Source organism: Ambystoma mexicanum, chromosome 6p, assembly GCF_040938575.1.
Source record: "Ambystoma mexicanum isolate Mex_15411 chromosome 6p, UKY_AmexF1_1, whole genome shotgun sequence".
Lineage (NCBI taxonomy): Eukaryota > Metazoa > Chordata > Amphibia > Caudata > Ambystomatidae > Ambystoma > Ambystoma mexicanum.
The window spans coordinates 91421864-91493952 of NC_090935.1; positions in this window are offsets into that span (position 1 = coordinate 91421864).

Below are 72089 nucleotides of genomic sequence, written 5' to 3' on the forward strand. Positions count from 1 at the left end.
TTCAACCTGATGATACGCTGACGTCATATCTAACTTGGAGAAAAATCTCTCCGCCCACCATGGTCAACAGTTCACCCATGTTGGGCAGAGGATGTCTGTCCACCAACACACACTTATTTAACTCACGCATGTCAACACACAACCTAATGTCACCTGAACTTTTCTTCACAATCACCACTGGGGATACCCACTCAACCCCACCAGCTCTCTCAATCACACCTGACTCCAACAACTTCTGTAATTCCTTTTTCACTTTCCCCCTCAAAGCCAGGGGCACAGGCCTGAGCCTCGCCACGATTGGCACACTATTCATTTTCAATGTTATCTGGTGCTGAAACCCTCTCACCCTTCCCAACCTCTCATCAAACACTTTCCCAAACTCCGACATGTATCTATCAAGACTCGCATACACTTCGGAAATTTGCAGCACTTGCTCTGGATGATTTGGATCGAGTCTGATCCCTAAATTCTTTTGTTCTCTCCACCCTAACAAAGACTGCCCCTTCTTCGTGACATACACCTTGCCCTCACAGCTGCGTCCCTTGAATTCAAACCTACTCCACACATAACCCAATAAATCAATACGATCCTGGTTGCATCCTCCTGGACTTATGTCGGGCTCTGATAACTCAGCTACTACCCCTTTCATTTCGCACTCAAAGGCAACCCTGGATATTAAAGTTATTTTCGACCCTGAGTCAGCCATCATTGACACCTTACGCCCATTTACCATTACCTCAGCATAAGGTCGTTCACAATCTTCCAGATCCCCACCATTCGTAACAACATTAACAGTATTCACGATAACATTTTGTAACGGCACCACAACTTCGTCTTCTGATGACCTTCCATCTTCTTCCTCATTTACATATAAAACCCTCCGTTGGCTTGTCTGTCCAAATTGGTAGTTCTTGCAGCACGATGCTAAATGCCCTCTCCTTTTGCATTTTGAGCACGTACTTTTCCGTCCTGGGCACACAACAGAAGATGCGAAGTGTGTCGCACTAGCACACCGATAACATAGTCTTTCGTCCTTCCTATCCTCCTTTTTTTCAAATCTCTGTATATAATCTTGACCCTTCCGATCTTCCGGATTATTCTTCCCTGCCTGTCTGTTTCTTCCTTTCCTCTTGTTCTTTCCCTCAGCTACGGACAACACCTCCTGTTTATTTTTTTTGGGCTCCCCTCCTTCAGTTTTGGAAAGTTTGGCCACACATGCCAGAGAATGTTCCACACGTTTCGCCAAGTCCAACACTTCATTTAAACTCGGCTCATCCTTTAGCCACAACTCCTCTCGTATCTTGTTGGATCGACAGTGCGTCAAGAATTGATCACGAATATGTTCGTCGAAACTTCCTTGAAATTTGCATGTAAGAGCCAGATGTCGCAATGCAGTCACATAATCCTCCACAGATTCATTTTGGGCTTGTGTGCGCATCCGGAAATTGTACCTTTCCAGAATTGTGCTCCTTTTTGGGTTAAAATGCTTGTCTAGCTTCACTAATGCGGACTCGAACTCATTTAATTCATCCCCGCTTCCATCACTCACTAGTTGCGGTAGAGTTTCAAAAATTCTTTGGCCCTCGAAACCCAAAAAGTGTAGCAATAACGCCAACTTCCTCTCGCTGGAATAGGCTGACCCGCCGGCTGCCTTCATGTAGTGCAGAAAACCCTTGCGCCATTGGGGCCACGCAATCCTTGCCGCGCCTGGGGTTGGCATAAAAATGGGGGGACCTGATATCCCTGGCAAGGCTGCCATACCCTGATTGCAAAATGTCTCTTGGTTGTGCTTTTTAAGTTCTCCCTGTTCAATAGAATTTCCACTCTTCAGGTGTCTTCTTTAATGTTAAGTAATATTGAAGTCGCCCAACACTTCAATTATGTACTTGTTACTTTGCCTACAAGTAACACATGAGGCGATCAGGCTCCTCCTTAAAATGTGAAATACCCCTCTATTATAAAGTTCACGGTAGTGTTGTGCTCACAATGACCCTCCTTTAGGAGTAATACGGTACTGCTCCCCACGCCTTTCCTCAGCCGTCTATCTCGGGCACACAACGAACGCTGGGCCGGAGATAATAAACAGGATAGCACTTACTTTACGTCGGAGAGGCGCGTTGGGGAGCTGCATACGCGCAGGCCTGCACGCGGTGGCCACTCAACGCTACAGGGGAGCGGAGCGGCCAACGCGAAGACCTCCGCACAAATGGCCGCTCAACGCCACAGGAAAGCGGAGCGGCCCTCCCAGCAGTTTTCCCTCGACGCCGGCAGTTTCTTCTAAATGACAGCCCCTGGCGGGCTGAAACGTTCGCGTGATCAGCTGGCTTCCTCAGCTCTCCGCGTAGGCTGGCACCTTGGACATGCGACGCAGACACTTCTCTCGTCAACAGTCGTGTGAGCAGCGTTCCACTTTAGAGGCCGCTCACGGAAGGAAAAACGAGCTGGCCCTTTCACGCCGTGTTGGCACAGACAGCATAAATTTGGACAGCGCGGCCGTCAGCAGGAACACGATCCAGTTCATGAAACGCCTCTCTCAACACGGAGCTCGCCAAAGCAGCGTAACTCAGCTGGGGTCTTCTATTCACCTGCTTTCCATAGACATTCATCCCATCCTCGTCGCCATTGTTATGAAGATGATGCGGAAGCAGGTAAGTCATATAATTGGGTTTATTTAGGTTAATAAACAAGAAAAGAAGACCCCACTTATCATGGGCTCCCTTCCCTTCAGTTCTCTCCTCCAACTGCCCAACTTAGAACCAAACAAGCAAAACACAGCCCAACATTCCATGACATCATAATACATGCTCCCTTCACTAGAGAGGTCTCCTCCACGAAGGGATTAAAGGAGATGCACTACAACATGCCCCCCTAAGGATCGTGCAATCCCCAGAACGTGTGGATTTACAGAGAGTGGGGACGGCCATAGTGGCTGTGTGCAGTGAGTGCTTCCACACCCTGCACTTTCTGTCTTCAGGCAGAGCACCCCGGGGTGGGGGGCCGGAGGCTTGGCAACTACTTGGCCCATTGGTATGAGCCAATCACCTGTTCAATCATCAACGCTTAACACTAACGCGGATGATAGGAAATTAGTAGTCGGCTAGTGTTTATTCAAATATTCCCTCCAAAATGTGCAACTACTACAGCTTAATAGTAAATCCAACGCGCTGCTGTTGCTCAGTCTCTTCTGGCATTACCTTCCTAGAGTGGTAATTATTGAAACTGAGCCTGGTTTTATATTACTGCTGTGTACAACCTATGGAGAAAACTTACATGACACATAAAGCAGGGGCTAACTTATTACAGCTATTGGAGATCGCAAGGGCACCCCCGCTACCTGCCTCACCAGAGGGTGAGTATATTCCAGCAACTATCATGGGAAATGTGAAACCAACAACTTCACAAGAAAAATACTCTCTCTAAATGTTAGTGATTGCTAAATTGATACTCCAGCCATTTTTAAAGAACGGATTGTGGATGTCAGTGACAGAGAAAGCTCACCATCAAATGAGAGGTCGCTCTTCTATGTTACCTACTTCACAGGAGGTCTCCGCCATTGTCGCATTTAATGGTGTTTTAACTGAATTTGTGATACTTTATGAAAAAATATAAATTGACAATGGTTTCAACTCACTCAAGAGATTTTAAAGGAACTTGTGGAAGATTTAAAGTTTAAGACTTCGATACTGGACCAAAACGTCGGAGAGTGTACACCACAGTATTCTGTGGGTGGTTCTGGAGACTGAGCCAATGTTTTGGCCCCAGGGACCTCGGCAACGGCCGTGACCCACAATGATAGAGGCCTTGTTTGTGAGACTTCTGCAAGCCACACCCTCACTGACTTGATGAACTATCTGGATTACTCTGTTATAGGAGAAGTGGAACCGTTACGGAGAGGGGTTCAAGAGGTCCCGGAGCTTCAGGTGGAAGAGGGGACGGGTTCACAGAAGGGAAGGAGCCTAGTATTCCACCCATGCCTGCCATTATTGATATAACAGGAACGCAAAGTTCTTTAGCTCTCGATGCCCATCCATCGTTGGCCCCCAAAAAAGGAGGGAAATAATTTAGGAAGACAAACATCAGAATGTGAAGAAATGTAATTCAAACGCATCTAGAAAATTCATTAGTCAGTCAACATGTTTATTCGGATAAAAAAGAATCCATCAAACACATACAACATACAATAACACAATACATCTTGGCTTAAAATTATTGCCCACAGTTACTTCTAAAACCAATTTCCCCAAAATTGAAACCGATCAAAACACAGCAGTCAATAATAATGGTAAAATCACATAACGTACTAAAGGACATAAAACCAGTACAACTTTGATCCATACATACTTAACAAATCGTTGCATTTAACATCAAAGAATAAATAATAAAAAGGGAGAGAAAAAACAACTGAATACTCCAAATACAGTTGGGGCAGTACATCTTCAAATTATTTAAAAAATAGCCTATTTTTCCGTGCAATTACAGGAGCAGCCCCTTTCTTCGGTACATGGCTCTTCTCAGAAATGTTAGTAGTGCCAATGCTGTCAAGACCAATCTGCTGTCAGGAGATAAATAACCGCCGCCCTATAGGTATGGATATTCGAGGACCTAAGCACCAGCAGTATAGTAGACTGTCTAATGTTGGTATAAGCAGGACAGAACAATAAAAGATGGACCATGTCCTCTCTAGCAACACCCCATGCTGGACAACCCGCCTCATCGGGATACCCACTCCATTTTGCTGTGGTTCTCCTCAGCTGTAGAAAGTCAAATTTTGCACAAGTGAGCAGCCAGCGGTCTCCCATAGTAGAGCCCCAGATTAAATAGGGCTGGATCTCTTCCACCCGGCTGATCACTGCATGCGCTCTATCTGAAGTAGTTGCAAACTCCATGAGATCTCTTTTCCTCTTAGACATTTCTCGCACACTACCTTTATAGGATCTCATTAGGCTTTTGGTCAACAGATCACTGGAGATGAGAGTGCCCGAATATTTCCCAATGGACAGTGCTCTATCAATGTAGGAGAGCCACAGGATTTCCCTCCAATTGTCCTTGACCATTAAGGTCTTAATAATAAAAACACTTGTGTATAGGCACATTATAAATGCCATATCATAAAATGGAATACAGATGCATACTTATTTGCAAAAAAGCCTGATCCAAAACATTATTGGAGCCAGAGCCCACTGGTCCTCCCAAAATTCCACTCCCAGTTCCATATGAACAGAGATACAGGGAGCCGCTCCAGGAAGTCCCAATAGCCTTCTCAAACAAATGTATTCTCTTTCACCTGAAACTCAGTGGCTATCTGGAAGCTCCAGAGTGGTGCTCCATACAAGGTGACTGCTTTCGTCTTGGCGGAGTAGATTTTTAGGACAACATCCAAGGGTTGACCCTTGCAGCGGGACAGAAATCGAGAGATCCCTCCAACTTTTTGACTCAATTTGGCAGATTGTCGATTAATGCTCACCATACCCGTAATTGACACTGAGAATGTGACACCAGATAGTCAAATTCCTTTACTCTTGGAATAGTTTCTCCGTTACAAAGCATTGGGCACATCTTCGCCGGCCTCCTATGCCCCGTACATCTCATTACTGCAGATTTCTTTGTGTTGATTTTAAGCCCTAGATCTTCCATAAAGGCAGCATTAGCACCTGGAGGGCCCTAGGGGTTCTGGCAATTAGCACAGTATCATCTGCATATACCAGAACTCGAAAAGTCCTGCCCCCAGGTACGGAAAATCCGCCGTTGTATCCACCAAAACCTTTAAAAGGTAATTTATATAGAGGGAAAAAAGGATCTGTGCTAGGACGCACCCTTGGCAGACACCACATCTAACCGAGAAACATGCGGTGCAGTGTCCCCCAACACCACTGTGCACACACGCCTCATTCTCACTATGCAGTGCCTGCAATACCATCAAGATATTCTCTGGCCAACACATAGAGCCGAGCACGGTCCACAATCTTGATCTATCTACTTTGTCAAAGGCTGTGCCACATCGGCCACAAACATACCACTAGGCCTCTCCCCTTTAGAGTCGGATGCACCCCACTTCACAAACTCCCAAAACGCCTGCTGGCCATTCCTCCGCGAGGCATCCAGGAAGCCCTCCCATAGCTCCCCTTCAATTTCCTTCTTCCTTCTCTTTACATTCCCACGAAAATGAGCCCTGGCCTGGCCGATCTCCTTACTTGCACAAATCAGTGCTCTCATGGCCCTTACGAGAGCTCTTTTGGCAGCAGTGCAAGCCTCATCAAACCACCCTTTGTTACAGGGCTTAACCTTCCTCTTGTAGTTGATCTTGAATCCCTTGGCCAAAGCCCCCTATAACTGTTCTACTACATGACCAGCAGATGCAGTGCTATCCAGAAAACCATAAACAATAGATAGGTTTTCCGAGATAATGTGTAAATGTAAGTTTGTTCCCTGTATTCTTTCCTATTTGATTCTCCTGGACATAACTGGGCGCAGTGTTACCAGGCAACCGCTTCGTTGCCCGACCCCCTTATCACACCATTCAATTTTAAGCATATAGGCTGGTGGTCACTGCTAACCTCCATCAGACCCTCAAAACCCACAAGGAGGTACAAAAGTAATCAATCGTTGACAAGCCTTGATGATTATGGAATGTGCGATTACCCGAAATGTACAGGACTATGCATCCATTCACAGTATGTGTACACCATTCTCGGAACCAAAAACACATTTGGAGACCCTTAACACACACCCGTTCATCTTTCATCTTGGGCGAGGGGATATCACGTGGCACACCTGGACCCATTTTAAGGTTAAAGTCACATTCACCAATACAATACTCTATACCATTCATCCCATTGATGAGAAGCTCATCCAAAAACGCCTTAAGCCTGGCTAACTTGTCTACCTCAGCCATGTGGGGGCTATTATAGCAATTCCAAATAAGTATTTTATCCCCCTTGGGGGTGGGGGGTGATATGAAGAAACTGTAGGTGATTCAACTTGGACTTCACCACCCGAACCCGGCAGAAAATTCATTAGGAATTTGAGTCCACCTTAAAAAAATACAGTGGTCAGTAAAAACATTTTTGAGAAAGCTAAGGGGCTGGGTCAAAGGTGAAAAGAGAGACTCTGGACCCAGCTCCAGAGAAAGAGATGGGCTCTACGAATGGCGGGTGGAGGGGTCAGGTGAACATGCAACAGAGATAGAGGTGGGAACCATGATTCACTTAAAAGGGGAAACATTCCAGGCAGGTTTGGATTTAATTCTTGAGAGCCAATTTAAAAAATATAAAGTGTTGGTTGAGGATTCTATGATGATAGTCAGGAGGGTGAATGTTAGTAAAGAGGGGTTGATTGGGGGACAGGAGAGAGTGGAAGCCCCCAGCCCTACAGATACAGTGGTAGTGGTTGGAAGAGTAGAAAGTTCACTAGATCCTTTGGAGGGATGCGTCAACTACAAGGCTCCCCCACAACATCAGCACAAGGGCCTCAGTAAAAATTTAAAACATCTGTTGCTTGACTTCCTCCCACTGTCCTGGGGAGGAGAATTCACTAGTGGAGAATGGGACCCGATTCTTGGACTTATTAGGTGGCGAATCCTATGAAAAGCCTTCATTATCATCATCATCCTGGCAGGAAGGCTATCTGAGCTGTGAGATTAACTGTGCGAGTGAGAACTCTTAAGGGACTGCTTCTTCTTGTCCTTCCTGGACCCCTCCTTATCTGAAGAGGGACACTCCACCAGTTTTTCCACTTCCTTGCCTTTTTCAGATTTGTGGTGCCCCTTGGAAGAGGGCTCTAAGGCTGTAACCTAGAAGGAGACTGAGGCCCAGCCTTGTGAATGGCACTCAGCAATTTAAATACATGTTTGCGGATGGCCTGAAGCTGCATCGGCTGCAGATGCCATCATCTTTTGTGTTGTGCTCAGCCGCCAGACACGAAACTCATGCTTAATGGGGGTCTGACACAGACATCTTTCTCTTGCAGACTCTGTGGGGCTTAAAGCCTGAGTGCCTTAGGGTAGAATGCAGTTGGAATTAAAAAGTATCTAAGTTGGAGAGTCGAGTCGCACAAACTGATCCTAGTCACAGAGGAGCTGCGTCAAAAGAGAGATGTAAAAGTGATAGGGGTCCAGCGATCAGGGAGCCCTATGTGGGCTAAAATTACATAGGCTCAATGCATACCCCTGTTCCCCATGGAACATATTGGCAAGCAGAGTGATGATGCTCAAGACTGTTGGGGTGGTCAGGAAAGGTCCCAATGATAAAGAGGAGTTCATATTGCACGTGCCATACTTGTGATGTGGGTGCGGTGAAATAGGCGCGATGTCGCAATTTCATATGCATCCAGTGTAGTTAAATGTGAATGGGATATGTTACTTTAGTGTTACTTTTTGTTCAAGTTGATATATAATAGATTTTCATGTGCGAAGAAAGATATAATGCTAAAACCGGCAATTGAAATATAAATGTGATTGAAACATGGTGTGCAATGAAGCGCCTAGAAGTTCGGCAACAAGGAGTTTTCATAATGCGCATACGAGGAAAGGGGGACTGTCACGAAGGAGTCATTGTGGAGGAGAAACAACAGTTCTTAAAAATGCATGTAACACTGATATATATATATATATATATATATATATGATAAATCTACATGTGCTGTGCTTTCTTTATAAATTAATTAAAGCTTTGAAGCTAGGAGTTCACGGGACGAATTCGGAGCGTTCAGGAATTACTAGTTTTGCAGGCTTGTAGGTTGAAGCAGAAGTAATGATAAACGGAGCAGATGGTCAGCCGGTGAACAGGACACACTGTGTATGGCTTAGTAGTTCCACAGGATGCAGATGTAATCTCTTTAGGTGCATTGAGGTTTTGCAGAGGAACGAGTAATTTGTTTTTACCAGCAACACACATGGGGTGAAGTAACGCTTAAGGCTAAAGTGATCGATACCTAGGAGTTTCAATTGTATTCTCAGATATGCCGTGCATTTTTAAATGCTAGTCATTAAGAATAGAATGTTCGGGCACGCCAGTTAAATTAGAGTGGATGAGATAGTTAAGGGAACTTGTTTTTTCTGCTTTCCTCATGCTACTTGTAGTATCCATGCGAACCATGTGTAATTACATTTAGGGTTAAAAGGTTTCAGGTCAGTTACCATGTGCTGATGTCACGACCACCATGGACTAATCCCAAGAAGGGGTGTGCTATGAATACGATCTGAAGATGGTAGTTCAGATAACAAGTGGCCAATGAGAATGGAAGAATTGGATAAAGATGGGATTTCTTTGTATAGGTTTTGTCAAATCACCATTTTGATCCTAATGAGCAACACAAGGCACACCTTCTTTGAATCTTGATGATATTAATATGTGGTGGGAGGGGCCATCTGATAATGAGCTCTCCCAGCATCCGCTGGCACAGAGAAAGTCACAGTAGATGTGGTGTCTCAAGGCCTTTACTAAAACATGAAGGAAAGACAAGTGTCCAGCAGATAAACGTGAACTATCAGACACTAATGCACAAGCAGATACGCACCTGGAACACTTCCTCCCCCTGGAATGCTTCAATCAACCGTGGTCTGCGTTGCCTCTCGCTATTGCCATGTCCCAGCTTGCCATAGTCCCCATCCCCCCAGCTGAAGAGCTCTCCACTGTCAGTCAATGCCAGGGAATGGCCATCAGAGCCACAGGATGTTGCCAGCTGAGTAACAACATAGCCTGGAAGAGAAAAGTGTCACTTTTACACACAGAGGTTGCACACTACATGAAACAACAAAATGAGCATTGTGTGAATGAGTGACTATCCAACATGTAGTATCTCCTGCACATCACCTGCAATTGTATAATCTGTATGGACGAGCAAAGCTGGGATCCTGATGCTGCTATACATCTTTGGTCTAAAACCTTCTCTCCGCCAGCATCAGACTCGCCCCCACGGTCCTACAATTCGGAAAAGAACTCAAGACGCACCTCTTCAAAGAGTCTCTCCTCCTCAACACCCAGGCCATCACGTCGACCCTCGCGCCACCAGACTCGCTAGGCACCATCCGCCCCTCTCCTTCTCGCCATCCAGTACAGCTGTACCCCTCCTCTGTGCCCCTATGTGTCCTACCCCCGCTGTATATCTGTTCTGTTGTTACCTCTGAAAAGTACTCTGTTATGCATCTGTAACGTTGTATACCTCTGTAAAGCGATCTGTTACTTCTCAAAGATAGGTAAGCACTAATACCAACACCTCTGCCCTTCCACACACACACCACAGCCTCTCTTGTCCCATGCCTCCCACAGCCTCTTCATTCCCCGTCTACCTTTGTGTGGCTTCAGTGGCATTAGTAAACAAAAATGAATGACAGTGCAGCTGGAAGGTAAGGGGGAAGTTTGAAGGAGTGAGAATCATCAAATGGTGAATGATGAGAACACAGAGATAGTAAGTATTAGAGATTCAAAAGCACAAACTAAATGAATAGAGTAATCATCAGCACAAACAGAGTGTTTTTCCTGTAAATTGTCCAGCTTACATACATAGATAATACTGTATACCACGTGTTTTGTTTTGCAGTTGATTGCGTGTTGTATCATATTCTCATTGTTATATTGATCTTTGAATGAGTCCGTTTTGTCATGAGCATATTTGCACATGGTGCAATTACCACATTTTCTGAAATCATTGTTAGGGGGTTGTAACCAATGTATAGGTTTAACACTTTCCATATCTGGTAGTAGTGATGGACTCAGTTTATTCCTTAATGTTTGAGCCCGTATGAAGATGATTTTTGGTTTAGCATCAAAAAACACGTGGTATATGGTATTATCTGTGTATGTAAGTTGGTGTACATAGGTAGTACCATTAGAGAACTGAGGATTCATATTCGAGAACACCTGGCTAAGATTGGAAGCCAAGACTTGAGATTACCTTTGGCCAGTCATTGGCAGAAGAGACACCAAATGGCTAATAAAGCAGACATCAGATTTATAGGACTTCAGAAATTAACATTGGGCAAAAGAGAAGGAAATAGAGAGAAAATACTACACCAGGCAGAAAACGGAATGATTTGCAAACTCAACACAACTGTGTTGGGCCTCAACTCGGATAATGAGATGGTGTTTTTCTTCTAGAGAATCACCTACTTATGAACATACCTCATATTATGCTTACCTAACTAGGGTACACAATGATTTACAAGAGAATCTGCATGTATTGAATATCTGACCTATGTACTAATATTTCTCTAATTGTGTTGAACTCAACAACTCTTCAATGGGCTAATTAGACTAGATTAGTCTCCATTTAACTGCTATGGAACACAGTTGATGTGACGTCTAACGTATACGCTTAACCAACCCTTTCATAATATATGGACTGATTAAGATATCTATTAAGTTTGACTCAATATTTGGTTAATCAGTGTGCGTGAGCATACATTTCTATCCCCATAGGCAGAGAATTACTTATCAACCCCACGTAAGTATCTACAAACATAAAAAATATTTGGAGCCCTTGGAAATATATAATTAACTATATGCTCACACAATCTAACACAGTATTTATTTGCATTTGTGAAGCGCACTTGCAGCCCAGAGGCATCGAGGCGCTGTTACAAGAATTTGTAAGAAGTTTTGATTCACATGTTAATGGGGAAACCATAGTTCTCTTAGTTGCAAATACAGGCTCAGTGAGGTACAAGTATGATCAGTGTTACAGGCATATGTAAGATAACAGTAAGGCAGTTATACAGGGATGTGCAAATATATATTTACCTTTCATACAAAGAGCTTAGTTTTAATGGCTTTGCAGAATGCTTGATGGGACTCGATCATTCTTAGATGAGTAGGGAGTGCGTTCCAATGGGTAGCGGCCAGTGTAGGAAAACTGGAGCCCCCTGCACGGGCTTTCCTGGTTTTTGGTGTGAGAATCTTGTTAGAGTAGCCCACCCTCAGGGGTCTGGTGGCAGTGCGCTTGGTGATTCTCTGGGACAAGTAAGGAGGTGCGAGCTCATGGAGGCATTTGTGAGTGAGGGTAAGAGTTTTAAAGACAATTCTTTCTTTGACCGGGAGCCAGTGGACCTGCCTTCTCACTTCAGAGATATGGTCTTTTCTTGATGTACCTGTGGCTGCCCTGAGGGCATTGTTTAGAACCAACTGGAGTTTGGCAAGATTTTTTTGTGACGTTCCTACGAGGAGGGCATTGCAGTAATCCAACCTTGAACCAATAATCGCCCTAGCAATGGTAAGGCAGTTCTGGCGGGATATGAAGGGTCTGGCTGCGTTAAGCACTTTTGAATAGTAGGCTTAAGAGGAGGCATTGGCATTAACCTGTCTATCCATGGTCAGATCCAAGTCCAAGTAAACTCCAAGTGTTTTGACATAGTTCGAGACCTTGATAGGAATATTATCAATGGTGAAGGATGTATACTGCTTGTCGAGGTTGCCAAGAGTAGTGGGAGACCCTATAAGCAGAAGCTCCGTTTTTTCACTGTTAAGTCAGAGCCAGTTGTCTGCCATCCAGGATTAGATAGTGGAGTAAATGGTGGTGAGTGTGTTCATATCCGCATCAAAGTCACCCATAAGTGGGATGAGCACCTGCGTGTCATCCGCATAGTTAGTATATGAGATGCACAGGGAGTCAAGGATGCTGAACAGCGGCCTGGTGAAGAGGTTGTAAAGCGTGGGGGCGATACAGGAGCCCTGTGGAACACCACATTTAATGAGGTTGGGGGTGGCACAGACGGAGTCAGAGAAGACTTTCATAGCCCTCTCTTTGAGAAAGGAGGTGATCCACTCACATGCTTTCGGGGAGAAATTGGCCTCAGTTGCTAGGTGGCGGAACAAAGTGTTGTGGTCAACCAGGTCAAAGGCTGCGGAAAGATCCAGGAGTAGAAGGAGCACAGGTTTGCCTGCGTCTCTGAGATCGTCCATCCGGTTCTTTAGGTCTAGGAGAGCCGTCTTGGTGCCATGGTGTGGGCGGAAGCCAGATTGCCGCAGGCCGAGGAGACGGTTCTCTTCCAGAAATTCTTGGACTTGCAGGTAGGCTGCTTTGTCCAGGATTTTTTGTACAAATGGGACAGTGGTGATGGGCCTATACTTCCCTGGGACCGTTGGGTCGAGGGACGGTTTCTTCAAGAGTGGTCGCGCCCATGCTTCCTTAAGTCCAGTTGGAAAATGGCCAGATTGGAAGGAGGCGTTAATGAATGCAGTTAGGAAGGGTGCTAGGATATGTGCCGAATCTTTGATGAGTTGGGCAGGACAGGCATCTCTTTGCAGTTGGAGGGTTTGATAGATTTGAGCAGGGCGATGACTTCCACCGTTGTCATATCTTTAAAGTGAAAAGGAGGGGAGGAGTTGGTCGTGGTGGGCTTAGGTGTTTCACTGTGCAGGTTGGCTATGAGATGGCGTAGGGCTTTTTGATGGCCACGGATTTTGGTTTGAAGAGAGTTGAGCTTATCTAGCATGGCAGCCTGAATACTATTGCACCAGTTCTCGTCCTTAAGAAAGGTGGGAGGAGGGGTTGAGGGTTTTTCTAATTCCCTAAAGATGGCGAATATTTCTTTGGACCCTGATTTGGCCTCATTGATTCCGGAATTGAAGGATGCAGCTTTAGCTTGGGTGATGTTCGCTTTATAGGATACAGAAATGGCTTTAAAGGCACTTCTAGTGGCTTCAGTTGGGTTGGCTTTCCGTGCGGATAATGATAGCCTTTTCTGGGAGCGTTGGTCAAGCAGTTCTTGTGAAAACCAAGAGTTAGAGTGTTTGTTTTTTTTTAGCTTTTTTAAGGGTGAGAGGAGCAATGGTGTCGACCGCTTGGGTGACAATTTCTTTAGGTGTTGGCTAAGGTTTCTGGGTTATTGGAGAATGGCACTTGCAGGTCAGGCACTTGAAGGAACGGTGCTAGGTTTTCGGCCGTCAATTTGCGTGAGCTCCTTGCGAAGGTTGCTGGACAGGGGGTGATGGGCCTAGAGGGCCCTTTTTTCGTATTAAGGTTGAATTGAATGTAGTGGTGGTCAGACCATGGGATGGGATTGTTGGAGATGGTACTTCTGTGGGGGTAGGCTTAGGTGACAAGGTGTTTTTGTGGCTGAGCCTGTTGTGTGATGGTCTCTGAGTGTTTTGATGACCAGGCATAGGGGCTCGAGCCTCCCTACTATGTTGAGTGTTGTGGGGGGGCAGTGAGAGAGGTAGACATCTGAGACCGAGTATCCGGTTGCGGTCTGCCAGACTTGGCACATACTTGGATGGCAAGGCGGGACGGGTGCGTGACCGGAGCTGTGCGTTTCTCTGGCAGCAGGGCGGTGGGAAGAGCCGGGTGTGAGCAAGGTGCTTCCTTTATAGGGGGTACAGGATTTGATGATACGTGGCGCTCTTACGGGATCTGAAGGCCTACCTTGCGCAAGAGTTTCCTGGCGCCAATCGCGTCTTCGAGCAGCGGAGAGCTGCAGAGAGAGGGTCTGGCCTTAACCCATGGCCTTCACCTCGATGTGGCTGTTAATACCGGAAGAGGCAGCAAATGCACATCGATGCAGCCTATCGGGCTGCTCTGCTTGTTTTTTCGTCGCCGTGGAGATGGTTATCTCCTCCATTTTCTTTTCAGTCAATGGCCCTCATTACGACCCTGGCGGAAATCGCGGTGCAAAATGCACCATGGAGCACGGCGGAAAGCTGCCGATAGCGCCATGGGGGTTGGCGGATTTTCCGCCCCATTCCGACCTTGGCGGGGCGGTAAATCCCCAATCCCCATTTTACCCTTCCCCATTCCCATTTTTGCCCCATAGGGTATAATGGGAGTGGGGAAGGCGTTGATTACGCCACCGTAAAGTACGGTGGCGTAATTAACAACAAGGTCCCGTAGCGCCATGGATTTCTCCGCCCGGAAAAACCAGGCGGAGAAAGGCTCCATGGCGCTACGGGACCTCGTAGTAGGGCGGACGGGTCCGCCGCGAATAACGCTGGCGTAAACCCACTCCGCCAGGGTCGTAATGAGGGCCAATGTGTCATTCCAATTTTAGTAACACAGTTAGTACTAAGTTAGAATAAACTCCTAAATACATTAGCGAATCAGATTGGGCAAACACAGGCACGTTACCATGGGAAACATGTATTTCATATCCCAAAAGATGGCACCTATTGAGATTGACGTGCAGCAGAAAGTAAAAACGGACTTCGGGAAGCTCATTACCATGATAATGGAATAACATTCTTTACATTAGAGACGCCACTCGGCGCCTTGCGCATCAGCCGACGTGTTACGAACTTGGACAAGCACAATAGGGTAAGAGACCGTCTCAAAGTAGACAACGTCTATCTTTCTAATCTTGCATTCATTAGCACGCGTGCATTACTTGCAGAGCGTTTACACAGATGTTTCTTAACATCGCGTGAGCACTAGAATAGAACGATTAGACTTGGCAAAATGCAGGAACAGTATTATTCTCAAGCTATATGCACACGGAAAGAAGTGCTTTATTTTTGCATTCTGAAACTACATTGTAAGACTCATCAAAGTGACACACAACTCTCCCAATTAGGCAATAGTTTTGACAATATAATATATTGTAAGTTATTACGTGACAACTAGACAGCTTATCAAACGTATTTATCATACCGGGGTTAAACCCAGTTATTTGTCAACTTTCTACAATAAGTTCAACGGGGACATTGATTCAGAAGGTAAAGCAACTAACCGGTTACAAAATTATTACTGAATACATATTAATACAGCCGTTTGGGTCAATTTACCTTCTCTTATTATGTTTTGTATTATCATTTCTCTACTCAAAATGCTCTTTTGAACGCTATAATCCTTCCCTTCACCAACCCTATTCTATCTGTGCCTTTATGTTATTTCATTTATTTGTTCATGTACATTTCCAAACATTGAAATATGACTTAACATTGAATATTTTAACCCGCATTTTTTGTGCTATGATATGATATGATAATGCATTTATAACGCGCCTATACACAAGTATTTCAAGGCGCAACGAGGCAAGGGAGGGTGAACAAAGGGAAGACAGACAACGATCCTACTAGGCCAGGTGTCATTCAGATTGCGCAAGTGCATGGGAGTGGGGAAGGGGAAAAGTGCGAGGAGGGGAAGGGATAGGGGAAAGTGCAGTACAAGGGGTGATCGAATAAATAAGATAATAAAACAGCCATATGTTGGCAAGTGCAAGGTAAGTGCAGACATAAGTGCTGGTAGGGGGACTGTAGGGAGACAGAAACAGTCCCTTAGTGCAGGGTTGCCAGGGAAGGCAGTGCAGGTGTGCAACTGGCAGTGCCTACGCCCGAATCAGACAGGGTGGGCAGGTAGTTTTGGACAGTGCAGATTCAGCCGGGGAGGGAGGGGGAGAAAGCAAAAGCAAAGAGGAAGGTTTTGAGGTGCTTACGGAACCGGAGATGATTCTCCTCAAGTTTCAGGGAGGCAGGAAGGCTATTCCAGCGGGAGGCCCCTGCCGAAGAGAGAGATCTACCACCAACTTGTTTCTTAGAGAAGCGACTGACACTGAGGGAGTTGGAGCCAGATGAGCGAAGAGCTCGAGAAGGAAGATATTTGGGAAGAGAGAGTTGAAAGTAATTCGGCCCCAGGCCCCTGTAGGCCTTGTGGACAATGCAGAGGGTTTTGAACATAATCCTTGCAGACACTGCAAGCCAGTGCAGTGATTTCAGTCCTGGAGAGATACGATCCCTGGGCTTGAGGCCAAGGACAAGTCTTGCAGTCCTGTTCTATATGACTGAATTATGTAATGTACATGAATTTGTTTTCATATTATATTATTTTATACTTAGAAGAATAACCTATACCATGTAATCAGCCCTGATTTGAGAAAGGCTTATGAATAAGCCGAAACACGTGTCATCACCAAGCACAACCATGAATAAACGCAATGTGTGACAAGACTATTTTGGCGCAGTCTGCTAACTGAGCATTTTTCTTGTTATAAAATGTGCTGCTTGCAACCTTGACTTCAACACAGAACGGTCTTGCATCGGCCTCCCCAACTCACCGTTTGTGTCGATCTCTTGTCGCGACTTTCTTCTTGGAGCCAAAGACGATACCACAACGGCTGCTGCTCCTCCCCGATTTGGTCAGCTACGCAAGACAGCCTCTGGTATCTCCGACACACATTTTAGGATTCTTTAGCTTGGTTTTCTGGCCTTATGTTTTCTGATCGACAAGGGTTTTCAAAGAACAAAGTAACGTTCTCCTGTCGTAAAAGGTCAAGGGTATTTCCCTCCATGCGAACCCTTCTTGGTTGGCCGTCATTCTCCCCTTGTTCCGTTGTCTTCTTGAAACTGCTACTCCTTCGTGTGCTTTGCCTCGCTCAGAGTGTGCTCACGTGCTCCACCTTTAATCCGTATCGGGACGTTTAATGGAAGTCAGGTGTGAGTGATTGTCAGTAATTGCCTGACTTCGCCTGACCCTAGTAGCGGGACATATCAGGTGCACTGCTCGGGTGTGAGTCTGTTTTCTCCCAGAGCAGGTCCATGTGGAAGTGTGTGTGAAGGGAAAGGGGGGGTAAAGTTCCCACATATCCTACCTGGTAGGATGGGGTAAAGGTGTTGCAGGGGGAGGGCTACCGCGTCTCGCCATTCGGTCACCCTTTCCATGAAGACCCCTCACCCAGGTGATCCTCCCACACTGGTCCAACCCCAGAGTCTGGATCCAAAGGCGAAGGCCGTGCTCTAGCCACCTTAGAGAGTGATCCACAGGGACTAGCGGGTGAGACACCTTCTGGTTTCTCACAGGTCCCAATCTGCAATGCTTACAATATAAACACCACAACCCATAGCCCCAAAAAGACAGCCTCTGAGAAGGTCAGAAGAGCAAATTTGAAAACTGAGATGGGCGACAAGCCAAATATAGGTTTGTAACAACCTACTTTTATTATTATTATTAGGGCAGTTATTGAGCGCAGACCTATCTTTGGGAAGCAACAGAGCGCTTTACAATCATAGGGGGAAGACAAGGGTTACCGAGCAGAGAAACAAGGGAATGGGGAAAGAGGACAATTGTCAGCAATGCATCTATAAGTAAGTAGGGGAGGAAACAGCGGGGAAAACATCACCCAGTCTCAGATAGGATGGGGTGTGGAGGGTGTGAGAAACCTGAAGAAGCCTTACCCACTAATCCCCGGGCATCTGTCATCCAGGTGGCCAGGACACAGCCATTCCTTTTGGATCCAGTTCCTGTGGGTGGACCAGTGCGGGAGGATCACCTGGGTGAGGGGTCTTCAGGGAGTGGAAGTGGGACACCAGATGGCGAGACACGGTAATCCCCTTCCCTGTAACACCTTTACTCATCCTAAGTAGGATACTTAGGAACTCAACCCCCACCCTTTCCCAACACAAATATTTCCTCACAGACAGCTCATTACAAAAGAAAACCGACTAACATCCGAGCCGTATACCTGACAATCCCCAATACAATGGTCATGCAGGTTCAGGCAATTAATGCTGACCATTACACACACCTGACTTCCATTACACTTCCCAATACGGGTAAACGGCGGAGCACGAAAGCACACTCTGAGCAAGGCAAATCACACAAAGAAGCAGCAGTTCCAAGATGGCAGTTTAATACAAGGCGAAAGACGGCAAAACTGAAGCGGATTGCAAGAAGGGAAGTGCCCATGACCTTTTCAACGAAAGACTGTTACTTTCAGAAAATTTCGAGTATTGGAAATGTAAGACCAGGAATCAAGCCTGAAGAATCCTGACAGAGGTATCTGAGGCTCTCTCACGTCGATAGTCAAGGCAGGGAGAATTGCTTGCCACTGTGGTACTTTCCTTGGCTCCTACAACAAAGCAGCGCCATTGAAGTCAGCACAGCCGGTGAGTTGGGGAGACTGGTACCAGACCGGTCTGTGTTGAAGCCAAGGTTGCAAACGGCAACATTGTATAGTGAAAACTGAAGAGAACAGTGTATGAAGGTATGTGGCAAGCGACGCAAACAGAATTAAACAGCAGATGAGTGATTAAACTTTGAAGCCAAGATACAATACCGTAGACTGAGTGGTCTGGCACCGTTGGGTGCTCATTAGTAAGTCTCTGTTAGGTATCCAGCTGAAATGTGGCAAATGTGAAGAGTGATAAAGAATTGTGAAATCAAGGTGGTCCTGCAATGGGTCAAGCAAAACCCTGTGAACATTGGAAAGTCTTCGATAGTTGATGAAAAAGTTAGTCCGAGCCCGGCGGAGGGAGGCCAATTGAACATTGTGTTAAAAGGGATCTTAGCCCGACTGAGGGGGATCTGAGATCTGAGCCGGACTCAGGGGGATCCGAGATCTAAGCCTGGCTGAGGGGGATCCGATATCTCAGCTCGGTTGAGGAGGATCCGGGGTGAACCGTGAGTCATGAGAAATTGGATGCATAAATAATTTACGAAGATTGTGTTGAGAGGACCTGAGCCCGGTTGAGGGGATTGAAGGTGAATAGTGAAACGCCTAAGAAATTGAGTACTTATGAAAATCTGAAAGAGGAAAATAAAGTATTGTTTGTTTGTCGCATCAGGCCCTCTGGATGAAGAGACTTTGAAAGGCAAAAGGACTTGGGCACAGACAGCCCTGATGCTAATGATTGAACTGTATCCTCGTGCTAGAGAAGCCAAAGATTGTGCTAAGCTCGAGTATACTGCCTTGTCCTGTGCTGAAAACGTGCAGAAGGGAGGCCAACGGCCTGAACATCCTGACATTTAATTTTATGAACACTTCTTTCTTTTTTGTAACATTGTTTCCCACACTATTTTTATTTAGAGGTAAGGATTGTCAATAGGTTTATTAGTATAGGCCCTTTTATTTTGACAAGACACTACTAGGACTGTGTTATTATTATTTGATGGTTGTAGCTTGCTCCTATCAGTAGAATTAGGATTAGATAGGTGTTTTTCAAACCTGTTTTTAAGTTCAATAAACACCCTTGAACTGTGGTCACTTGTGTTAGTCTTACTGTTGATACCATGCCTGCCTTACATGTGGTGTCAGGAGTGGGATGTGACTCAATTTAAACAAATTAGGGAAGGAACAAGTTACTTACCTGTAACTATTGTTATCCAGCATGGGTCTGGCATGGATTCATATGGTCATGAATATTCCCTGTCGTCAGGCTGGGAATACTCAGTAAAAGAAAAAAACAGTTTCAATTTCACTTACAAACTGGATTTCTCCTTTAAACCAATCACTGTCCTCTGGGTCATACGGCCCCCATCCAATGACAGCCCTCTCCCTAAGCCCCTCTTCTGGCAGCCATCTTCAGATTTAGTAAACACGTAAAGTGGCAGTATGACCAAGAAGAGCCACAGAGGGGTTGGAGGGAGGGTTTGCATGTGAATCCATGCCAGCCCCATGCTGGAGAACAATAGTTACAGACGGAGGCTGGGTCCTCCAATTGTAGGAAACCAACATGACTTATTTTCTTTTTCTTTTTTTTTTAGCATTTGTAGAGTGCACTACAGCCCACAGGCATCGAGGCGCTATAGGAGATTTTTAAGAAGGCTTGCTTGAGGTTTACAGTAAGCGGCCCCAAAGGTCATTTTAAATACATTTGCTTATGCATATTTGCATGGTTACATATTATACAGATTGATTGTTACAGTTGGTTACTAATCTTGTCTAGGTATATCGTCTCCTATACATGGTGAGTACAGTAATAATGAAGACCTAGAGTGGCAGGCTCTCACATAATACTGGATAACAGGACCTACCTTTGAAGATATCACAGAGAAAGAGGATGTTTTAGTGGCAGATACCTTATCAAAGAATAGATGGCTAACCAATGAAACACCTACCCAACCCCATATAGGACCATATCTCACTGCAAATGTAATTCTGCTTTGGAAGCCTAACAGGCAGATCTTTTGAAGTGGTTCACAGCCATTTGAATTATACTTATTAATCCCTAACCGGGTTGTTATAAATTGTAAATGTTGCCTTGAAAAAGACCACAATGGTCGAAACACGGTTTGGGAAAAATTCTGCAGAGGCACAAATGTTTCAATAAATTGTGTGAACACACATTTAATATATACAATATCTGTGACAACCTTGATACCAATATGTATTAACAAAGATACATTCTTGGCATAGATATTGGTGAAGAGGAGGTCCCAGATATGGGTTGCACTCCAGCCACCCATTTGAAGTACAAGGAGCGTACACATCGAGATATGTGACGTATGATAAGCAAATAAACCAGCAGAGAGCCGCACTAGGGCTCTGCCCAGTGCCCATCAGAAGAGCAATACCTATTGAAGTAACAATAATCAAACAACCATGGACAGTACGGTATCCATTGAGACAACCGTAGAAGCAGCTGATATACGAAATGAAGACGACTTGCAAACTGTCCCAGAAGAGACCCAAAGGGCCTTAATCGAAGGCAAATGGTGACGACACAAGGGCCCGGACAGACTTACAGATAAACGAAACGACAACCAAAAGATGACACGCAAAGACGAAATGTTATAAATAAAGAATTAATGGACTTAGAAGAAGAGGCGATGTTGAAATATAAAGAAATGTAACCATAAAGCAGGATGAAAATATGCAACTAGCTAACGCCTGTAAATGGGCTTGGAACACAAGAAGCTAAAGAAACAGTACTGCTTGCTATGCTTAGTAGAAGAATAGAGCGGCAAGCGCCAACTATATATCTACCTCAATAAAGCACATTATATAAGTGCAAAGCCACTTTATACAAAAGCAGAATTAACACAGGTTGCTAGGGGTCAAACAGGCCAGGATTCATATACTAGCACAAGCCAGACGAAAGAGCGGAATCGAAACTTAGCAAGAAGCAGCTCATGCCTGGGAATTCGAGGTCAACCCAAGAGCATAGCAGCCTGCCCAGTGAAGGTCGAGATAAGGAGGCACAGGCAGGTGATGAGGCCGAAGGGAGAATCAAATACGCAAATAGAAGGAAAATGAAGCAGATTCACGGTGTACTAACACGTGACCAGCCAGGCGTGCAGAGGTACCAAGGTGTGATGTCACCCAAAACCAGAGGATGCCATAACGTTTCCTGATAAGAAGCTACAGTTTCGAGGCCATCCTCTGCCAACTAATTGACACATAGCCCTAAAGTACTGATTGATGGAAGGGAGGCAGGGTGTATCTTGGGGCATACCGCAACTGGGTGACCATTCTGCATGCTGCTAATTAAAGTGAAGATTTATGCCTAGGGGTGTAACCAACCCAATCACAATGGACCAAATAATCTAGGGTCGCATATTTAGTAGAACCAATGAGACGTCATACTTTTAGTGACGTCTGGCACGATTGATGTAGAGGGATGGACGTAGACGCCCACCCGATAAGAGTTATCCAATTCTCACACTCCCTTACCATATACAGATATAGCACCTATATTTAAATTACCTTTTCTAACTAATAGAATTGCATGACAAACTTTTGCGTGTTACACGTCAATGATGACAAATTTTGACTATAATTATTGCTGTTTGAATGAAGATTGGGGAAGTTGAAGCGAGACGGAGGATCGCATCACTGTTGATTTCCATGTTTCCCCATTTTTTGTACTTGTCATTAAACGGACTTCGCTTTGCCAAACCATTGAGTTGTCCTTATTGATTGGTGTTGGAGTAAGAGAATCCTGCACCCCATCCACCTCAAGGTGCAGCAATCTCATCTTAAAGTACTCGAGGGTGAGCTCTGATCCTATGGGCCCGTCAGAGGTCACTCTGCCCTCCTGTACACTTGGTAGCAGAGGATGGTTATGACCATCAATTATTGATTATTGATAAAAATAAGACACCTATTGACCGTCGACACGAAGTAACTCTAGGTCTTCGGCAATATCACAAGCCCTTCGCCATTCGGCTGAGTAGACTGTGAAGCTTCCCGTGGACAATGATAGTTTAATGATAGATTTTAAAAACATAACCCTTCCATTCCTACAGGCAGCGGATGAAGGAGGCGGTAACGGAGGCGGTGATCCCGAGAGTCCAGAGATGAACGATGCGAGCGGTGAGTGAAACAAAAATTGAATGCTTTGGCAATTGTCATAGGCATTATAACAAGTAAGGGAAATGGTAACGGAGGGAGGTGGGAAAAACAAAATAATCAGAAGCAGAGAAGGAACAAGTTACTTACCTGTAACTGTTGTTCTCCAGCATGGGTCTGGCATGGATTCACATGCTCATGAATAAAAGAATGCATAGCAGTATACACATGCACAACCACAGGAGGTGGCAAAGGCTCAACATTAAGCATTACATCCAAAACTCAACATTAAGCAATTCTTACCTCCTCACCAGGCTCACCTTAGGCGAACAGGTTGCGCAGCACTGCTTGGCCGACCCTGGACTCCTCCCTGGAGCCCCGATCCATGCAGTAGAATCTTGTGAAGGTGTGCGTCGTCCTCCTCGTAGCAGCCCTGCAGATGTCCAGCAGGGGCACACCAGACAGGAACGCCGTGGTAGCAGCGATTGCTCAGGTCGAATGGGCTCTCGGACGGCCGGGCAGCGGTCGGTTTGCCAACTGGTGACAGTGCATGATGCAGCCGGAGAGCCATCTGGAAATGGAAGTCTTCGAGAGAGCCTTCCCTTGATTCACAGACCCAAAGTTCACAAACAGTTGTGACGTCTTCCGAAAACTCTTCGTGCGGTCCACGTAGAACTTCAGCGCTCTAGCGACATCCAGCGAGTGCAAAGTCCTCGGCCGGCGTCGAAGGCGACGGGAAGAAAACTGGTAACACCAAGGGCTCGTTGAGGTGGAAGTCCGACGGCAGCTTGGGCATGAAGAAGGGGTGCGTCCTCAGCACCACCCTCGTGTCATGAAAAGTCAAGTATGGAGGCTTGCAAGATAGGGCCTGGATATCTCCCACTCGTCGTGTGGAGGTGATGGCCACGAGGAACGCTGTCTTCCATGACAGGAACTTCAAAGGCGCCGAATGCATAGGCTCGAATGGGGCCCCCATGAGCCTGGTCAGCACCACATTAAGCTCCCATGCCGGGGCAGGAGCCTTCACCGGCGGGAATGATCGGAATAGTCCCTTCATAAATTCCTTCACCAGGCGATGAGACCACAAGTACGCGGACCCGTAGTCCTGGTATATCGGGAGATGGCAGCCAGATGTATTTTGATGGAGGCGTGAGCCAGTCCAGCTTTGGCCAGCGACAGTAGGTAGGCAGTACTTGAGGGGCCGTAATCGGCAGAGGGTTAATCTTCTGTGCACAGCACCAGACAGAGAAACTCTTCGATTTATGACCGTAACACTTGAGAGTTGAGGACGCCCTGGCTTTTGCAAGAACCTCTCTGCAATCAGCCAGTATATCGTACCCTCCAAACTCTAGCGCTGCAGGAGCCAGGCCTGCAAGTTCAGCGACTGCGGGTCATGCTGGAGAATGGCGCCTCCTTCTCTGGAGAGAAGATCCGCGTCCGCCGGCAGCTTAGCTGGCGGGGACGTTGACAAGTCCAGAAGGTCCGGGAACCAGATCTGCCTCGGCCACGCCGGTGCGACGAGGATCATTCTGCACCTGGACTTCTTGAGCTGGTTGATGAGGCGGAGCAGCAACGGCAACGGAGGGAACGCGTATAGAAACAGGCCGTCCCAGGGGAATGAGAAAGCATCGCCCATGCTCCCCGGCTGTGGGAACCTGCTGGCGAACCTCTGGCACTTGGAGTTCGTGGCCGTCGCGAACAGGTCGATCTGGGGTTTGCCCCATCGTTGGAAGAGCCGATCCACCTGGTCCTGGCGTAGTTCCCACTCGTGGCACGAGCGCAGCTCCCTGCTGAGTGAGTCGGCGATGGTTTTTTTTATTCCTGCCAAGTGGAAGGGAACCAGAAACAGCCCCTGGGCGACGGCCCAGTGCCACAGATCCTGGGCCTCCTTGGATAGGGCTGGGGATCTGGTGCCCCCTTGCTTCCGTATGTAGAACATCGTGGTGGTGTTGTCGGTGAAGATCCTCACCACTTTGTCCTTGAGGGACGGAAGGAACGACTTGAGCGCCCAGAACACTTTTCGGAGCTCCAAAATGTTGATGTGGAGGGACCTCTCCTCCGGGAGCCAAAGGCCTCTTGCTTGGAGATCTCCAGTGTGGGCCCCCCAACCCTCCAGAGAGGCGTCCGTTGTCACCGTCTCCTGAAACGCCGGGGTTTGAAAGTCCGTGCCTGCAGTGAGGTGAGCACGGGTGCCCCACTATAGGATTGTCCGACAGAACTCCTCATCGAGAGGGATCCTGTCCTCGAAGCAGCCCGTCGCCTGAAACCAGCGGGCGTCGAGGAACTCCTGTAGCGGATGCATCCGAAGTCTGCAAAGGGGTGCAAGATAGATGCATGAGGACATCATCCCGAGAAGGGACTTGATGGACCTCACCCTGGCCATGTCCGTGGCTAACAGGCGCCGCACCTTGCCCAGGATGGTCTTGGTCCTCTCCTCTGACGGGGAGGCCAGTTGCCCCACTGTATCGAGCCTCGCTCCCAGAAACAGTGCTACTTGCGATGGAACCAGGTGGGATTTGGGGTAGTTGATGGCGAACCCCAGTTCCGTGAGCAACCGGACGGTCCTCGCTGTGTGTTTGACGGCGAGTACCCTTGTCCTTGCCCGGATTAGCCAGTCGTCCAGGTAGGGGTAGACGTGGATCCCCTGCAGGGGCAGCCGCGCCGCCACTGGTGCCAGGCACTTGGTGAATACCCTGGGTGCCGACTTTATTCCGAACGGTAGGGCTCTAAATTGGTAGTGGCGTCCCTGAACCACGAACCTGAGAAACTTCCTGTGTCCTTTTAGAATGGGGATGTGGAAGTAAGCATCCTCCAGGTCCAACGACGATAGGAAGTCGCCTTCCTCCAGCTGTCCCAGCCCGTGCTGGAGGGTGACCATCCTGAATTTCTGCGCTTTGATGTATTTGTTTAACCGACGAAGGTCCAGGATGGGGTGCCAACCGCCAGTCTTCTTTTTGACGAGGAAGCACCTTGAGTACACTCCGGAGCCCCGGAGCCTCCTGGGGACGGGCTCGATGGTTCCTTTCTTGAGCATCGCCTTTACCTCCAACAGCAGTTGAGGGATGTGATTCTCCTTCCTGGCCACGGGAGGAATGCGAGGGCACTTCTTTTGGAATTCCAGCGAATGCCCGTTGGCCAGGGTGTCCAACACCCAACTGTCGGTGGAGATGGACTCCCACACGCTGACGAACTTCGTCAGCCGGCCTCCCACCGGGGTGCTTCGGTGGGGGCCCGACAACACGGCAGTGTCAGTCTTGCTTGGAGGTGGCCTTGCCGCCTTGGCCTCCTTGGCGACGACGGCGGGATCCCCCTTGCTTGCCGCGACCTCTGTAGGCCTCCTGGGAAGAGGAGCGGGCCGCCTGGCGGTAAGTGGAGGAGCCACCGCTGGATCCTTTGGAGGTACCCTGTCTGCCTCCGGAGCTCCGAAAGGGCCGTCGCTGTTGAAGCACCCCTAGGGCCTCGGCCGTCTCCGAGTCGGTCTTGATGGCCTGTAGAGACTCGTCCACCGCCTTACCAAAAAGGTTGTTGCCGTCAAACGGCATGTCCAACACTCTGGTCTGGAGGTCCTGGTGAAAGTCCGTTGCCTTGAGCCATCCTCGTCGTCAGAGGCAAACTCCGTTGCCCAGTTGGCGAAATCCGGTATCGGCAATGTCCGTTGCCACCGTTATGGCGTGATCCGACGACCACCTCGCCTTCCTGCAGAATTTCTAGGGCCTCCGCCCTCTTGTCGTCAGGCAGGAAGTCTAGCAGGGGAGCTATCTTGAACCAGAGCTCCCTGTCGTAGCGGGCCACGATCGCTAAGGCACTGGCCGCCTTAATCGTCGTTGCCACCGACGAGATGACTCGTCGTCCCATGGAGTCCAACTTCTTGACCTCGCTGTCCGGCGGGGAAGTGGAAGTTGAAGCCGCCGCACCCGCCGCTTTCTTCTTAGCCGCTGCCGAGACGACAGAGTCCGGCGTGGGCTGGGCCCTGAGGCACAAGGGGGCGGCATCTGGGACTCGGTACTTCTTCTCCTACCTGTCCCTCTTGGCAGGCGTCGTGGAAGGGTTCTTGAGGACGGCAAGCCCCTGTCCCAGATGTCGTCGAGCAAAGGCACCGCGAAGACCCGCGAAGACCGTCTTCCTCTTGGCCTCTCGTCGCTGGTAATCGCCGCCGTCGTCGTCCGTCCCCGTCGCTGTATCCGTCGCTATATCCTCTCTAGGGTCCAGCGAGGGGGAGGAGGCGTCCACAGGCCTCGCGGGCACGAAGGGCGGGGAGGGGTGGACTCTCCTTTGCTTGTTCGGGGGGTTTCCCGACGGGCCCGGTTCTGGATCCTCCGTCGGGGTCCGTGGTAATCTCGTCCTTATCTCGGTACATAATGATTGGATTGCCAACAAAATGTCCGCCGAGCTATCCTGGGGCTCGGGTAATGGCTGCGATAGATGGGACGGCCGCTCCACTGGGCCCTCTTCGTCGCCATCTTCGATCACGTCAGCGGGGACCGCCCCCTGGGACCGAACCTTCTCGAACCTCTCGTTGAGGCCTATGAACCTCTCGTTGAGGCCCTTCTCGGTTTCACCAGCTCCTCCTCAGAGGCTGATTCCGAGTCTGTAATGGCCACCGCCCCCCCCTCTTTTTCCGCCGGAGACTTCACGGGGGTCTTAACGATGGGCTGGAAAGAGGATTCCCTCCGCGGTGGCAGAGATACTCTGGGCCTAGAGGCCGTTTCCACTGGCGTAGTTTCAGCCGGCTTCGCCAGGGTCGCAGCGACCACTTCGATAGAGGCCTTTGCCGGTCGGATCAAAGCCCTCACCACCTTAGGTGCGTCCTGGGCCTTCGCCTTGGGGGGAGGGTCAGCGCCTCGCTCCCCCTTCGAGATCGACCGGGGCCGCTCCAGCAGCTTACCCGGGTTCTCGGACTTCCTCTTCCCCGAACCCTGGCTCGTGGTTGAACGTGCTGGGGAAGTCGCGCCCTGCCTGACAGCCGAAGAGCCCGACCTTTCGGTGCTCTCGGTGCCCGCGGACTCGCGGCGCTTGGCCTTCTGTTGGGCCCCCGTCGCCGGGGCGCCCTCACAGGACTTAGATGCCTGCTCAGACTTTTTCTTCACCTTCTCACCTGCTGTGCCCTTCTCCAGCCAGCCGGCGAGGCGGGAACGACGATCTTGTTTGGTCCGTTCTGAAAGGTTCTTGCAGAACGCACAGTCCTTCTCCACGTGCGTCTTGTCCTCATGAAGGCAGTAGAGACATTGCGAATGCTCGTCCTCCTTGAAAAAGTTTTGTAATCCGCATCCAGGGCAGCACCTGAACATCTTGGATCCGGGCGTCGAACTTCCCTTGTCCTGGGCCATGTCCGTTGAGGTAGGCCGCAGATCTTCTGGAATCCTCCAAGAAGCGTAAACTCGATGAAAACTTCACCCTTGAGGGGCGTAGAAGAATTCCGAAACGGGTCCCCGTTATCGGAAGTAGAAACGGTGGAGCTTGAGGCTCGATTAAACCGAAAAAATGAGAAAATCTCCTGAAAAAGCGCGAAAACGCAGCAAAAACTCGAGAGCTAAAGCACGAGGACTCCCAAAACTTGAGCGTGCGGTAAAAATCCAAGGATGGCTGCCAGAGGCGGGGCTTAGGGAGAGGGCAGTCATTGGCTGGGGGCAGTATGACCCAGAGATCAGTGATTGGTTACTACTAAGGAAGACAGATCAGAAACGAAACTGATGCTGATTTTTTCTTTACCGAGGATTCCCAGCCTGACGACGGGGAATATTCATGAGCATGTGAATCCATGCCAGACCCCATGCTGGAGAAGACTGTATAAACATAAGGGGATAATAACTCTAGAATAATTGAATAGATAGCGGTTATCGGGGTAGACACCCGAGAAGAGAGAGGATACCGGGGTAGACACCCGAGAAGAAACAGATTACCAGGGCGGCCACCTGAGAAGAGAGAGGATACCATGGCGGACACCTGAGAGAAAGAGAGAGGATACGCCTTATTCCTGCGCTTTAATATAGCGGTCAGAAGAAACGTGAACTCAGAGCCCCACATAATAGGGGATGACTAGGCTACCACCACGTCTAAAGACGTTGTGAACGGAGTTCGTTTAAACTCCATGTCGGGGTACAAATTAGAGACAGGGATATTTGTGTCCAGCTGGTGTCTGTCTAGTCTGTCAAGTGACTGTCGTACGTGGTCTGTTGTGTGTCACATGTAAGGAATTGTGTTGTTTGTTGTTTAGAACTGATTAGGATTTTATGCAATTCTATAGTCAAGAGGGAATCGCACACAAATTGATGTTTTGAGTAAATTAGTGATATAAAAGTTTTGGTGGGAAAATTTGGATTGGAACTTGCAGTGTCTGGTGCTCGCTCATATTGTTGGCAGTGTTAAAGTTGCATGAGAGCATTGAAAAGTGTTGTATAAGAGGAAAGTAGAATAGATTTAAGCATGGACGAAATTACACCATAAGCACACTTATGTAAGCAACTGCCGAAACATGCACCCAAGCTTAAGAAATATAGCACCGAGTGGGTTAAGGGTACCGCCCACAAGATGTTTATGCCGTGGCCACAAAATGGGTCCTTATCTAAAGCCATCTTACAGCATATGACGACTTACTTGCATGCCGCATATACAGGCAAGAAGCTAGAGAAACGCCTTGCTGTTCTAGAACTTTGGAAAATGTTCGAACAGTCGAAGGAGGAAGAGCCACCTGCAGACTGGATATTAGATGTATGCACGGAAGGGGGGGTGAGACGCCTACCGCGCCACCTGCCCCGCCTGAAACAGAAACAGAGGGAAGTAAGCCTGAGGGACTCTACCTATTAAGGGAGCTTAAAGCAGCTACAGGGTACAGCAACCCCTCATATGAGTCACCTACATAAAGTAGTGATGAAAATCGATGGAAGGATCAGGACAAGATTCTTTCCTCCACAGTCCCGAGGGACAAGGAGAGACGTAATGATGAAAGGAAGGTTCAGGCACAGACAAGTGCATCTCTCGATTAGGGGAGAGAGGGAAAGAAATGGAAAGGAAGTGAAGACAGAACTGATGAGATAGCATTCGCAAAAGACGAATGGATGGGAGGACAAATATTATTGAAACTCGATGGAAAAGGAAGTGATGATGTTAAACCTAAAGAGAGGTTAGATGAGGCACAGAGAAAGGAGAAAGAAAAGGAGTTAAGGGACGAAAGGAAAAGAAGGAAAGATAGGCTGAGGCGAGAACAGCTATATCGCAAAGAGCAAGAAAAGCAGCTTGATCGCAAACAGAGAACAGCCTATTAGCACGACAGACAGAAACAGCTAAGGCTGGAAGAAGAGCAAAGGGTATGTGAAAAAAGGATAAGGAGACGAAGGGATGATGACGTACGAAGGGCAGATGAACGTAGAAATGAAAGGAGAAGGGAAGAACATAAGGTCAGAAGAAGAGGCTAGAAAATGCAAAGAATTTAAAATGCAAAGAATTTGATGATGATATTGAACATAAGCGTAGACAGAGGGCACGCAGTCTCGAATATTTGGAGAGGGAAGTTAAAAAACCTGATCCAGTTGTAGACTGGGAAGACATTGAAGAATTCTTTCCTGCGTACGACTCAGTACCAGGCACGACTAGGGCAAATATTGAAGATGACTTCGACACCAGAAGCATCGGGGAAACGATCGATACGATATATGATGAAATGGGGCTAGAACAAATATCCCAAGGAGAGGGGGAAGACGAGCGCTTGGAAAGCACTCAGCTGTATGCCACTGAGGATGTCACCCGAAGTAGTGGGAGCAGGATACTGTCCCTGGACAGATTAGAAATCAGTAAAAACGATAATGACACAAGGAGTTGCTTGAATTGGGAACAATCAATGTCTGACTCCGGAGAGGAGACGGAGTGCGAGACAAATGAAGAAGGGAGACGGCGCGAAAAGCGCCTCCCAAGGGACAAAGGGGTACGATGGTCAGACGCTAGCAAGTCCGCACGAGGACATCAGAGTCTGCCACACAGTCTGACCGGCATGAAGGAACACCCCATGGTCAGAGGGAGGTGTCAGCACCCGCCTATGTAGACAGATTGAGGACATTGCCAGGCAGACGGCGATTTGGGAATATCACACTTCTGATAGACAGGAGAGCTATGAGAGAAGAGAAAGAAGGCTGCGCATTCCAATTTCCGCTACTAGAAAAGGGGGAAGCAAGACCGCAATATATTCCATGGCCACACATGGATCGCGAAAACCTGAAAAATAAGCTTCCAATCCTGACATCGGACCCGAGAAGTGGATACATGAGTTAGAAAAAATCACGGGGGATAGTCACGCTCGCAATAGGGGACATTAAAGGTCTCCTGAATGCCATACTTGGTGAGAGAGCAGACGATGTGTGGACACGGGCAGGGTACCCTGGTGTAACCACAATTAACACTGCACACAACAGAGCGCCATTTAACAATTGCAGAGCAGCAGTATGGAAAGCGATGCAAGTACTTTACCCAGACACTTCCGATATGGGAGCTATAATGACTAGAAAAATAAAGGAGTCAGAAGATCCGTTAATTTATATCCAGAATTTCCAAGACGTGTGGATACTCGAAACGCATGAACCTTGGACGAAATCTATACCAGTGTTTTACCACATATTGTGCCAAGGGTTGCCAGAACCAGTGCAGAAACAGCTCAAGAAATTGGTAGGGGTTGAGGCTAAACCTTCGGCTGAAATACAGTTAACTATCGTGCATTACTGTAGATTGTTACAAGAAAAGAATCGAAAAAAGGAGGCAATTCGAAAGGGTGAGGAAGCGAAGCTGGTGCCAAAGAAATTATCAAAGTATGCTCTTGAAGGAGCCATGCTAACTAACCCAGCTGAACAGAACAAGCAACAGGTGGCTAATCCACAGCAGAACAACCAGAGTAATGTAGGACTGTACCCGAGGGGAAGAGGATTTAGAGGAAGAGAATGGCAAAGTAATCAAGGAGGTTTCCAAAATAATCAAGGAGGCTTTCAAAACGTGCAAATGGGCAACCCAGATATGTCAAATGGGCAAATAATCCGACCACCGCCAATATGTTGGCTGCGTGGAATGACAGGGTGTTAGGGAGAATTCTCTGTTTAGGCTGAATTTCCTAACCTAGTGAGTCCCCCAGCAGCTTTGCTGGATTTTTGGGGTTTATTTTTTTCTCCTGCCAAGAGTGAGACTCTTTTACCCTCACTCTTGGACATGATTTGAGTGTGTTTCTTTGAATCTAGAAGTGTTTAATGGGCTATGGGGTCTTTTACTCCATAGGGCTTCATGTGTTTTTGTGATGTGTGTTACACAGCACCCTCAGTGCAGTGACACAGGGGTGTCATAGTGACCCCCCAGTATAGACTCCATACCCTGGGACTGACTACTGTCTCCCAGGGCATGTAAAGTCACCATTGACTTTACTAGTCTTAAATCCTGAACAGAACCAGTACAAACCATCATATTGTGGACGTACTGGCTGGGGCAATTCGATTGCCCCAGGGTCTGTTAGTCGAGGGGGCACGTCTCCGTCCCCCCTGATCGAGTTTTGGCTGGTGTCAGTGGATACTACTTTTTATATTCAACCGCGAATATTTCCCTATGGGATATCCCATTGTTTTAGGCTACTACCTTTATTTAATTATTTACAGTAGCCTCGAACATACCGCCGGTTTATTTAATTAATATGAATTCTCCAGTTGGTATTTTTTGCCAAAACTTGATTCTAAAATGGCGTTTGTGTTCTCTTCTGTGACTCCAACCCAAGTCGAGCCCTTTGTTCCACTTTTTGGCGGGCTTCTCCACAGAAGCCCTCCAAAGTGGTGCCACTCTGTCTGGGGTACTTAGGAGGGGTGGAGGGAAATTTAGGCACCCTGGACTGAGTTGCTTAGGCAACTCAAGTCGCACTCCATCCGGATTGGCCGAAGTGGTGAGCCGGCCGGCTCACCACTTAGCATGTTTGAGTGACAGCTAGACTAAGTGAATGGGGGTTTGTTGCATAAAAGCAGGGCACTGGGGACTGGAACTTCAGAAGTCGCCACAGGACCTAAGAATCCAATGAGGGAGAAGCTGAGCCGACCTGCCACGACACCACCACCGGTGGAGCCCTGCTGGACTGCCTCAGCACTTTTCCCAACGACAGAGGAGATCTCCCGCCGGAGAGTCTTCTTCCTTTGACTGGTGGGGATAACCAGTTTCACTGTCTTTTCGCTCTCCCGACGTACCTCGTGGCCGCCTTGCCTGTGCCAAGCACCCCGGCAACCGGGATACCACGTTTTACCACGACCGCGAAACAAAGGTACCACCTTTAACCGGAAAACTCTGCGGCTGGTTTCTGCCCTGGTAGTGCAACGACCTTCATCTTTCCTCCAATTCGAGATCTTCTCTTCCCCTGGACGACGACACAACTTGCACCCACTACCAGGAACAACTGCCACAGCTGGAGGATCCTTCCCACTTAAGGTACCGTGTCCCGCCTGGCTTCCCTTGCTACCGACTGTACGGGGTAGATTTAGCCCCCGGCTTTCGAACCTGGGTTAGCCTGGGACACCCTGGCTAAACTTTCCTAAGCCTCTCTAAACTCTTTTTGAACCCTCTGCAAGACTTTCTAAGCCTAGTGTAACTGTGTGATCTTGGGGGCATTTGTGCTCTGCTCTCTCTAAGAGTGGGCCCAGCCTTTGGACTTTGGCTCACCAGTGACTTTTGCTCTTCTGACTTGCTAATAGTGTTCCTGAATCTTAGAGTGGTGTACCTTTCCATATTCTGTCCTTTTCCCTCCCTTTCTCACAAACGTATTGGAGTGCAATCTAGTTAAGCGCTCACCTCTGTATGAAAATAAGTGGTGTTTTACTGTGACTTATCTGATAAGGAAAAAGGGGTGTATATATTACAATAGTAACTGTGTTTAGAATATTTTACAATAAGAGTGCTGGAGTGTTTCAAACTGTGTGTTTTTAAATAAATAATGATATACTTTGATACCAAAGCTCTGGTCAGTGTTTGCTTATATTATTGTATCGGAGTGCCTATTGTGTATACTTTGCATACTGCCTAACTCTTCTTGAGGGAAGTCTGACTGCTCAGCCACAGCTACCAGGTAAATCCGGGTGGTACAGACTGCTCCCAACTGGGTTTACTGCCAACACCTGTAGTCTTAAATCTTTTGCAGTGGTCCCTAAGGGAACTGCACAGGTTTCTGCCTAACACAGGGCATTTGGCATGCATGTGCAGAAGCCAAAGCGCGTGGCAGAACAGCCAAGGAATGAGCAGGCACGGCGAATCCACCTGCGATCCCACAACAGGGTGGTGCACAGAATCACACGGTGCAGCAGCATGCGCCAGGCGTGCAGCAAGGTGCACAACAAGGGGTTCAGCCACCGAACATGGGAAATTTGCCACAAGGGCAATCCCAACAGGCACCACAGCAACCTTTTCAGGGCACAAACTCCGGAAGGGGAGGCAACCCTGGGAATGGAGAAAATCCACAAGTGTACAGTGGACCGAACTTATATATGAACTAGGACAGGTCACTGGGCACACTGATGTGCTCTATCCTATCAGTGACCCCAGACCCGAATAGGGAACCTAGGGTGAATCTCGTCATAAGGGGGAAAAGAATATTCCTTCCTAGTTGACACGGATGCAACATGCTTGTGCATACGAGAAGGAAAGTTTTCCTTGTCCGGCGAGGCCATAGATACTCAGAGTTTTACAGGAGCTCACAGTCGAGTTCCCTTTACAGGTGCACTCCCAGTCTCCGTAGGAGAGTGCAAAATGAATGTACCTTTGTTGTATTCGCATCAGACTCCAGTAAACATTTTGGGTCGAGAATTAATGACAAAATTGAACATGACAATCTTGTTCACGGAGGAGGGCATAGTATGCTCCACGCCAGGAATGCATTATTCAAACCTGTGCGAAATAATTAGACCATATTCAGGACACATAGCCATGAGAGCTATACCGCTGGAAATTTGGCATGCGTGTACTTATGGCGGGATTGCCAGGCCTTGCAGACAAGTTCATGAGAACCCCTGATGAGTTTTTATTCAGACCAAGAATACCTATGCAGGAAGAGGAGGGACAAGTATTTCCCTTGATGATACATGCTGCAGCAGTGCAAGGGAAAGTAGCACTGGTCGAAGGCTACAATGATGAAGGTAGACAATGCTGCGCGATTATCGCCATTGAAGAAGGGTGTCGATTGACTGACGTTACCGATGACGATCTGTTTGAAGAGCAACCGGACTCAGAAGAGACAAGGGTGGAAGTGAGTCTCATATTTTGGGTAAAAATGATCAAAAGAGAAGTGCCTCAGAGAATGATGTGGCTCTGATACGTCCAGAATACTTTGATGACGACATGGTCCAGGTGCCTGTCTCAGTATGGACTCCAGGACCCTATGACGTAGGCCTCCTGAAGGGAGTGGGAGAAGTGAAAATTGAACTGAAACCAGGAGCAATTTTACAGAGAGCCCGACAATATCCCATGTCCAGAGAGGCGGAAGAAGGGATCGCAAAGATAATTTCCGCCATGATAGACCAGGGCATCCTAGTGACGTCAGAGTCACCATGTAATACAGTGATTTATCCTGTCAAGAAATCAAAGGAAGGGCGTTTAATCCAAGATTTAAGAGCATTAAATGATATTGTTGAAGCCGAGTTCCCTCTAGTCCCTAATCTGTCTACAATTTTATGTAATATACCCATCGAGGCAAAATATTTCACGGGGATTGAATTGAAAAACGCCTTTTTATCAATCCCGTTGCACTGTGACTCAAAAGATCTGACGTCATTTACGTTCAGACAAATGCGTCTGAAAAGTACGAGGATGCCACAGGGGTACTGTGAGTCCCCGTCCATTTTCAACAGAGTCCTACAGATGGACCTAAGCAATATTGCATTAGAAAGTGTTGTCTTGCAGTATGTGGACGATATCTTAATCTGCATCACTACAGAGGAGCAATGAAGGCGCGACTCTGTCCAGCTATTGACTATACTGGCTGAGAAAGGTTATAAAGTTGACAAGGAAAAACAACAATATTGTCAACAGGAGGTGCTCTACATAGGCCAGCTGATCTCACATGAAGGCAAGAAAGTGACCCCAGAAAGGGCTGAAGCCATCTTGAACACGGCTACGCCACACACGATAAAGCAAATGCAGAGCTTTCTAGGCCTGTGCAACTATGTTAGAGCGTGGGTCTTCGATTACAGCTCGTATACCAAGCCCTTGCTCCAGGCCCTAAAGAAGGCCCAGATGACAAAGGAAAAGATTGAATGGTCTGAATCGATGGAAAAAGGGTTTGCAGAACTCAAGAGAGCGATTTGTATGGCTCCAGTTCTCGGGATTCCTAATTATGCAGAGGAATTCTACCTGTTTTCACACACAGATGGCAGCGTTATGACAGCAGTACTCGCTGAAAGAACCTTGTTGGGGTACAAACCCCTGGCATATTACAGTGGGAACTTGGACCCAGTAATGAAAGGTCAATTCCCATGCAAACAAAGTTTAGCTGTCGCAGCGTTCGCCATAGAAAAGGCACCAACCATTGTAATGGGATGTCCCATGACGGTATAGGTCGAGCACTCATTATTTGCCATTTTAGAGAAACCAAAGGGCACATTGACATTTCAGAGAACTTCTGCAAATGAAGTGATCATATCTAATCCATCAATCAAAACAGTTTGATGTAAAACAGTGAACCCAGCCACGTTCATAGCTGAGCCAGTCACTGAAGGAGAGCCGATACATGACTGTGCAAACTATGAAGAATTCTATGATGAAATCCCCAGGGTGAAAGAAAATGCCCTAGCGGGAGGAGAGATCATTTTTATTGACGGTTCTTCAAGAATTGATCAAGAAGACGGACAAAGATATACAGGCTTTGCTGTAATGAAACACATAGCAAACTGAGAATTTCGAGTACTCAGTGCACGAATACCATCTCACTATTCAGCGCAGGCTGCAGAATTATTGGCATTGATACTCGCCATTGAGAATCACGCAGACCAGGAAGTAATGGTGTACAGTGAATCCGCCTATGTGACGTCCACATTGCACGCAGGACTAGCATGCTGGAAAAGGAGGGGCTACCTCCGAGCGGACGGCACGCCAGTGCAGCACACAGCCTTATTGGACAGACTGATTAAGGCACTGCAGCTTCCAGTGGGCATAGCGGTCGTGAAATGTGCCGCCCACACGAAAGGGACAGATTTTGTGTCACGTGGAAACCACGCAGCAGACACGGAAGCCAAGCGTATGGCATCCAAAAGTGAGACGTTATGGAAGTGGAAGTGGCGTGCACTCATCAGAGCATGATGGTGGCACGAACCCCACCTGAAGCCTATAGCAATCTGGGGCAGACACAACTAATGGAGTTTCAAGGGGAGGCACTGCAGGACGAGAAGAACCTGTGGAAACGTCGAGGGTGTTCTTTAAACCCCTCTGACGGATTGTGGCGGCAAGACAGCACTGGTATGATATGATATGATATGGCATTTATAACGCGACTATACACAAGTGTTTCAAGGCGCGACGAGGCAATGGGGGGAACAAAGGGAGGACAGACAATGATCCTACTAGGCCAGGTGTCCTTCAGATCGCGAAAGTGCACGGGAAGGGGGGAAAGGAAAAGTTTGAGGGGGGAAGGGAGAGGGGAAAGTGCAGTACATGGGAAGTGGAATAAATAAGATAAATAAAACACATAAAACAGCCAGCTGGTGGCAAGTGCAAGGAAGTGCAGACAAAGTGCTGGAAAGGGGACTGAAGGGATACAGAAAACGGTCCCCAAGTGCAGAGGTTGCCAGGGAGGCAGTGCATGTGGGCAGTTGACGGGGCCTGGGCCAGAGATCAGAAAAGGGTGGCCAGGTACCCAGTGCAATTTCACTGAGGAATCCAGCAAGGGAGGGGACGAGAGAAAGCAGAAGCAAAGAGGAAGGTTTTGAGGTGTTTCCGGAACCGGAGACGGTTCTCCTCGAGTTTCAGGGAGGCAGGAAGGCTGTTCCAGAGAGAGGCCCCTGCCGAAGAGAGTGATCTGCCACCAACTTGTTGCTTGGGGAAGTGACTGACCCTGAGGGAGTTGGAGGCAGATGAGCGAAGAGCTCGAGAAGGAAGATATTTGGGAAGAGAGAGTTGAAGGAATTGCGGCCCCAGACCCCAGAAGGCCTTGTGTACAATGCAGAGGATTTTGAATTTAATCCTCGCAGCCACAGGGAGCCAGTGCAGAGATTTCAGTCCTGGAGAGATACGATCCCTGGGCTTGAGGCCAAGGACAAGTCTTGCAGTCCTGTTCTGGATAAGTTGTAGAGGGCGGAGAGTGGAGGCAGGAAGATTTAGATAGAGGCTGTTACAGTAGTCCAGCTTGGGGAGGACCAGGGCTCTGGAGACAGTGAGCTTCTGGAGGAAGGATAGGAAAGAATACCTCTAAGGAGGTGCAGCTGGTAGTGTGACCTCTTAGAGACGTCAGAGATGTGAGGGGATAAGGAGAGTGCAGAGTCGAAGATGACCCCGAGGTTTTTTGCCTTGCAGGTGGGAGAGGGAGGAGGGCCATGAGAGGCTGGCCAGAGAGCTGCAGGGAAGGAGGAAGTGGGTGTGCCGATGAGTAGAATCTTAGTCTTACTGGCATTAAGGCAGAGGTCGTTGGCGGCCCACCAATCCTGGATGGCAGAGAGACAGTCAGAGAGGGAAGGAGAGGAGGAGTAGGAGGCCGAGGGTAGCCTGAAAATGAGTTGGGTATCCTCCGCATAGCACTGAAAGTTGGGACAGAGAGCGGCAAAGCGGTGGGCAAGGAGTGCCAGGTATTGGTTGAACAGCCAGGGAGAGAGGTTAGATCCCTGGGGGACACCACAGGTAGAGAAAAAGATGTCCGAGAGGAAGGACCCAAGTTGGACCTGGGAGAGTAGGTTGGAGAGGAAAGAAGTCAGCCACGCCAGAGCCTGACCAGTGATACCCAGGTTATCACGCAGACGGTTGAGCAGGATGGCATGGTTGACAGTGTCAAAGGCAGAAGAGAGATCAAGCAGAATAAGAACGCAAGGGGTGTTAGAGTCGAGGTTGGAGAGCAGGTCTTCACAGATGTTCTGGAGAGCAGTTTCCGTGCTTCTGGCAGCTCTGAAGCCAGACTGATGGTCATGAAGACAACCAACAGATTCAGTGTGGAGATTGAGTTGGGAGATGGCCAGTTTCTCCAGGAGCTTGCCCAGGAAGGGAGTTATGGAGATTGGGCGATAGTTAGCCGGGCAGGAGGAGTCGGCAGAGGGTTTCTTAAGAAGAGGGTGCACAAGGGAGTGCTTCAGGGGGGAAGGGAAAACTCCAGTGGCGAAGGAGTGATTGCAGAAATCCGCCAGGGCAGGAGCCAGGGAGTCGATGTGATCCTTTATAGTTTTGGAGGAACAGGGGTGAACCTGTTTCGACGAGACTTTCATAGATCGGACTTGTCTAGAAACCTCGTCTGGAGAGAAAAAGGGAAAGGTAGAGAAGGAGGGAGGTTGGGTGTCTACAGAAGGGCCAGAGGAAGAGCATGGAATAGCGGCAGGGGCATGAGAGGAGGAGAGTGAAGACAGGATGTCCTGAGTTTTAGAAATGAAGTGAGAGGCCAGTGCCATTCAGAGGGCCTGGGAAGGGACAGGAGAGGTAGAGACTGCGGCAGGATTGGCCAGTTCCTTGCAGATTTTAAAGAGTTGAGCCGAGGTGATAGATGCCGCAGAGAAGCGGGCTTGGATATGAGCTCTCTTCTTGGTGAGGACGGAGAGCCGGTATTGCCTTTGCAGCAGGCGGCGGGCCAGTTTGTCAGAGGATGAACTTGAAGCACGCCATTTCCTCTCGGCAACCCTGCACCTGCGTTTTAGGCTGACGAGGTCTGAGTCATACCAGGAGTTGCACTTGGCTTTGGGCTTCAGGCGGATTCTCATGACAGGGGCAAGGATATCAAGAGTATCAGATATAGCAGAGTGGAGAGGGCTGTGTCAGGGTGAGAGTCAGCCAGGGGGCGAGGAGGTGGTGAGAAGGTGGCAGCGAAAGCCTCAACTGACACGCACTTCATGGGTCGGGCGACCGAGAAGGTGGGTGGCAGTGACGGAGGTGGCTTGGCCTGCGGGATAGGGAGGGTGAGGTGGGAGGATAGGAGAAAGTGGTCACTCCAGGAGAGAGGAGTGGAGAGAGGGATAGAGAGGGAAAGGTCTTAAGGGATCAGAACATTGAGAGTGTGCCCTGCAGAGTGAGTCGGGCCAGAGGGGAGAATGGTGAGTGAGAGAGAGTCGCAGAGGTCGCAAAAGAGTTCAGAGGGGGGACAGGAGGCATCCATGTGGATGTTGAAGTCTCCGAGAAGGAGGAGTTTAGTGGTTGAGGCCAGGAGTGAGGAGGAGAGGTCCACCCACTCAGAGAGGAAGGGAGAAACCTGACCAGGTGCCCGATAGACAGTAGCCACAGTAAGGGAATGGCTAGGCGAGAGAGAGAGCCTGCAGATGAGGCATTCAAAAGAGGAGTAGGCCTGCGTAGGAATGACAGAGGCAGGAATCCACTCATGGGAGACAAGGGCTATGCCCCCACCAGATCGGTTTGGCCTGGGCGCGGACAGGATCTTGTAGCCATCAGGTAGGAGCGTGTCAAAGCTGGTGACAGAGCTGGCCATAAACCATGTCTCAGTGAGACCGAGGACATCGAGGGGAAGTTCTTCAAGAAGGCGGCAGATATCAGAGGAGTGTTTGACAGCGGAGCGGGAGTTAAGAGTGGCAATGTGAAGACGGTTGCTCTCCTTGAAGGACTTCCGGGGAGGGGTACAGATCAGACGTACGCCCTGCGGAGGTGTAGAAAGCACCCGAGATGGGACAGAGAGGGAGGGGGAAGACAAGGTAGCCAAGGAAAGATGGGGAGGGGACAGCAGGAGAAGAAAGGAAGTTGATGAGGCACGGAAAGCGTCTATCAAAGAGATGAAGGTTGGCCTGAGGGCCTTGGACCAAGATGGTTCCATTAGAGTAGACATTAATGATGACCTTAGAGGAAAGGAAGGAGGCCAGGAGGGCATCCCAACGGGTACCACCATTAATGGGAGAAGAGGAGAAAGGCGAGAGAACAGAGACCATATGTGGGGTCCATAGACCTGGAGAAGGAACGACAAAGAGGATGTTGGTGAGAGTTTCCTTGGAGGAGGCACTGATGTAGGTGTCAGCGATAGGAAGGCCTGGGTTGGAGAGCAGGATGTCCTTTTTAAACTTTTTCCTACCAGACTTAGCAAGGAGAGCAGGATAGTCAATAGTGAAACAGTTTGAAAAGATGGGGGAGACAGAGAGCACCATAGAGTAGGTGGGAGAGGAGGGGGTCCAAGGGGTAGGCAGACAAGACAGCGAGAGGCAAGAGAGCAGGAGAGTGGCACAGGACGACGGTACTTACGAGGCGAGCACAAGAGAGGCACAGGACATTCTAAGACAGGAAAGAAGACAAACCTACATTTGAGAATCCTAAAGAGGGAGAAAAAGGCCTAGGTTTCACAGAGCAACCAATAATGCCTGTAGCCCTACTAAAAATAGCATTGGAGCAATTGCATTACCCAGTGCACATGTCAAAAGAGAATCTAGCAGCAACGCTCGTGGGAGACTGGTTTATACCGAATTTAGCTGAGCGTGTTGCATTCTTTATGGTGAACTGCATAATCTGCCAGCAATTCACCGCTGGGCACACATTAAAAGTAGTGAGAGGAGTCATCCCCCGGCCAAATGGGCCTCTTCAGCACTTACATATCGACTATGTCGACATGATTCAAGTGTGTAACGGGTACAGATAATTAATTGTAGTGAGGTGTCCATTCTCTAGATGGATAGAAGCAGGTCCATGTACACACCCAGACTCTACCTGTGCGGCCAAATTCCTAGTGAGGGAAGTGTTCCCTAGATGGGGGGTGTGTGAAGTGATGAGATCAGATAATGGGGCTCATTTTGTAAATGCAGTCTTTGAGCAGGTTAGCTTGTTGCTTGGTATACAGCACAAGTTCTCGTCGGCTTATCATCCGGAAGGTCATGGTATTTGTGAAAAGGCTCAACGGCTTGTTAAAGGAAAGGATAGGCAAGTTGAAGCTTACTCTAAGGAAGGGATGATTGCACTGCCTTCCACTGGAATTTTATGCTCTTCGGAACCAACCAGGCTCCGACCATCATCTTACACCGCACGAGTCACAGGAAGGAGAATGAATACTCCCCTAACACCTCGAGAAAGAGCTAAATGTGATGCCCAGTCAACCCAAGAGGTCCTGGGATCCGAAATGCAAAAGTATCTGAACTGCATGACATCCAGCCTTGCTGTAATTTCAGACCAACTGCAACGATGACGAAAAGGGTGTAGTGCAGCACAAAACACAGCAGGAGACACTGCAACAGACTCAGTTCAAGGTCTACGTGTTTCACTCATCTTCCCTGGAGATGCTGTACTTGTGAAAAACCACACGAGGAAAAGGTGGGACGAGCCTAGATTCAATGGTCCTTTCATCGTGGAGGACTGTACTCCGTCAGTTGTGAAACTGCAGGGCAGGAGAGCATGGATTTTTCTCAATGACATTAAGCCCTATATTGGAGAAAGCCCTCTAGCTGCAATCCACCGCGAAGAAACTACAGACAACGGGGAATAACCTCAGCACGAGCAGACGAGATCCATGACGAGAAAGAAGGATGCATAAGCAGCAAAGCCAAGACAAAAAGAACCCTTTTGCAAGTTGTGGCTTAAATTGGACATTTCCTCTAAGCAAAAAAGGGGATAAGGACATAAAACGGACAATCTGTGCATCCTAGTTGCAGGGTGAAGAAGAAAATTGCGCATGTAAGCCACAACACGTTTTCTAACTCAAACTTTTGAACCAAGTCACACTTAAGCATTGTTGAGGAAAAGACTATAACAAACATTGATCAAGGACTTTTACATTAAGAGCAAACTACAGTATCCTGAATCATCCAGCACCAAGACTTTGGTTGGCAGCACTTATGGTGTCCCCCAGTAGAGACATCACAAAGGACGTGCTTAATTACTTCCATTTAGTATTGGTATCATATCCGTCGCTGGTAGGGAGGGTCACCAGTGTCACAGACTTTATCCAAGATCCTGCCAACAAAAAAGTAATCTGGCAACTACTTAATGTCATCGCGGAAGCCTTCATTGTACTGCCTGAATACAGTGATAAGGACACAAATGCTTCGACCACAGGCGATTCTAGATGAACTCATCAATACGCTTTTCTTTCGCATAATCGAAGAGTGCTCATCTATTGTCGAGAGAACAACTGACACCCTGACCTTTATTCGAGATCAAAGCAAACACTGAACATTTGAGCCAGCTGTGGAACAAACTTAGCTATCTAGTCGCACTCCACGCGTCCAGAAAGTGCAAGCATTTTTCACATCAAGGAGAGAGCCTGTAATCCTGTGCCCAGCAAGGAAGAACAAATGTCCCTGTCACCCGAAGACAGCAGACTGGCACATAACGTCCTTTTTCGCCTCGTCACTGACTTTCCAGAGATGGTGGGGAGACCTATCGAGGTTGACGTCCTCACCTTCATCAGAGATCCAGCTAATGTTGCACAGATGGGAACGCTCTTCCATGGTATAATGTTGCAGGTGGAGCTGTCTAACTTTCAGAGAGACTATATGAGGAGATTCCAGTGAAACTTTCCGCCGAGGGACAGATCGAGGGAACAGAATCAAGAACCCTAATTGTTGTAATTGTTGACATTTGTTCCCCTTTCTTCACACTGACCAGCATCCAGCATGTCCTCAGGACTGAAGCAGATTAGGGGGGTGGACTGGGAACTAACCTACTTTGAGCATGCACAGTAAAAATGACTTACTGAAGTGTTAGTCTAATCTAGTTTTCCATAGTCTCGCAAGGGAACTGTATCCAGTATCAAGAGACAATCGTCACCCGCAAGAGGGAGGACACTTGTGAAGCACCAGACACTTTATGACACAAACTGTGCAAAGAGCAATATTAAGTGAGGGAAAACAATAACAATGAGTAAATGATCGAGATAGGGACCCAGAACAGTAACCTGGTCCTCCCACAAGCAGAGGGGCGCGCTCGCTTCTCTGGAAGGAAATGCTGTCGTCTGACTTACCGCACTATTATGTATTTATGCATTGTATTTATCATTATTTTGCTGTCTTTGACGATCAGAACTGCATTTTTTACTGGTGCACGAAGCGTTCCAATTTCAGTGCACCCTCCTGATGATGCAGACCCTATATAGTTATTCCAGTCCCGAGGAAATCGGATGGTAAGGTAAATGAACTGAAAATGAATGTAATTAGCAGTGATACATACACACTTGAGGTAACGAATGAAGAGAAAAGCTGGAGACAGCACGGAATGAATGAAAACATAGCACTGACAACTACACGCACACACACACACTGAATGCACACGAACCAGGGCAAGTGTCAATTGCCACAGAACCTCAAGCGAAGGCAACAGAGAGTATGAGACTGCCTACCGAACAACCAGTCCAAGAAAATAATGAGAAAGACCGAAAAGACTCAAGAGAAAGGCCAACAAAAACAGACTTAACAAAAGCCGTTAAGAGACAGAAGCGGCTGCAGGAGAATTCACTGCAAAGACACAAATGTTAATAGATCATTTATTCCCGTTTATAGCTAGAGCGAAGAAACGGCATGAGGAACTGAAAAATGAAACCGCAGAGACTGTATTGACGAGCACACAAGTTCCAAAACAAGGGACAAGTGCCAGGCCCACGATGCAGCTATACACTGGGCCAGTGACAGGCTGATGGTTGATAAAGGCACTTATAGACGGCAGAAAAAGCATGCAAGAAGAGAAGGAGAGAATTGCAAAACCTCCACCTACCTCATCGATGCAGATAAGGAAACCTGCTCCATGGACCAGAAGGCCCGAGAGTCCTCCAGTAAGAAAAGGCCATACAGACGCATTTAGGGATGTAGTTATAGCAAACTACAGAAAGACACTAAGGATCAAGAGAAGCCTGCATGAAGATAACAATGAACTGAACGACTACCTGGACAGCACAGCACATCTAGGAAACAACACTTGGTACCAGCACATGAAAGAAGTCAGAAGAAGGAAATCAGAAGGAGAATGCTTCGTCTCGGTGCTCCTACCATACAGCATGGGAAAATCCAAGATCTTCGTGGCAGTAGAAATTGATGTCCCGACAGCACACTGTCTGTCACACATAGCAATGTGCAACACCAGAGGCCAGTTCATGGGGGGATGCCTCATTGATATGGGCAACTGAAACGGATTACCCCGGTGAAGATGACTACGTCCAGGAAATTAAGACGAGAAATAGAGCTGATACTAAGAATCACGTGATCAGGTATGAAAAGCCTGAAGTTAAAGGAGCAGGAATAAGATGGGAAATAAACCCGAGACTGAACGTCCAAGGAAAAACTCCAGAAGAAGCTCAAATTTGGAAGAACAGAGGCCAAATGCAGATTTGGGGAACAGTGCTTTCCCCCAACGGATGGGAAGAAGGAGTGGTGATCTGCCGAGCATGGATGGTCCTTGGAGCCTGCAAGGAGGTAATAGAAAACTCACAGAGGTTGTGCAAACCTCTATGGCCAACACTCACAAAATTACTGACTTGGGTCGAAGACAGGGGAGGACCCTTGCAAATAGTGCCACTGGAAAGCCCAAAATTGTGCTTCAGGAATAATGGCACGAGGAAGATGGGAGAGAATCACAACTGCTGACACATTTTTGAAGCTCACGGAATGACTCACGGAACTGCAGTAATTATGGATCATTATTGGACTTCTGGATCCAAAACATACATAAGACTGCCAAAAAAGTGGAGAGGCATATGCACAATAGTGAACGTCCACGTTCCAGCACTAATAATCCCAAAATGTGACCTGAATATTGACAATTTCCCAAAGGCAGATGCCCACCTGAGGAAAAGGAGATCTGTGGAACTGACAACTCCAGTGAAGAGAGAACATTATTTTTCTGCCAAATCAGAAGAAGCATTTCATGCAATCCCATATGAACACAGGCTGTTCAGCCTCACCTCATCAGTGTTCGCGACAATCCTTATGCCTAGATTCCAAGTTGGAGCAAACACTAAATGGTTGCAGATAACCAGATGGGAATTACTGCAGACCATCAACTCGACCGTAAAAGGATTCAATGCAATCAAGGAAGAGTTAAGAGCAATTAGACTGATGACTCTTTATAACAGATATGTACTGGACATGATCACAGCGATGGATGGAGGTGTTTTTGCAAAAATTGGAGAAACATGTTGCACATTTATACCTTTACATGACAAAGAAAATTGAACTTTAACAGAAGCCATAGGTATGCTAACAAACCTGCAGAACCAGATTATTAACGAAACTGACGAAGTTGATGATGACAGCTGGTTTGGAACACTATTCTAATGGGTCCCACAATGGATGGTAGACATATTCAAGTTCCTGGGAGCCCTGCTATTGATGATACTACTAGGATTTTGTGTTAACAAAATAATAATATCGCAATGCCAGAAAACTGCAAAGAAAACCATAGGGATGAAGATCATGATCAATGTCAAACCAGGATGGAAGCCCAGAGACCTGACTGACGAAGAAATAAGAGACTTTGTGAAGGCCAGCGAGTATGCGCCAGAAGGAACAAAGTTTACGTATCCCAGGAAACTAAGAAAATATGAAGGAAAGTAGATCTATTGTAGCCCAAATGGACAGTGCCAGCTGATGATCTGGAACAAAGACGAACATGTAAAAACAGCAGGAAGTTTGAAAGGTGTGATAAAAATATGGACTCCAAAGACACACACTTTCACACCATCATATACAAACCCAGATGACGAAGAATTGGATACAGAAGAACCAAGTAAGACGAATCCAAAGGAGAAAGCAGAAGTGGTCGATTAACCGACCAGAGGGGGGAGTGTAGAGGAGGTCGCAGATATGGCCTGCACTCCAGCCACCCATTTTGAAGTACCAGGAGCGTACACACCGAGATATGTGATGTATGATGAGCAAATAAACCAGCAGAGAGCCGCACTAGGGCTCTGCCCAGTGCCCATCAGAAGAGCAATACCCGTTGAAGTGCCAATAATCAAACAACCATGGGCAGTACGGTATCCATTGAGACAACCGTACCAGCAGCTGACACGAAACGAAGACTACTTGCAAACTGTCCCAGAACAGACCCAAAGGGCCTTAATCGAAGGCGAATGGTGACGACACAAGGGCCCAGACAGACTTACAGATGAATGAAACGACAACCAAAAGATGACACGCAAAGACGAAATGTTATGAATAAAGATGTAATGGACTTAGAAGAATAGGCGATGTTGAAATATGAAGAAATGTAACCATAAAGCAGGATGAAAATATGCAACTAGCTAAAGCCTGTAAATAGGCTTGGAATGCAAGAAGCTAAAGAAACAGTACTCCTTGCTATGCTTAGTAGAAGAATAGAGCGGGAAGCGCCAACTATATTTCTACCTCAATGAAGCACATTATATAAGTGCAAAGCCACTTTATACAAAAGCAGAATTAACCCAGGTTGCTAGGGGTCAAACAGGCCAGGATTCGTATACCAGCACAAGCCAGACGAAAGAGCGGAATCGAAACTTAGCAAGCAGCAGCTCATGCCTGGGAATTTGAGGTGAACCCAAGGAAGGGAGGAGAGCGGCAACTTTGAAGAATCGAAACTTAAGAGCATAGCAGCCTGCCCCATGAAGGTCGAGATAAGGAGGCCCAGGCAGGTGGCGAGGCTGAAGGGAGAATCAAATATGCAAATAGAAGGAAAATTAAGTAGATTCAAAGTGTACTAACACGTGACCAGCCAGGCGAGGAGATGTACCAACGTCTGATGTCACCCAAAACCAGAGGATGCCATAACTTTTCCTGATAAGAAGCTACAGTTTCGAGGCCATCCTCTGCCAACTAATTGACACATAGCCCTAAAGTACTGATTGATGGAAGGGAGGCAGGGTGAATCTTGGGGCATACCGCATCTGGGTGACCATTCTACACGCTGCTAATTAAAGTGAAGATTTAGCTAGTGGAACCAATGAGACGTCTTACTTTTAGTGATGTCTGGCACGAGTGATATAGAGGGATGGGCGTAGACGCCCACCCGATAAGACTTATCCAATCCTCACCCTCCGTTACCATATACAGATATAGCACCTATATTTAAATAACCTTTTCCAACCAATAGAATTGCATGACAAACTTTTGAGTGTTACACGTCAATGATGATGAATTTTGACTATAATTATTGCTGTTTGAATGAAGATTGGAGAAGTTGAAGCGAGTCAGGGGATCGCATCACTGTTGATTTCCATGTTTTCCCGTTTTTTGTACTTGTCATTAAACGGACATCCCTTTGCCAAACCATTGAGTTGTCCTTATTGATTGGTGTTGGAATAAGAGAATCCCGCACCCCATCCACCTCAAGGTGCAGCTATCTCGTCTTAAAGTACTCGAGGGTGAGCTCTGATCCTATGGGCCCATCAGAGGTCACTCTGCCCTCCTGTACACTTGGTAGCAGAGGATGGTTATGACCATCAATTATTGATTATTGATTAAAATAAGACACCTATTGACCGTCGACACGAAGTAACTCTAGGTCTTCGGCAATATCACGAGCCCTTTGCCATTCGGCTGAGTAGACTGTGAAGCTTGCCGTGGACAATGATAGTTGTTACGCTCACTTGGTATCCACAGGGACACCACCCAGCCCTGGTTGGATGATTTGCACTCTCGAACCCTCTCCCGGTCCCTTGGTAAGGCCTCTGGTTAAAGATGGGTCTTAATATTGTAAAAGGTGGATTCTCCGTCCTGCTCCTCATGGCAGGGGCGCGTAGATGTGGGGGGCGAGCAGCGACCAAGTTACTTCACTGGTGCAAGCCCCCTTCTGTTGGAATCCAGGCCTGCTGCGACTCCGTAGGTTTCCTGCTTTACAGTCTTTATATGCAGTTCTTATGTTCCTCTTAGTTCGAATAATAATGTCTTGCTTCTTTTCTTTTAGGTATGGAAAGGTATTTTGGTGTTGTCATGCAGTTTGAAGATGAGCATGGGCCAGTAGGCAAAAGCGCGGTGTGCGTGATGCTGTCCGGTGAGTAATGCGCGATGCGCGGCACTGTTTCGCCTTTTATATTACTGTGTCTTTTCTCTCCTTGCAGGTTGCGATGTTCCTCGCCGAGCGCCGTAATGTTCCAGCAATGATACTGACCAGCAGATGACTACCCAGGTAAGATTTGTGTGGCTTTCTTCATTCGGGAGGAAACGTGAGTAAACGCTTACTAATGCTGTCTTTCTTTCTCCTCTTTCTAGGTTATGGTATTCCAGGATGCATGCGGTGCCGGAGGATGGAGTTTGTACCTTCAGGTGAGTGGAACTGACATCGGCTATGGATTGAAGATAGGATACTGTTCCAGGTAAATTTCGTAGTGTTCTTTCTCTCTCTGCAGGTCCTTGGTTTCAGGTAAGCTGGCATCAAAGAACTGGACACGGTGAGCGTTACGCTGCCCACAGCAGAATAACGCAAAGCATGTTCTGCTGTTTGGGTGTGGTTTAAATAGTGTCAGGTAAAGTAGTCCAGGTAAAATAGTCCCAGGCCTGCCAGACCCAAAGTAGTCCAGGTAAAGTAGTCCCAGGCCTGCCACACCCAAAAGACTAGAACGCATAGCTCAGTTCCTTTTAACTGAGCTATGTGTGTGCCTCCATGTTGGCTGAACCCCCCAAGTAAAATAGTCCCAAGTAAATAGTCCCATTCTAATGTTGGTCTTCATGATGGTTATGAGCCTGGCGCCAAAGGCGCCAGAACTGACTCCAAGAGTCTTGGATGAGGTTTTAAAGCCTTTGACGTGGCCTTAACTGGAAGGTTGACTTGCCAGTGAGGGCCAGGGGCAAGGGTCATGACATAGTTTAAATTGATCCAAAACTGCAGTGGGCCTGAGGGTGTTTTTTTACTGTGTTACAGGTAAGTAACTTGTTCCTTCGCAAACATGGGGTCCGGCATGGATTCACATGCTCATGAATAACGAATAACGAATACATAGCAGTACAACATTACTCAACCACAGGAGGTGGCAAATCTCAACAGAAAGCAATTACACTTACCCCTGGAACAAACTCACCTCAAGCACTGCTTGGGCGAATCTGGACTCCTGCCTGCAATCCCTGCCGATGCAGTAGAATTTCGTGAAGGTGTGTGGACCTCCACGTAGCAGCCCTGGAGATGTCAAGCAGGGGCATACCGGACAGGAACGCCGTCGTTGCAGCGATCGCTCTAGTGGAGTCGGCTCTCGGGTGGCCAGGCAGTGGTCGGTTAGCTAACCGATAACAGTGCGTGATGCAGCCAGAGAGCCATCTTGAGATGGAAGCCTTGGACAAGGCTTTCCCATGGTTCACAGGTCCAAAGTTCACAAGCAGCTCTGAAGTTTTCTGGAAACTCTTCATGCGTGTCACGTAGAACTTCAGGGCACGAGCAACGTCCAGCGAGTGCAACATCCTTTCTGCTGGCGACAAAGATTTCGTGAAAAAACAGGTAACACCAAAGGCTCGTTGAGGTGGAATTCTGACAGAAACTTCGGCATGACGGAGGGGTACGTACACAGCACCACCCTTTATTCGTGGAAAGTCAGGCATGGCTGCTTGCAGGATAGGGCCTGGATCTCACCTACCCTCCTGGCAGAGGTGGTGGCCACAAAGAAAGCTGTTTTCCATGAGAGAAACTTGAGTGGGGCCTCATGCAGAGGCTCGAATGGGGCCCCATGAGCCTCGTCAGAACCACGTTGAGTTCCCACGCCGGGGCAGGAGCCTTTACCGGCAGGAAAGATCTGAAAAGTCCTTTGAGAAACTCATTGACGAGTCTGGGACCATAGTGAAGATCTTCCTGGTGACCTGGTGTAGCAGGAGATAGCCGCCAGATGTATCTTGATGGAGGTGTGAGTGTAAGCCAGTCCAGCCTTGGCCAAGGATAGCAAGTACGGCAGGATCTGTGCGGCTGTGACCCTCAAAGGGGTAATCTTCTCTGACCAGCACCACATAGCGAAACGCTTCCACTTGTGACCGTAGCACTTCAAGGTCGATGACACCCTGGCTTTGGCGGTGACCACCCTGAAGTCCACTGGCAACTCGTATCCTCCAAACTCTAGGGCTGCAAGAGCCAAGCTCTCAGGTTCAGCGATCCTGGATCGTGATGCAGGATTGCGCCTCCTTCTCTGGTGAGAAGATCTGGAACCACCAGCAGCTTGACCGGAGGCGACGCTGACTGGCTGAGAAGATCCGGGTACCAAATGTGCCTCGGTCATGCGGGGGCAATGAGTATCATACTGCATTGACACTGTCTGAGTGTGCTGATGACTCGTAGCAGGAGAGGGAACGGAGGAAACGCGTACAGAAACAGTCCTTGCCCCAGGAAGGAGAATGCATCCCCTAGGCTCCTCGGCTGGTGGAATCTGCTGGCAAACTTCTGGCATTTGGAGTTTGCCGCCGTTGTAAATAGAAGGGATCGACCTCCTTGTACTCTTTGGCCTGATCAGTGCCGAAAATGGACTGGATCAAGTCAAAAAAGTCTGTCCGCAATAGAGGTTGGAAATCGCTGGTCGACGCCAAGGGCTTTTCCTTTGGCGCCGTTGCCCTTGTTGCCGAGGCAGAGGGCTTAGTCGCAGGTAGAGGCCGACAGAGTTGGTACCGGCACTGATGGCTCTGATGGGTGATGGGCACTGTGGGAGAGCCTTCTAGAGGGTGTTTTTCGTGCCTCTTGGGTAAAAGGGCCTGAGGACTCAGTTGGCGCCAAAGACATGAACTTCCTGGCAAGCGTGGGATCGGGGGTGCCGAGCGCTGCTTCAGCTGCTGAAGCCTGCTGGCCGTGGGTGGTATCCGTGCCGACAGTGGTCTGGAGGGTTGCTCAGAGCAATGCAAGAGGTTAAGATTTATTCTAAACCTTCGAGCTATCATCTCTTTGTTTTTGCTTTGTCACCCAGAGTGGGACGGGTATGCCCAGAGGTGGGTCCCGTGCCTTCTGGGCCTAGAGACCCAAGCTACTCCTCACTGATGAGGCCCAACAAGGCTGAAACATGTTTGGGGATGCTTGTGGTCTCGAACAAAAGGGATGTGACCTAGCAGTTCAGGCTGTACTGCCCTTTTTGTTTTTTTTAAACTTTTGTTTATTGTCAGGAGGTTAGGAGAGGTACAGCACAGGTAGCATGTAAGCAAGAAAACAACATAACAGTATCTATATGTATTGCATCACAGCTAATTTCAAAATTGCATCTTAGAGGGGGTGAACATTGTGGAATAGTACGCATGAGTCGTGCATCAAGATGAGTCCGGTTGGGCCGGTGAGGGGGCCGAGGTCCACTCGACCCCATCTTTGCTGTTCAGGTAACTACAAAATTCAGACCACACATTTCCAGGGTGGGAAGGCATGGGCAAGGATCCGATGTACTCCTACTCACATGTTTGTACCCACGTGAGGGCCCTCAACCACATGCTGAGGGTGGGGTGGGGGTTGTGGCGCTTCCAGCATTGTAATATACATCTTTAGGCAACAATAGCACTTACATTCCAGAATTTTGACATTTTCCTTACGTTTTCTCCCGTCCAAATACCAAACAGCAAGGCTAATGGGTCCATCTCTACCGAGAGCGCCTCTGTCACCTCCACCCAAAACTTGTTCAGTGCAGCACAGGACCAAAACATATGAACATGATCTGCCTCATTTGATTTGCATTTCGGGCATGTATGCGTCGATGTGAGCGTGAATTTTGCAACTCTGTACGGCGTGTAGTAGAGCCTATTGAGTAATTTGTATTGAATGCAGTGGAACCTGGCACTAAGTGATACCTTGCACGTGTGTGCACACATTTTGCCCCACATTTCGTCAGTGATCTCCGTTTTGAGCTCCCTGGCCCATGCTTGCCGTGGTAGCGGGGAAATATTCTCTAGTTTGCCCATCTGTATTTTATACAGGGAGGATATTATGCCCCTGCAGCCTGTGGCGTTTGCTATGTACTGGAGTTCAGGTGAGTCTAGAGGCTCCTCTGGGAAGGAGGGCCACATTGCCCTTACCGCTGCTCTCAACCTTTAGTACTGCAACAAGTCAAGTACAGAGCTGGGGTGCCCGCGGCGCAATGTTCGGGGGGTAATAAATGAACCATCAGGATACAGGTCAGTCAGGGCCAGATATCCCAGGCTTTCCCAACGTTGAGAGAGGTGTTGATCATGTGTAGGGATGAGGCCGGGAAATTGCCATAAGGGGAGCCACTTATAGTATGGGCGCTGTTCCGGACTGGGGGGGAAGGATATTATTCCATGCCCTAATCGTGGAAGCCACCGGGTCCAATGGGGCATCCGCAAGAAATCCATAGTGTAATAGTAGGGTCATGATGTGGGTGCCGTGCCCCGCCATTTTTTCCAATTTACCATGTGGGGGCGGATTGGGGTGTGTGTACCAATGGGTAGCATGTTGGGCCTGAGCAGCGTTCCAGTAGAAAGTTAAATCGGGGGCATTAAAGCCCCCTTTTTCATAAGGCAGGGCCATATGTTGCCACTTCTTGCGGACCGCCCCGGAGTGCCAGAGAAATTGAGCAAACGCAGTGTGAAGCTTCTTGAAATACTGCTTGCCTGGCCACACTGGCACATTCGCAAATATATAGAGGAGCTTGGGGACCGCAATCATTTTTATTAGGGAGAGTCTGCCCGCAGGGCATAGAGGGAGATTGCGCCACTTGAGCATCTTCGATTGAATGAGCTGTGCTGTTTCTTCATAGTTGTCTGCCAGCAGGGAAACTTTAGCCAGTGACACCTGCACCCCGAGATACTTGATCCCAGCCGGGGACCAGCGTAGGGGCAATTCGCAGGACGGTTTTTGAGTTGTTTTAGTGAGAGGGAAGATTTCGGATTTTGAGTAGTTTATGGTGAAGCCCGAATACGTGCCTATTTTTGTTATATCTCGAATGATAGGGTCCAAGTATGTGGAGGGTTGTCTGACGTAGAGGAGTACGTCATCCGCGTACAATGAGATGATTTCCGGAGTGCCCTGCAACCGAACGCCCTTACGAGTATGTCTATCCCTGACATGATCGGCCATGGGTTCAATGGCAAGCGCAAAAAGGATGGTGGAGAATGGGCAGCCTTGTCGGGTACCCCTGTGTAATTCAAAGGGGGAAGAGGGGACGGAGTTAACTAGCACCCTTGCCAACGGTCCCGTGTACAACAGTTTTATATAGGAGATCATATTCGGCCCTATTCCCATTTCCTCCAAGACAGCCCATAAGTATTGCCATGATACCATGTCGAACGCCTTTTGGGCGTCAAATGTGACTGCCACCGCATCCGCGTTTGGATCAATTTTAGACAGTACGTTAAATAGACGCCGGATGTTAAGGGCCGTAGAGCAGCCAGGGACGAATCCGCTCTGGTCGGCATGGACTAAGTGGGGCATGAATGGAAGGAACCTATTGGCAATTACTTCAGCAAAGATCTTCATGTCAGTATTAATGAGGGACAGGGGCCTGTAGGAACCGCATTCGTCTGGAGGTTTCCCTGGTTTGGGGAGGACAGTGATTAATGCTTCTCTTAAAGAGTGGGGGAGGGTGTGTGAACGGAGTGATTCATTCCAGACCCCATGCAGTATGGGCGCTAATATGGCAACATGCTCTTGATAGAACTCAGATGTGGGTCTGTCGGGGCCCGGGGCTTTGCCCTTAGGAAGATCCGAGATCACTTGGACTATCTCGTCTAAGGAAAATGGGGCATCGAGCAGTTCTCTGGTGCTTTGAGAGATCAAGGTCATAGGGATGGACTCTAGTAGGTCGTCAAGGTCTCAGGCTGTGTGCTCTGGTTGGGGGCCGTATAGGTTGGCGTAAAAACTGCCGAAAGTGTCAAGGATGGCCTGGTCTGACCAGTGTCTCGACCCCTTCTCATCAATAATACTATCTATACGGGTCCTACCTCCTTCAGACCGGACCAGTTTAGCCAAGGTCCTGCCCGGCCTATCCCCCTTCCCATATCTTCGGGCAGCCGCAGGGCGGGTGTAGTATCTCACTTCGCTAAGGGCATGTGCTTCAAATAGTTCCAGTTCAGTCCTAATCTTCGATAGGGTGGCAGGTGCTGGCTTAGAAGCGTACTCTTGTTCTAAGGTTTTAAGCTTGGTTTCGGAGAGATTTAAGGCCTGCTTTATGGCTTTGAGGACCCCTGCTTCTCTAGAGATGCACATTCCTCTGATGTAAACTTTGAATGCCTCCCAACGAGTCCCCTCGGACGTATCGGAGGCATTGTTGTTTTCGTAGATCAAGTTTATGTCGGCTAGTATCTCAGGCCTAAAGATGATATCTGATAAGGCGTCGGATTTGAAACGCCAGGCGGGGCGAGCCCCAGAGGCATTACCCAGCTGGATCTGTAGTAACAAGGGGGAGTGGTCGGAGAGTGTGAGCGCGAGGATCTTAACATCAGAAACCCTGCCCATCCGGCTACCTGACAGGAGGAATAGATCTATTCCCGAGGAACTATCGTGTACCGTAGAGAAAAAGGTGTAGTCCGTCTTCTGGGGGTGGAGTGTTCTCCAAGCATCGTGTAGATTCAAGGAGCCCATGAGAGTTAGAAGCTGTTTGGCCGCTCGGGTTATAGATCTACGGGCAGTGTTTGTTCTGTCTAGGGCCGTATCAAGTATGAGGTTCATTACACCGCCCCATATAATGGGGACATCCACATATTTCATGAGAATGGAAAATACCGTATCTATGAAGTCTGGAGAATCAATATTGGGAGCATACGAATTTGCAAGCAGGCATTCTTCGTTAGCTAAGGTACAATGTAGGATCACAAATCTACCTTCAGGATTGATGTGGGATGTGTGAAGTGTGAACCCAACCGATTTGTGGATGAGAGTGAGGACTCCCCTGGACTGAGTGGAGTACTGAGTATAGTATCTGTTGGGGCCCCAGGTCTGTGCGAGGTTTGATGACAAGAGTTGCTTAGCGTGTGTCTCCTGTAACAGGAGAACCTTGACCCCATGCCTCTGTGCATACGCAGTAATTCTACGAGATCTGGTAAAATTGGTCAGCCCCCGTACATTCCACGTCAATACTCTAATAGCCATACTAAAGAGTTAAGGAACATCCCAGATGTGGAATCTCACTCCGAATATCAACCGGAGCGCTGTGATGAGGCAGGCCTGCCACCCTGCCGCACCAGTCAGGACCATCCCGCCATTTTGTGTAAAACAAACCCCAACTGTCCGACCCCCCACCCTCACCGCCCAGTAATGACTAGCAGTGTATAGACAACCACCCTGAAAGCAAACTGCGTGCCATCCCCAACTCGGCAGCGCCTGAGAAGTAGCCCAAACGGGGCTCGAACACAAACACACCGCCGTAAACGGCACTGCAGCTGCAGTGGGGGCTGCTGCTGCTGTCTAGCCCACCGATGTTAAAACTTTGGATGAAAAAACAACATTCACATTTTTCAGCATTGTTCGACTATTAAAGTAGAGATTACAAATACAGGATAACCATGGTTTTCAGGATAGCAAGGGCGAAATTGGAACTACCACAGGTCAGTGCATGGCGGTGCGGCCCAGTTTCTGGAGTGCAGGCCTGGGTTTTGGCAATAGAATCATGAAATACAGGGAGACAACTCCCGCAAGAGATAAAGTACTAGATAGGGTGCCATGGGACCAAGGCCGGCCAGCAAATGGGAGGTCAAGGGGGCGGGCCACAGTACGCCAGGTGAACAGTCTCACGGTCACCCCGTCTGCCAAATGCCAGCGGAGGAGCCTAGGGGGTACAGGATCAATCGTCGTCCATTGGTTCCTCTGGAGGATTCACCAGTGGGACCTGCGCTTCGATAAACTTAATGGCCTCATCCGGGACCGTAAAGAAATAGCTTTTGTTGCGATTAATGAATTTCAGACGAGCAGGGAAAAGCATAGAGTACTCCATTTTTCTATCTCTCAACATCTTCTTCACCCCGCTAAATCGGCGTCGCTCCATCTGGACCCCCACCGAAAAGTCAGGGAAAATCCTGATGATTTGGGACTCAAGCCTCAGCTCCCTTCTCTCTCTGGCCAAACGGAGAATGTGATCCCTGTCTTTGTAGCTCAGTAATTTCGCGATGATTGGCCTGGGGAAGTCGTCTGGTTTAGGGCGGGGCGCCAGAGAGCAATGCGCTCTTTCAACAATAAAGAATGGTGAGAGCTCGGGGTTACCGAGGAGATCTTTGATGAGTTGCTCAACCGCGAGCTCATTGCGTCCCTTTAGTGCTGATTCAGGAACCCCCACTATGCGAATGTTATTTCGCCGTGACCTCGATTCAAGGTCATCATTCTTGGCTTTGACATGTTTCATGTCGCGGACGAGCTCTGTAACTGTGTTCTGAAGGGTATGAATGTGATACTCGTTGGTACCTATCCGTTGCTCCGTCTCCATGAGTCTGGACCCGTGCTGGTCAATTTGAGCGCGTAGGGAGGCTACATTAGCATTGATGTCGTCCAGCTTTTCATGGAAGGATGCAAAGTTTTTTGCCATGGACTCCATCATGATGGTTAGGTCTGGTTGCAGGGGATCCGGCAATGTCTCGCTATCCTCCTGTGCCGCCGAGGAGGATGCAGGGTCCGCCCGAGGGGCCGCCTTGGAAAACCTGTTCATAGCGCCCACTTTGTTAGCACCCCGTGCTCTGTTGGACATTACAATGGTGGGGAGTACCGCCCATCCTGGCAGAGTTAGAGGTGGGCAGCGGCTGAGGAGTCGCGGGGGAAGATGAAAGCAGGGCAACAGCTGCCGTCCGTAGGTATTGTAGGTTCAAGGATGCTGATAGTGTGCCGACAGGGTGGGGAAGGCAGAGTATGGCATGGCAGCAGAGATGATGTAGGCCAGCAGGGGGTATACATGATCCAGAACAGTGCCTGTCTCGTGGGGAGCGCAGGCCTCGCTGATTGAAGGAACTGAGGGGCCCTCGCATGTTTTGTGAGAGTATTGACTCACTGTGGTAGGCCTAGGCCCAGAGCACTGAGATGACAAACAGTCGACACGGGGACCACACACCGCCCAGGGAATGACACCGCAGGCAATCGGTCAGTAGGGTGAGTGGGCCCCTCCCCTTACAATGGCACCCCGAGGTGTGTCAGTCCGCTATAGTAGCCCCGGCACGATGATCTCCGGAGCGAGATGCAGCGAGGGGCGAGAAAATGGGCACGCTACCACCACTGCCAGGTAGGCCGCAGCACCGGAGGTGAAGCAGGGTGCAGGAGCACGCTCTGCGGGAGAAAAGTCAGGTGCGGGCCGAGCTCCCGTGCAGGCGGCCCCACAGCGGGCAGAGAAGGCACCCAGGAAATAATACAAGCAGCCAGGGCCCGCACCAGGAAGGAGCAGGGTGGATATAACGCAGCCCCCAGCACCCACCTTGCAGCCTTTGGGGTGGCTAAACCCGCTCGTCGTCTATAGGCTAATGGGCGCAGGTCTGCAGCCGGCAAAAGTCAGTCGGCGTGATCCGCTTGAACGAGGGGAGGAGGTGAGTGGAAGAGGTCCCAGCACCGGTGTCCTCCGGATGGCGTCGTGGGCCTCCCCCCTCCACGGGGGAGTGACCGCCCGCGCGACGATCGGCCCGACCAGCCGGCCCAGGCAACCGCGAGCACAACAGCCAGCACGGCACTCACAGTCTCAGGAGCAGGCGGGAGATCCGCGCTCGCATGCGGAGGCGGCGGGCTACAGCCCAGTCATGGTGCACAGGGCCTACCAGTGCGCCGCACCCCCGCGGCAGCCGGGAGCCAGCAGCGCCGGGGCGCCCGCCGTGAAGCAGATGGAAGAAAGCCCCGGGGTACAGACTCCCCGGGCAGCAGCAAGGAGGCCAGGCACAGCAGCGAGGAGGCGCCGCAGGCGGCCGCAGGCAGCAGCGGGGGAGAATCGGGAGCCGCAGCGCCTCCCAGCGGCGGCGGGAGGCCGCGAAGAGGCCACTAGGGGAGCCGCACGCAGATGTTGGAATGAGGGCCTCGGGCGCCGATTCAGCCCCAAATCACAGGCTCGGGTAGATGATGATGCCGGCAAAAAGATTGTGGCAGTGGCTGCAGCAGACAGTCAGGATTAGCGCTGATGTGACAAGGATTCAGGTGGGTCACGACGGAGCTCCAGAGCTAAGCGGCCATCTTGCTCGGCTGCTCAACAGCGCCCTCTGGACTGCCCTTTTTGGGGTGGAATCAAGCCTGATTTGCATATGTTCTTTCCCCTACTGTAATGGCTTGGCAGCCAAAGAATGGTGATCTGGAGGGTTGCCCAGATCAATGCCAGAGGTTAAGATTTATTCTAAACTTTCCAGCCATCACCTCTTTGTTTTTGCTTTATCACCCCTAGTGGGACGGGTATGCACAGACATGGGTCCTGTGCCTGCTGGGCCTAGAGACCCAAGCTACTCCTCACTGATGAGGTCCAACAAGGCCCCAAACATGTTTAGGGATACTTGTGGTCTCGTGCAGAAGGGATGTGACCTAGCAGTTTGGGCTGGACTGCCCCTTTTGGGGTGGGATCAAGCCTGATTTGCATAGGTTCTTTCTTCTTCTGTAATGGCTTGGCAGGCGAAGAACGATGGTTTGGAGGGCTGACAAGAGCAATGCCAGGGGTTAAAATTTATTCTAAACCTTCCAGACATCATCTCTTTGTTTTTGCTTTGTCACCCCGAGTGTGACGGGTATGCCCAGACGTGGGTCCCGTGCATGCTGGGCCTAGTGACCCAAGCTACTCCTCACTGATTAGGCCCAACAAGGCCGATACATGGTTGGGATGCTTGTAGTCTAGTGCGGAAGGGATGTGACCTAGCAGTTCGGTCTGAACAGCCCCTTTTGGGGTAGGACCAAGCCTGATTTGCATATTATGTCTTGCAACCAATGCTTGCCATGCAACCACGAAGATCTCTTATCCTATGTAACCAGCAAGACTTTCTGTAAAAGCGCCAAGATGCCTAAGGGCTGCGGCGCGCTTTAAAAATGTGAATAAATAAAAATATGTTCTTTCCCCTTCTTTAATGGCTTGGCAGGCAAAGAACGATGGTCTGGAGGGTTGCCCAGAGCAATGCCAGAGGTTAAAATTCATTCTAAACCTTCCAGCCATCACACCTCTTTGTTTTTGCTTTGTCACCCCGAGTGGGTCCCGTGCCTGCTGGGTCTAGAGAGCCAATCTCCTCCTCACTGATGAGGCCCAACAGGGACGAAACATGTTTGGGGATGCTTGTGGTCTCGTGCAGAAGGGATGTGACCTAGCAGTTCGGGCTGGACTGCCCCTTTTGGGTTGGGACCCCGAGTGGGACGGGTATGCCTCATATATGAGATGACTATAGAGGCAGGTGATACTTCATCTACTTTGGAAGCTAAGTAACAGACAGGTCTTCTCTGAAAGGCGAGACACATGACCAGTCCCCTTTCTTCCTCAATGATTTTGCTTTGACTTAACAAGGCGTTCGCAAAGAACATACAGAGATTCCAACCAGAGGTGCCAGAGGGAGTTCGTAGACGACGCGAGCCCCAGCAGCTAACACCCGGATACAGACGTTTTCAGGTAAGCTGACTGGCTGGCGTGCTATACGCGAACTGATAGCCCGGGGAGTTACGAGCACATCGCTCGGTTCTCACAAGGAGCATAATCAAGAAACAGCTATAGAATAGACTGCCAGACTAACAAGAGGGACATATCCCCTTAGTGGCATTGTATTGATAGGAGAAAAAGCACGTCTCTGTAATCATTACTTGGGAATAAGTAAATACAGCGGGTTACGTGACCAATGAATAATTTACATGAGAAATAACGTGACTCTGTAATAACAACTTGGGAACATTCAAATATTGCGGGATACGTGACCAACGCCTTTATGCTCCTCTAGGCTACAGACCGCTACACAGCAGGCTTATGGATGTTGAACCATATGATTTATAGCATATGAAGACCCAAGACACTACACTGGCTCATCCAAGTATTCCACACGGCCAGTGAAAACATCACTAAGTGAGTACCCATGATTTGTGAAATGAATGATATGATAAAGGTGAAATGTATACATCTGACGCAGTGGCGGCTGGTGAGTTTGAAACCTGGGGGGGCGTACATTTCCCCGGGGCAATATGTGAGCTCGCGCGTGCAGCGCGCCAGCCCACCACACCTAGAAGGGGTGCAGGGGGGTTTGTCCCCCCGCAAAATTTTTTGAAAAATGCCAATTTACTGTCCAAAAAACCCACCGAAATATGACAAAAAGCATTAGGTTTTCCATACTAATGGTGGTACATTACTGGTACGTGTGCAAGTGTGACGGTGTATTTTACAGCAGCTTGTATTGAGAATAGCTGGTACTATGGTGTATGCATAACGAAATTCATTATATACCCAGTAATGATGGAAACATATATGTTTGTCATGATGTGCCTTATGTGGCAATAAGGAAAGAGTCAAGAAGCTCTCCCAGCCGAGCCGAGCTAGGAAGGCCTCCGGTGGAGGAGGGAAGGTGTGTCACGCATGTATGCAATTATTCTGGCATAGGTGCAGCGTGCCGAATAACCTTGTCAAAGCAATCCCGATGGTGTAAATTGCCTTGTGGTAATGGGGGCTGCTGGTGGGTAACACTAGGTGCACAGTGCCTGCTCGTAATGCAGTGCAGTGAAAAGAAGTGCAATATTATTCAGCAGCTAAAAAGAGCACAGCACTAAAACTGAAAACAGCGTCTAGCACTACCATCAAATGGCAGCAGCAAATAGCACTACCAGCAACCCCTAGAAGTGCACACTACTGCAACCAAGCACCAACCAGCATCCAGAACTGCCATCAGCCCCATGAAATACACTGCACAGCAATCTAGCAGCATCACTATCCTCAAGCCAAGTGACCAGCATTGCCATTGTGCTCCAGCAGCACCACAGAGCCCACTGCCATAGTTAAGCACACCCTTGGGGCACCGCCGGGGGCCCAACATAAGCAAAATGCATACAATGGTCCCTGAGCAATAAAATGACCAGCCACAGGTCGGTGCCACTGCCACCCCTGCACAGGCGCACACAAGTACCCAAGGAGACTGAAGCTCAGGCCAGCATAAGCAAAGTGCATACCTGAGTAGCCACGGGTGCAGTGCCACCCCAGAAAAGGAGTCCATTAATGTATTAATAATACATTTGCCAGCCCAGCTGGCTCACTGGCGGAGATGCTGCATTTTATGTTTAGGCGCTAACAGTACATTGCGCAGCACTGCAGTCCAAGGCACAACGAGAATTAATCGGCCATGCAAGAAAGTTTTAAAAAAATCATATTATGTACCAGAATTTTCGGCCATAAACCCTCAAAATCAATGATACATGACAGGACCAGCCAATAGTATGTGCTGCATTCACAGGTAGAAATATTTCATACATTTGAACCAATTGAATTGATTGCAGTTCTGTGCTCGGGTCGTTCATGCACTTGGCACTATTTGCAAAGTGATGCATTTGATATTTTGAGGTTCTGCTTCCTGGTGGAATCGGCGCTATTCGAGCACTCACCAAGCCAGTTCCAGGTGCCACGACTCGGGAGAGGACTGCGGGCCAGGGAGTCAGTCGTCGTTGTCGACTATGCAGATTTTGGGGGTAACGGCCTGGAACTGGCCCGGTGAGCACTCGTTTACTTTGTTACGGTAACGCAGTAAACAAGCACTCAAGCCAGTTCCAGGCACCACGAGGAGAGGACTGCGGGCCAGGGACCACCGGACCGGTGCAGAGTAGTGGGGGCAGTGGGGCTGGCAGCGAGGCTTATCTGCTGCGAGGTGGGAGGGCTAGTAGAGACTAGGGGCGAAGTGGCTCAATCAAGCAAAGCGGGTGGGCGAGATAATACACCACCACCGGACCCCCATTGCAGACTTGCAGTGTATGCTTCTCCCTTGTATAAGCTTGTAGGCCTGAACCTACAAGCTTACAAGTTTAAGCATACACTGCAAGTTGCAACTCTGCGGCCCACACAAGTACACGACCAGCATTGTGCGGGCCGCAGCGCATATTCAGGCAGGCAGGATTCTCGCAGTTACTATTAAATTAACTTACCTTTGCGAATCAATCTGGACTGGACTCCGTCAGGGGGAGGGCAGGCAGCAGGCGAGCAGAGACAGCATGTCCGGTGACCAGTCTCGTCTGTGGATGGGCCTAGTCCCTGGCTGGAAGAAGTCCACATCGACCAGCAACAGGGCTTGGAGAGAAACAACTAGAACGGAAGGCGAGGCACCGTGTGCCCATGACCCGACTCCACCCACCACACACCAAACGGATTGTCATTGGCTGGCAAACAGCCAATGAGAATCCATCCATAATCTGTTGTTGCTATGCGTGCTCCATAGCCCACAAGGAGGAGAGGACACTCTACGCTGTTTGCGTAGAATGCCAAGAGTGCAGGGCCACCCCTCCAGCGCCCCGCCAGCTTCTTGAATGGGCGAATGGTTACGTAGAGTGCGTGGAGCTACAAGCTCCACGCACTCTACATTGCCGAAAAGCTACTAAATCGGGACGCGCCCCGCCGCAGTAGCAGGCCTGGTGGGCCCGTCCAGCAGCCCAGGCTGCAAGGCTGCAGAGCGGCAGATTAATAAATAAATAATTAATCTGCCACTTTGCACAGGTTTTAAATGTGTAAGTTAACTTTAAGAAGAGAAAGAGAGACTCTCTTCTCTTCTTCTTCTCTCTGTGGTGGGGGGGCGGCGCCCCCCCGCCCAATGTAAGCAGCCGCCACTGATCTGACGTTCACAAGCGCAGAGAAAGACCTTGTGTTTGTTTCTTGCTCTGTAGGAAAGCACAATTTATTTGTCTTTGGCACTACACGACAGAACACGCTAGCAGTGATTGATTGACCTCATTATCAAGATAAAACTCACGTGAACCACACAGATGAATACCCACATGGCTAGATAAACCAGAAGTGAGTACCTTTTCTCTCCCAAATTATGTAACCGTACTGGGTTATAATAAATTACCATTTGTATTTGTAAAACGGGCCTTTATGTGTGTTTCTTGCATCCTGTAGGAGGACATTAAGCCTTGACTACAGCCTTTGTACAGAACATACAAATAGGGATACATCCCACCATCAAGCCACCCTCCCCTGACATCTAGTGGAGGTGAGTTACATATGAGCAATAGATTGTGATATTGCTCTTCACCTACATTAAATGTACTATTGAAATTATACAAGATGACACGCGATATAGGAGTGGATTGTAATTAGTTTATCCCTATTACTTTGTAGATTACGGGGCTCATCCCTTCCACCCTCGAGGTAACACATATTGGACAGTTGCACTCCGTCCTGGTGAGGGTTAGCTAGAATATCAGGGCAAGGTGTTTCCCGCCCACATTTAACCACAACCGAAACGCGTGTCGACAGATCCTTGTAACAGAAACAGGGAAATACATCGAAAAAGTATACGAGTCCTGAGTTTAAATTTATGGTTTTATATTATGTCATGGGAACATTAAATACCCAGTTATGAACATTTATTTGGTATGAAGATGGTACAGATGAGATATGAATGAATTATGAATGATGGGAAAAGTTTTGTTGAGCCTTTTTATCGTATTGTAAGATGCAAAAGAATCATGTTCAGAAATGGAAATACATATTATGTATTGTTAAGATTTGATCTCAATTATACAGAATCCTGTCATCTGTGTTGTATTGGTCCAATTCTCTGTTGTTGTGACTGGCTTGCCTGGGTCCCTCTGAGTTGTACAGCGCACCAGCCCCCCCGACCTCCCTCGACCAGTCTAACCGCCCTCCTCGCTCTTAGAATGTGCCCTCCCCCTGCATCCTATGCAATCCCTTGCACTTGCCCTCCTGGCATCCCTTTAGCACTCGCCTAGTCTCTGGGGCCTCCCCCTCATTCCCCCCCCATATCACTTGCACTCTCTCCTCTTACCCTGCAATTCCCTTCCCAACCTAGCATTTCGCATTTGTGCAGACTGCCTCCCCCCCTTGCACTTGTTACTGCACTTGCACAATCCGAATGTCACAAGGCGTAGTAGAACCGTTATTGGTATCTTCTCCCTTGCAACTGCCAATATGTTTGTAAATAATCTGGCAGCGGGTGTTATACAACAGGGAGGCACTTTGGACTGGCAATGCTGTGGCAGTATTGCAAAACTGATTAATCATTTGTGTAATGACAAAACCAGAAGAGGTACATTGGTTCCTGCACACCTACTGATGCAATCCAAACTCCTTTCGTTATAGATGTTTAAATCTTAGCTATTAGTGTCAGCTTTTCTTTACGATAAACGCATTTACCCACCTGGTATGTATTTAAGGTCACGTTTCTATTTTAGTTTCTTAGGGATTCGAAAGTATTTGTAGAAAAGTCTAGCAAGAAATATTCATCTATTTCTGCTAGGATGTGGTGAACTCTCGTAAGAAAACATCTACATGTCTTGCTTGATGGGCTTGTTCTGATGTACCAAAGTCTGGAGAAGGTTCTCTAAACTGGAGACTGTACCACTTGCTTCATAATATACAGGGCCACCTGGCAGAGGTCAGAGTTTCCCAATCCAGATACGTCGCCCCGTTACTCCCCTCCACCACTTGAGGAGACTTATGTATATCACAGCAGCTTTGCAGGTGCACCCACCCTGTGAGCTGCTTTAGGCTGTGTAGCTGTTTTCCCTTTTCTTTACCCATAAAGGGTTTATTGCATAGTTGCAGTCAGCATTCCTCTCCAAAGCCCCAGTCTATGTTTAAAAGACAGGAGTCAAGCTGAGACGTGAGGATAGTTTAAGCGTTGCCAAATATCCAAAAGTTCGAGCCTTCAGATGCACGCCATTAACTTCCCTAAAGTGTACATCACCGTGGTACATAACTGACCTTTTCACTCAAAAGACATCTCCAACAGACTTTCTCTAGACATCTGCAAAAAGAACACTCCAGGGATCTCGAAAATTGATTTTATCGAAGCCTGTGTCAATAAAATACCCGAACTTCCAATATCCATTGTTGTGCACTTCATTGCATCAGCTTTTTCTGTAGGTACAGGCTCTACCAATTGCCAAAATATATGATGCAACAAAAGTGAGCAGAGTTCACTGACCTCAGTGCCAAAGATCCTGCTGAAAGATCTGCACTGGCAATTCCATCAAGCCTTGATTCCTGTAGCAAGGAAGATGGGAAAATACGTCCAGCCTCCTTCTCACAACTGCCTTATGAACATAGTACCCAAAATGTAATAAATTCAAGCATAAATAGTGCTGATTTTTGGAATAGTAGCTGACCTTCCCCATAAATGGATCATTGAATCCCTGAGTAAATAATGTCCCTCACTAAGCCCCTGCCTACTGAGACACCATGCCAGTGGCAATGCGGGCCGTGCCAACACTCTTGCAGTTCAGGAAGGTAATCAAGACCTTACTCTTCAGTCAGAATCTAGGTGCCACATAGTCCCCTTGTGCTTCTGCATCGCGTCCATCTCCATGACCAGACCATCCTATTCCACCATTGTAACCCCCATCCTTACTTCAAATATTACCCCAATGGGGGCGCTGCTGACCAGCAACGATGATGCGGACTAGGTGCATGCTCCGGCACCGGCAAAATCGTTTCGTAATTATAATTCTGTCGGTGGCGGAGGGAGCCTAGCACCACAAGACCGAGCTGATCTGATACTGTGGACGCAGTGGTGGGACCCGGAGTGGTTGGCGGTGAGGAGCAGCATTAGTGCCTGGAGAGGGCAGCCGGCCATCCTGAGCGAACTGTGACTGCAGGCCACCGCACAGCACGGCCTCCTGAGAAGAGGAGGCATGGAGTCGGGGAGCGGAGGACAGAGGACCGCGGCAACCGGCTCCAATGGAGCAGCTTGCAGGGGGATTGCTCCAGTGCCTGTGAAGCAGAGGCTCACAGGCCAAAGGGAGTCTGGGAGACAGGAACAAGGGATAGCCACGAGTGATGGCGGTCGAAGCTTGCCAGCAGCTGTAAACTGCGGCTAAGAGGCTGGGGGGTATGTAAAGAAGTGCCTCCCCCTCCACCTGGGCGCGATATATACTGAGCGGCAGTGTCGGCTGGGACTGTACTACTGAGGAGATTATGCATTGCATCCTTGGGGCACATTTTGCAGTGGCCACTATACGAAGATCAGGTGCTTCAGTAACTGTGTGCTGTGGTGAAGGTCAGTGGGCCCTGGATGCAAGGGGCACTGTTCGGCAGGGGTAAATGCAGTGAGGCCCTGTTCTATGTGTGTTGACTCAGGGCTTCTCTTGCTGCGTGGGTCTAGTTGAGCCCGGTCCTGATTGCTGCGAGCCACTGGATGTGGAGTGGCACTCCATAGGCGACATCAGTCGCGGACTTGTGGTGAGTGTCCGGGGACCCCCAGTGGGTGGCTGTTTGGTGCACATGGGAGGCAGCGGAGCAGTGCGAAGCCATTATCAACACTTTTCTCTGCTCTTTAATCCACTTTGTGGATTAAAGGTCGACCTGGCCGGAGAGGGTCATTCTTCGATTAGTTGTGCCTATAATCTATGAATATACACGTCTGAGAGGAGGTGAGGCAGCATACCCTGTGGTCCAGTGTTGCTCTGGGGTTGGGCCTGTGTTAGGGAGATTTATCATTTGTATGCTTCATCCCCTCGCCTAGTGAGACACCAACACTCATTGGTGGATTTCTGGACCTTTTTCTTTCAACCCTGAATGAGTGGAGCCTTTTTTCACTCATTCATTCTTGTGGGCTATGTCTTTTGGAACTCTATTCTTTTTACTCTACCTGTACTATGGAGTCTGTCTGCTGCATAGCTCTTAAAGGCATCTGTGTTTTCACAACTGCAGCACACAGCTCCTTATGGGCAGTGTTCCTTGGGGACCCTTAGGGTCCTCCTTTAAGATTTGTTTTCTATATCCTCAAGTAACTACAGTTCTTAGTGTCTCTCCCAAAACTCCATAGACTGAGGGATTGGCACACAACACCTTCAGTGGAGTGCCAAAGGGATACCTAGTATCCCCCTTCTCTCGGCTCCTGTGACTTTTTCAGTCACATAGACAATCACCTAGTTATGGCGAGTGGCAGTGGACGTGTTCTACCAGCTATTGTGTATGTCCATAGCCTCGGTAGTGCACAATCGGGGCACCCAAGTACCTTCTTTTTTCGCCATTACTAGCGTGGTTGTTCTTTGTCGGCCCTTCTTCTACCATTCTGGGAGGAGGAGGACTGTTTGTGTGTGTTTTGCCTTTGACGGGATGTCTTGGTTATCCCCGCCTAGGCTCCAGAGTGCAGGCAGGAAGTGGGGGAAGAGTTTTCCACCTCCTGTCCTTTGTCTGTCGGAGTGCCTGAATAGGTCCAGTGTGTAATGGAACTGTATAAAATGTGAGGCTTCTGGAGTGCAAAGCAAGTTGACCACTGGAAGCTGAAGTAACCGAAGAAGACGACCAGAGATGGTTGTCCACCATTTGGAACACCGTCAAGCGACCATTGCAGTCCTGACACCGTTTTCTGTGCAACAGAGGAGCTCCAAAAAGGACGACGCCTTCTCTTTGGTTGGTGGGAACAACCAGTCCCAAGACAAACTCTGAAATGAGTCATCTCCAGAGGTCCTAGGCATTTCCAAAGCTGCAGAACCCCAATATCAGGAGACCTGCTAATCATTTCGAGTGCATAGTTGTGGAAAGGCCAAATCCGTCCAAATCTTTGCTGAACCCAAAGGATACTCCTGAGATCCGATCCAACTCACCCAGACCCCCTCATCAGAGTGTGGGACTGCAAGAAGCAAAGAAGATTGACGGGGCAATCCGTGTCCTTTGTTGGTGCTGCAGTAAAGGCGCCAAAACTACAGAGTGAACCCAAAAGTTGTTGAAAGGCATGCTATAGGTCCTCCCTAGTGTATGCTGCAAAGAGCTTCTGTTCATTGTCCTGCCTTCAGTCATCAGACCAAGGAGTCCGGAGGTCGGGCCCAGAGCTGCATCATCGCGGAGCATCCATCATGAAAATGTTCTTCTGACCTAAGGTACTGTAGGGAAAAGGGTATTGCTTACCTGATTCAAAGAAGTCGCTCCAGAGCGTTGAATGGCAAATAGAGGTGTCCAGGGCAACCTCCTCTTACCTCAGACCCTCAGACCCAAGCCACTGCTTATGTCCCCTTCTTGAGTCCGTTTGAAGGTCTCCCTTGTTAGTTGTTAACTTGCTGCTTCAATAACACTAGAAACTGGAAGAAATCCACAGGAATTTTTTTGGACTTAAAGGACTTACTAGGTGAAGCAGCTGTCTCTAGAACGTTGAACTAAGCTTATGTTGCACTAACTAAACATTTCCCTCCCTTTAGGTGACTTTACTATATGTGTTTCCAGAGTAAATGCATTACTGTATAAACCGTTGAAAACCACATGAGTGCGCAAAGACAGATAATAAAATAACATTGTCTTTTCACTTTCTAACATTGATACAAATGTAACCATGAACAAACACAAAAGTGAAAATGCCCCTTTGGAGTGTATTATCAAGTATTCCTAAGTGCTCTAGTATGAACGTCTGAAGTATTTAAAGAGATTCAGGTTTAAATATAATATATACCTTTCATATATATATATATATATATATATATATATATATATATATATATATATATATATATATATATATAACAAAGTCGTGTTAGTTTGTGGGTTTGTATGTGGTGTTTATTTCATTGCCGAATGAATGCAACTATTTCTAGCTCAATAGGTCACCCCGTTCCCGAGATAATTAACTTTTTTGATTTTTCGGTATTACGTTTTGTCGTGTTCCACGCACCATCTACAGGTTATTTGTAGAAAGTGCTAATCATCGTGCTGTCTGTGCTGAACTGGTCTTGCATTTTGTCTTTTTAAAATTTGAGTGTGTCTTTTCATTGATTTTCTTTTGTAATAAACTCAACACCACATTTTTATTTACCTCCTAATTAAATTCTCACATGAATATCATATTTCTATGCTCACTCTGATTATTTGCATTTTGTGTTGTAAGGAACTCATGGTGGCAACAGTAAATACAGACACAACTGATCACAGTTCAAGGGTGTTGATTGACAATGAATGCAGGGTGGAAAAACACCTAACCTAAAGCTAAGATGGGCGCAAGCGTCGACCATCAAATGAAAATAAGGCAGTCCTTGTGCTGTCTTGTCAAAATAAATGGCCTATACTAAAAAAACTATTTATTGCCATATCCTTACAACAAAATATAGAAAGAGTGTGGGATAGGATTTTAAATAAAGAAAGAAGTGTTCTCAAATTATAAGTCAGGATGGGCTTTAGCCAGGGGTCTCCCTTCCCCACGTTTTGAGCACGGAACAAGGTAGGACTCCTGAGCACAGCACAGGCTTAAGCTTTCCCAACATGAGCCGACAGTTCCTTACGAGCTATCAAGTTCTTTGATGGTTAAGTCTCTTTTAACAAAAGTCTCTTGCCTTCGAGGCCTGATGCATCCAACAAACAAGCACAAAGTTCTGCTTCACGTATACATTGGATGATGGCTTCACCACTGGGCCCCCCTCTTCCAAGCGTAGACCCTTCACAAAATCGTATTCAACAAATCGATTAAATAGTTTCTTTTTCAATGCACTTGGGTGACAACTTTCCACCCCAGATCTCCCTTTTCTGGGCTTTGACTCCTTTCAGACGTTCGCCTCCCTCCTTCGGGCTCACTGTGGTTTTTCTTACTTTCACAAATCTTAATGTCTTTTTAAACAACTCTTCGGGCTTCACCCCTTTTTGTCGGCTTCGCTCTGCCAGGTTCACTCTCACCAACCTTTACAGACAGTTTACTGTCGACACCCCATGGTCGGGTTCACTTCGGTTAACACACTGTTCATAGGGACTTCAGACCTCGCCCCTTTTCGTTAGCATCCCTCTGCCGGGTTCACTCTTGCCAACTGAAACACACTGTTCATCGGCTAATTACACCAAGCAGGATTCATTTCCCTTAGCTTCGCAATCATCTGTCGGTCAAAGACTTTCGATGGTCCAGAGGATTTTACAAGACCACTGTATGACCAATTTGACCTCTTCTTGCCTCTTCCCAAGGGCTTCTGGTTACAGTAGTTTCTACCTTCGGGTAATCGCCAGAGTTTCCTGCTTGAGCACCCACGTGGTGCCGGACTCCTCTGTTGCTGGTTTTCCCCCTCTTTCATCAATATATCATTTAAGTTTCCAAAAGTTCAAATTCAGCTTCCACACTGTTCAACCGCTAATTACACAAAGCAGGATTCATTTCCCTTAGCTTCGCAATCATCTGTCGGTCAAAGACTTTCGATGGTCCAGAGAATTTTACAAGACCGCTGTATGACCACTTTGACCTCTTCTTGCCTCTTCCCAAGGGCTTCTGGTTACAGTAGTTTCTACCTTCGGGTAATCGCCAAAGTTTCCTGCTTGAGCACCCATGTGGTGCCGGACTCCTCAGTTGCTGCTTTTCCTCCTCTTTCATCAATTTATCATTTAAGCTTCCAAAAGTTCAAATTAGCCGCTGGCTATTTATCGTTCAACACAGTTCGGTTTCGTATTCACTCTTCCCTCGACTCACCGGCTGTGATGAACTGCTTGGCTTTCTTCTCTTTTTGGTCAAGGTTGGCACCATAGAGACCCACGTCTCTCCCCGGCATGGTTATCAGTGGAGGAGGGTCTCATGTACCGTAGATATATGCTGCAACACACGCTGGCTATTGTTCACAGACTTATAATTCCTTCTGCAGAGGTTTCACAAGCCTTGGTTGTTAAGGTCAAGGTTGCTTCTCTCGTCACCCTTTCGTTCTGCGCTGTCTTTCTCCTCCTCTTGATCTGCTGTGCTGAGTTAGCTATGACGTTGTGCGGTCTGCCTTGCTTGTCTCGTGCTCTTGTGCTCCACCTTTTATCCCTGTGGAGAAGGGAAAGGGCCGTTAGGTGTGTGTGATTCTGGTCAATTGCCTGACTTTGCCTGACCCTTATAATGGGAACATTTCAGGTAAACGGCTCTGGTGTTAATCCATTGTTTTTCGTGTTGCGTGAAAGTGTTTGTGTCGGAAAAGGAGGGATGGGCAGTGCTTTAGAATATCCTATGTGGTAGGATGGGGAAAAGGTGTTGAAAGAAAGGGTATACCGTGTCTCACCCGTCGATGTCCCATTCCCACTCCCAAGGACCCCCCATCCAGATGATCCTCCCTCACTGGTCCACTCCCAGGGACTTGATCCAGTAGCGACAAGCCAGGGAGACATCTACAGGTTTCTCACAGTGTTTAGCAGCGACAGTGGCCAGCACTG